Genomic DNA, 58,011 nt, shown 5'->3' with positions numbered 1-58,011 from the left:
ATGTCATCCAACTTACACAGGTGAATTTGTAAGCTTGATTCGAGCCTTACATCCAATCGTGTGTGCTGACTGGGTTATTGTTTAGATAGGTATTTTTAGGGTATGCTTTTTGATGCCAGGAGTGGTACCTATTTGGGTATTAAAATTTAACACTCTGTCCTTAGCAGAATAACTTCACCTCTGTACAGTTCATCGGATACAAGGAAGCATGAATAAAACAATGAAATAGGAATACACTATTGTTTATACTGTCTTAGTTCAAATGGAACTGAAAATTATTATATATATTATTATTTACTTATTGTTTGGATAGGTATTTTTAGGGTATGGTTTTTGATGCCAGGAGTGGTACCTATTTGGGTATTAAAATTTAACACTCTGTCCTTAGCAGAATAACTTCACCTCTGTACAGTTCATCAACTTACCTTGGTGGGTTGTTTGTCTTCTTTAAATTTCTTCCTCTCTATCTTGCCTCCTTTTTCTCCTTCTAAATTTGTCATGGTGTAAAATCAGACTGTCTGAAAAGTCAAACATAAATTAGGTAAGTTGGTAATTCATTATCACTATTTACTTACTATAGAGGTATAAATGGTAATTTAGATCTTGAATTCTAACAAAGGATAAAATATCACCCAATAAGCTGGAATTCCAGAATCTTTAATATGCTAGTAACAATGCTGCAGGCATTTGTCTGAACTTTTGTAAAAGGTTCTTTTGCAAATTTCTAACGAAGGATAAAACATCACCCAATAAGCTGGAATTCCAGAATCTTTAATATGCTAGTAACAATGCTGCAGGCATTTGTCTGAACTTTTGTAAAAGGTTCTTTTGTTGACTGGGTCAGGGTCTACCCAATTTAAGCACAAATCTTGAACCGAGATTTCATTGATACCAAAGTAACAGGGAAAAGCTACGACAAATAGAACGTGTGTGGCGAGGAAAGGCACGAAGACTTAAGCCGGAAGCTTTTTGCTCCACACACATTCTGACTGTTTGACAGACCTATGTCTGTCAGACAGTGTGAGCGTGAGTGGTCGGAAGAACACAAATGCTTGTCAGGCAAAATGTCTTTGGTTAAAATTTGATTCTTGGGTTAGAATCAAATGAACATTCATTTCCTACATTTGGATCGATAAGGTCTCAGATTTTTGAGTTTGGAGGCAAATAGACGGCCACATTGGGATCAGATAATCAAGGTTAGTGAGGAGGCCTAATCCTTAGAACCGCAAGAACTGGAGAACCTCGATCACTGAAAACCTTAGCAGTTGTACAGTGACGCTAAACCCCTCAAAAATCTCTTCCCCCGGCAGGTAAACTTTTGGAAGCTCTGAAGCGTCTGATGAACTCCCTGCCGAGTCTACGTCGCTTGGAACTGGTAGATCTCATGTTGGACTCATTCGAAGCCATCCACCTTCTGGATGATGTGTGCTTCAATCAATGTACCACTATGACCCACCTTACCATTATTAATGCTACCAAGTACATCTGTCCCCTCCTGCATCTCACCACGTTTGTCAATTTAAAAGTAAGAGAAAGTTGTCAACTTGAAAGTAAGAGAAAAGTCGTATTTTCCTTTCGGAATTTCCTCTCTTCTGAAGTTCGTTTTCCCACTTCTGAAGCTAATTTTCCCCTCTTCTGAAGGTAGTTTTACATCTCCTGAAGTGCGTTTTCCTTCTTTTGGTGTAATAGAGCATGAATAATATTTTGACATTTTGGTGTAATAGAACATGTATACCATAGGAAATCCAAAATGGCGCACCATCGGAATCGTTTCCGTTCACACATATACAGTCGACGCCGTCGATCGAAGGTCTGTTTCGACAACATAGATTCACCTCTCTTCACCTCGTCGATCGACGGCGTCGACTATGTGTGTGTCGAATATTTTGTACCAAATACATAAGACCTTGTTTAGACTGCGGGAGTAAAGGCACTTTTCAGTCTCATTCTGGCAGTATAAACAGGGTATATTCTATTCTATGTGTGGACACAGCGTCTCGACTATGTGTGGAACTGTGGACACACCTTAACCCGTTCACGTCTTGACACAGGTACTCGTCGTGAGTCCGCAGAACATCGGTGATGACGTCATCAAAGCTCTGGCGGACTCGAACCTCGCTCATCTGCACATCGTACAGAATCGGTACACTCCGGTAGATGTCGTGGCTGTCGCTAAGTCCGCGTGGAAGCGATGCAAGTTTCGCGTTCATTTGGGCGTCAGCACGAGACGCGAGAAGACGCTGCTTATCCAGGAGGGAGCGAGGGTGTCCAGCGTCATTTACGCGTCGCCTCAAATTAAGGTAAATTAATTTCTTCAGCTGTATCCACACTGCCTCGACAACATCGATTCACCTTGTCGGTCGACTGAAGTAGAATTAGAAATACGTGCACAAAAGGCGTGTGACGTCACAGTTTATTAACACTTTGAGTGCAATGTAAGTGAGGCCTGAGTACATGACTGACACAGACACAACATAGTTCGAAATTATATAGCGGCCATTCACTATCAGCTAGACCTGACAGGTACGCTTGTTAGGCCAGCCACTCACCATCAGGTGTACCTGTCAAGTCTACCTGATAGTGAGTGAATGGCCTTAAGTCTAATTGAAAGTGAATGACCGGCCTATCTCTTTTGGACACTCAAAGTGTAAACTTGGATGATTGGTAGAGGTTTTTACTGCATAACTGCCAAGGTCTTTAGTTCCAGCCTAGTTAGCGTGGTTGGTAGCGCGTCTGGCTTGTAAGCGCTAAACCACGGGTTGGATTCTCGCCTGGGGCGTATTTTATCCTGAACGGGTAGTGTTCGTTCTCGGAACGGTTGGCTTTCTCCTACCGTGTCTTCCTGTTCGATTTCGGGACGATAAGACCTTAGCAGGCTTGTCGATCGACTGAAGTCGACTATGTGTGAACAGAGCTTAAGGGTCAACACAGAACCTGTTTGGTATAAATTTTTTATCCGTCTAGAAAAAGGTATCAAATGCCTGTTTTCTGGGTTTTTGGGCTACCTATTTGGTATCTACGAAAACTTTGATTTAGATTAAAAACTTCATTTACGTTGAGAATTGAAGAGTTGATAAGATGATCTCCGAAATGTATCTTCTTGCTTCTTCTATGTACATCTAGAGAAAACCGGATACATTTATAAATTTTGATTTCGTTCGAAATGTTGAAGGTCTCTTGTGACGTTAGGAACCCAAGCAGAGTTTTGACATTGAGATTTGTAAATACCTACAAGCACAAAACACCACTAGAAATAGAAATACGTACACAAAAAGCGTGTGACGTCACAGCTTATTAACACTTTGAGTGCAACGTAAGTGAGGCCTGAGTACATGACTGACACAACATAGTTCGAAATTATATGGCGGCCATTCACTATCAGCTAGACCTGACAGGTACGCTTGTTAGGCCAGCCACTCACCGTCAGGTGTACCTGTCAAGTCTACGTGATAGTGTGTGAATGGCCTTAAGTCTAATTGAAAGTGAATGACCGGCCTATCTCTTTTGGTTGGACACTCAAAGTGTAAACTTGGATGATTGGTAGAGGTTTTTACTGCATAACCGCCAAGGTCTTTAGTGCCAGCCTAGTTAGCTTGGTGGGTAGCGCGTCTGGCTTGTAAGCGCTAAACCACGGGTTGGATTCCCGCCTGGGGCGTATTTTAACCTGAACGGGTAGTGTTCGTTCTCGGAACGGTTGGCTTTCTCCTACCGTGTCTTCCTGTTCGATTTCGGGACGATAAGACCTTAGCAGCTACAGTTCCCTCTATCAAACCTCTTTTAAGAAGGTGTTTAGTGACTAACGAGGTTGTATCTCCCATCAGTTACAGGCAGACACCATTTCCCGAGTCATAGAGCTCTACAAGGATACCCTGAGAGTGTACGGACACACCTGTCTACCCCGCTATCATCAGGCCAAGTCTTTCCATGATAGGATGGACTCGTGGCTTCTTCTAATGTGTCGACAATCTCCCAACTTGGAAACCTTGGTGAGTGGTTAGGGGGTTCTTTCTATCAGGGTTCGATTCCTGACAGGATTAATAAATTACACCAGGGGTTCTCAAACTTTTTGGGCCGCGGTGCCCTAAATGACCGTTCAAAGTTGTGCGGTGCCCCTACAATGCCTACGCCGAGACAATCATCGACCATCACAGGAAAATACTCTTGCCTCGCCGAGACAATCATCGACCATCACAGGAAAATACTCTTGCCTCGCCGAGACAATCATCGACCATCACAGGAAAATACTCTTGCCTCGCCGAGACAATCATCGACCATCACAGGAAAATACTCTTGCCTCGCCGAGACAATCATCGACCATCACAGGAAAATACTCTTGCCTCGCCGAGACAATCATCGACCATCACAGGAAAATACTCTTGCCTCGCCGAGACAATCATCGACCATCACAGGAAAATACTCTTGCCTCGCCGAGACAATCATCGACCATCACAGGAAAATACTCTTGCCTCGCCGAGACAATCATCGACCATCACAGGAAAATACTCTTGCCTCGCCGAGACAATCATCGACCATCACAGGAAAATACTCTTGCCTCGCCGAGACAATCATCGACCATCACAGGAAAATACTCTTGCCTCGCCGAGACAATCATCGACCATCACAGGAAAATACTCTTGCCTCGCCGAGACAATCATCGACCATCACAGGAAAATACTCTTGCCTCGCCGAGACCATCATCGACCATCACAGAGAAATACTCTTGCCTCGCCGAGACCATCATCGACCATCACAGAGAAATACTCTTGCCTCGCCGAGACCATCATCGACCATCACAGAGAAATACTCTTGCCTCGCCGAGACCATCATCGACCATCACAGAGAAATACTCTTGCCTCGCCGAGACCATCATCGACCATCACAGAGAAATACTCTTGCCTCGCCGAGACCATCATCGACCATCACAGGAAAATACTCTTGCCTCGCCGAGACCATCAACGACCATCACAGGAAAATACTCTTGCCTCGCCGAGACAATCATCGACCATCACAGGAAAATACTCTTGCCTCGCCGAGACAATCATCGACCATCACAGAAAAATACTCTTGCCTCGCCGAGACCATCATCGACCATCACAGAAAAATACTCTTGATTTTCTGCGAAGGTCTCGGTACTATGGTCAAGGCTCCGTTGAGGACACGTGTATTCATTAGTATGGTTTGTTTATTTTCTCTTGTTTGTTTAGACGTGCAACACGGACCCTAAGCATATTTGCAGTTGGCCCCGGTCCAACGCAATGTTTCGTAGTATGCCGTTTCTCTGTTCCGTTGTCACTAAGGTCTGCCATCTCCCACAAGTGGTATGGGTGCAATCATGTTCCGCAGTTTTGTGTGATAAGCCGCTACCAGAGTTTTCCCGGAACAGGGAGTTTCCCGGCTCACTTGGCTCAGGGATTTTCCCGGCTTCAATCGATATCCTCAGGTAATAATAATATACGACTGTGATAAAAGCACTAGGTGTAGGTAATATTTCCATAGAGTTATCACTGTGTACCTAGGGTGGCTCAGGGATTTTCCCGGCTTCAATCGATATCCTCAGGTAATAATAATATACGACTGTGATAAAAGCACTAGGTGTAGGTAATATTTGAGTTATGACTGTGTACCTATTTATAAAATTATAAATGCTGCATTGGTGTGTGCTTTTTTTACGAGAAATAGGGTAAGTGTACCATTTATTCGCCCACCTAAGAAACGTAGAGGATAAAACATCACCCAATAAGCTGGAATTCCAGAATCTTTAATATGCTAGTAACAATGCTGCAGGCATTTGTCTGAACTTTTGTAAAAGGTTCTTTTGTTGACTGGGTCAGGGTCTACCCAATTTAAGCACAAATCTTGAACCGAGATTTCATTGATACCAAAGTAACAGGGAAAAGCTACATCTAGGTTATTACATAGGATCTTACCTCTGTATCCTTTTGATTGATTTTACAACTCCATCACGAGGCTGAGTGTACCCCGAAATCCAAGCATAGAGCCGAAAAACTTCAATCCCGCCGGGAATTGAACCCGGGACCAAGTGACATCCAGACTGCAGATTTTTATCTAAGTTACTTACTTTCCAGGAATATCCTTGTCTCTAACGGGTTTACTCCGATCATCTGATTTTCTCCTTGAGAAGGCATCTCTCTTGTTTCCATATGGACCTCCACCATATACCTGGAAATACAAACACCATAATTTAAAGGTAGAAACACACTACCATCACATCACGTTACGTCACGTAGTCATGGCGAGTCAGAAAGATGTAGTTCAAAGTTTTCCCATAATATTATAAATTGTTTCGTACTACATATTATACTTATTCTTAGACCTAATGTTAAAGATCCCATAATATTATAAATTGTTTCGTACTACATATTATACTTATTCTTAGACCTAATGTTAAAGAAAGACCATATACCTGGAAATACAAACACCATAATTTAAAGGTAGAAACACACTACCATCACATCACGTTACGTCACGTAGTTATGGCGAGTCAGAAAGATGTAGTTCAAAGTTTTCCCATAATATTATAGGTTGTTTCGTACTACATATACTTATTCTTAGACCTAATGTTAAAGAAAGAAGAAGAAGAAGAAGAAGAAGAAAAATCGTGATCATATTATAATCACATTTATTTGTTTTCTTTCTGAGAAGTACAATATCTCTGAGGTAACTTGAGAAGGATTTCGATTATTCATAGTTTAGGATGCTAAGTGTACAATACACATAGTCATATTTCAATGTAGTTTGGAGAAAATTGCATTTTCGACGCGCCTAATCAACAATAACCTATGATAAAGAGCTAGCCTCACCTTTTGATAAGACAAAAATAGAAAGGAAGAAAAATCGTGATCATATTATAATCACATTTATTTGTTTTCTTTCTGAGAAGTACAATATCTCTGAGGTAACTTGAGAAGAATTTCGATTATTCATAGTTTAGGATGCTAAGTGTACAATACAAATAGTCTTATTTCAATGTAGTTTGGAGAAAATTGCATTTTTGACACGCCTAATCAACAATAACCTATGAATCTAATGATAAAGAGCTAGCCTCACCTTTTGATAAGACAAAAATAGAAAGTGATGAAACTTAGTTTGTTTGATTTTTTTCTAACCTTTATGTGGGTACTTAGAGCGTAGATAATAATTTATTGATGCCCAAGAAGACGTACACTCTACAATGTATGCTTTACATTTAAATGTATAATTATTATCTTGCGCGTTTTCTGAATTGTTAATTTAAGGCTGTATACTTCGGTTCAAAAATCATTTTTCAAACAAATATAAAATCACGAAAATTTCAAATACATGAACCTCCAATCATGGACATGTATGAAAATAAAATTAGACCTCCAATCATCAAAAAATGCAATGTATTCAACAGCAGGCATGGAAACTCATAGACTGCCGATTTATCAGACATATGGTCACTTGACGAGAGATGAAGAAGCACCTGTACCCACTCCAATTGGTGCTTGGGAGGAGAAAGAAGAAGGTAAGACGTAGCTTTTTTTTATCAAATTATCACAAAAATCGTCTAGAAAACGCATAGAATGTACATTCTAGCAGAAATAAAATCTTATAAGTTTTGATAATTATCACTACTGAGTATCGCTTTTGCAACTAATCTTGGGAAATATCGACAAATTTTTGACTTTTTTTTTAAAGAGGTTTGATAGAGGGAACTGTAACCTGCCAATGTATTATCGTCACGAAAGCAAACAGAGAAGGAAGACAGGATAGAAGAAAGCCATACAGGTTCGGTCCGAGAACGAACCTTATCTGTCAAGGATAAAATCCGCCCCGGGCGGGAATCGAAAGCCGGCGACCTAGCGCTTAAGTACAAGGCACTACTCTCCAAGCTAACTAGGCTGGAATAGGTATTTCTCTAAACAATTTTTAGGTTATTCTAAGATGACCGCAGCTGATTCTGGAGAAAATCTACAGCACTCTCAACATGAGTCAGCATTACGCTACATCTCAAGTCAGCAGGAATTCATACTAATATTGTTTCCATTCTCAGACATTGACGACAACGTATATCACGGGGACTGGGCTGATCTGCCCGAGCTGATTCTCGTTAAAATCTACAGCACTCTCAACATGAGTCAGCGATATGCAGCATCTCAAGTCAGCAGGAATTTATACTAAAGTTGTTTCCATTCTCAGATAACATTGACGAGAACGTATATCGCGGGGACTGGGCTGATCTACCCGAGCTGATTCTGGAGAAAATCTACAGCACTCTCAACATGAGTCAGCGGTATGCTGCATCACAAGTGTGCAGGAACTGGTACTATGCATTCCATCTGCCCGCGTCCTGGCATACGTTTGTGTTTGACGACCATACGCTGACGCGACGGAAATACAACTATTACTCCGGATGGACGGTGAGTGACGAAGTTTGTCCGAAAGGTTCCGGAAATTGTCGAACAGTTAGGCCAGCCATTCACTATCAGGTAGACCTGTACCTGTCGTCAGGTCTACCTGATAATGAGTGGCGGGGATGTTGATTGGTTATACGAAGGTTTTTGAGGACACTGCCGATCGATGGGCGATGAGTAGAATATTAATGTAGAATACATCCAGACTCGTGACATACCTAGGGGTCCTAGGGCGGGACCTTAGTGTGCCTACTGTTACTTGGCCTGGCCACAGTGGTCCCTCTCCAATAAAGGTTAGGGGGAGTGGGTTGGGGTAATTTTAAGAAAAGTGCTATTTTGAGGCACAAACTTTAATGGTCTCAGATGACATGCTTATAAACTAGATAAGTGTCCGTGGGCCGAAGCATGACATTTGAGACCATCAAAGTTGGTGTCTTGAGATTGCACTTGTCTCAAAAGTACTCACACTATTTTTTCTCGCGGTAAAAGAACAAAGAACGAATTTTTCTCGCGGTAAAAGTACTCGACTCACACGGTAATTTCCTTTTCAGCACATGTTGGACCATCTGAGAACCCAGATGTGTTTGTCGACAGTGGGCAAACACTTCAAGGCGCTTATATTTGCTCCAGAGACCAACTTCTACAACTTGTACGAGTTCATGTCGATGATATCTTACTATGCCGAGACTAAACACCACGCCTTACTGTCGGGTCTGGGGTCCAAGGTTCACACGTTGCGGTATACGTTCCCTTGCTCCCAAGCAACACGTGATGAGGATGCTAGACTGTATGGAACAGGGGGTAAGTAATGCCGGTCACAAACTACCAGGTAGACCTGACAGGCGGATCACTCGTCCTCAGGGTATTTTTTTTAATGGTGGGATTTATAGCAAAATTCCCACAAAAATCTCGTCCTCAACACGCTCCCCTGTGCCAGATCCAAAATCTTGTCACTTGTGATAAAAAAAAAAGTAAACAAAACAAAGTAACGAAAAATTTGAAGGCGCTACATCATCTGAGCATTGCGTGCAGCATTCGGGAAGACATTATAATTTGAAGGCGTTTCATGTAGATACTTTTCGACGTGGTTGAGTACCTACATAGGTGTAGATTGCTCAACTCAATAGAAGTAGAATTTTTTACTGACCTACCTATTTTACAATTTTATTTACATCTAGGTACTAAATAGGTACCTACTTCTAGGTAATCTAGGTACATGAAGGTGTAGTTAGGTACATAAAAGGTACTTTATCCATAGGTTTACCTTTGCCTACCTAATTTCTAATTTATCACACTCAAATAAGTAGGTACTGAAAAGAATTTGTTGCAATTTGAAATGGAGTGGACTCAACTAGGTAGGCAGGTAATAAGTAGGTAAAGGTAGGGACGAGCCTATTACCTACACAACTGGGTCGAGTGGTAGATGGATAGGCGTTGGTGGATAATAGGTAAAAAGGTATATACCTAATTACCTAGGTATATATTTATTTATTTATTTTTCGGACAAGAAAATCTGAAAACTCCAAGAGGAAAACTCGTTCCTTGTGTGTGCTGTTTGGAAAATTGACGGACGTAAACACTAATAACTCTCGAGCATGCTGAGAGAGCAACTATAGAATAACATTCACATGAGATTGAAAATAGAATCTCGCGGACCTACAGGGTCCGATAGACCCTTGCCGAGACCATCATCGACCATCACAGGAAAATACTCTTGCCTCGCCGAGACCATCATCGACCATCACAGGAAAATACTCTTGATCAATGTACCACTATGACCCACCTTACCATTATTAATGCTACCAAGTACATCTGTCCCCTCCTGCATCTCACCACGTTTGTCAATTTGAAAGTAAGAGAAAGTTGTCAACTTGAAAGTAAGAGAAAAGTCGTATTTTCCTTTCGGAATTTCCTCTCTTCTGAAGCTAATTTTCCCTCTTCTGAAGCTAATTTTCCTCTTCTGAAGGTAGTTTTACATCTCCTGAAGTGCGTTTTCCCTCTTTTGGTGTAATAGAGCATGAACACCATAGGAAATCCAAAATGGCGCACCATCGGAATCGTTTCCGTCCACCCATAGTCGACGCCGTCGATCGACTTCGACTGAAACCGTACACTACCTCGACAACATAGATCTCTCTCTTCACCTCGCCGATCGACGGCGTCGACTATGTGTGGACACAGTTTAACCCTTTGGTGACCGATGTAAAGTAACAGTTTAGAGTACCTAAACTACAGATTACATTGAGTTTTAGACTGTATTGTTTTGTACAAAGCTTATGGTACCTGAGATCAATGTGATTTCTCAATTTTTAGCCTTAAGATACCATGAGTACCATTTGTAACATGGTAAGAAACATGGTAACTTAAGGCTAAAAAGTAAAAATTGAGAAATCACATTGAAATTTAGACGTTCTCCGTAACGAATTCCTAAACCTTGATGCAAACAAACAGGTCACCAAACGGTCAACCCATTCACGTCTTGATATAGCTTAACCTATTCCCGTCTCAACACAGGTACTTGTCGTGAGTCCGCAGAACATTGGTGATGACGTCATCAAAGCTCTGGCGGACTCAAACCTCGCCCATCTGCACATCGTACAGAATCGGTACACTCCGGTAGATGTCGTGGCTGTCGCTAAAATTAATATAATATAATTATTATGTATTAAATATTATTCTTACTATACCCACCATGGGAACATTTTTCTTTCTTTCTGATTGAATGTTTATCTTTTTCAGATCCATATTTCCTTATTTTAGGTGCATGTTAGCTTACTTTAGACACAAGTTTTACTAATTTTACACCAATCTTTGAAAATGTAAGGTGCATATTGACCTACCCCAGATACAAGTTTACTTATTATTATAGGTGCGTTAGGTAATATTTACCTATTTAAGGTACCTACCTACCTATGTATCTAGCCATTGAAGGACAAGTTTACTTATTATTATAGGTGCGTTAGGTAATATTTACCTATTTAAGGTACCTACCTACCTATGTATCTAGCCATTGAAGGTACAAGTTACCTATTTTAGGTGCATGTGTTTCCAATACATCGTCTATTCTGAGGCTGAACGAACAGAATGCGTTGACTTCTGCGCATGCGCGGGAACCTGGGTTTGGGAGCCAATAGGAGCGCTTGATTTTTCTCGCTCAGACGGCCTCGATTATGTCTGAGTTCCACCAGGAATATCACCCCAGCTAGAGTGTTCCCTACCAGGTACAAGTAGAATGCTCCCTGGGGATAGAAAAAAATAGTTGCAATTTTCAGCGATAGTTTTTCGATTGCAAATATTTCAACAGGTTACCTTCTGGTGTTCTCGTGTTGACCCAGCACCTAAATGGGGAGTACTGTGTCTCTTCTCGCCCATCTGATGAGAGGCATACTACGGGATGGGCATTCTACGACACAGACCAAATGCGTCTAATGTAGCAGTTGTTTCATTGCTACAAAACAACAACGGCGGTGGAACACTCATCTTGAAAAAAAAAAACCTTTCGAAATTTCCCCTTCTTCTGAAACTCCTTCCCGCTCTTTTTCCGATGGTTTTGTACAGGCGCTATTACGCCAACATAATTGCGAAGGGAATGATTGTGTCCGTTCTGGGGACCATCACATATATTCATTGCACATTGCATACACTAGAAGTTTCACGGCGTTCATACAATTTGCTTTAAGGTTACATTTTTACTTTCTATTACCCTTACGTATAAGGAACCTATACAAGGTAATGAGAAAGTATTGCAATCGGTCCAAATTTTTCCACCTTATTCCTAGATAAGACCTTAGCAGCTACAGTTCCCTCTATCAAACCTCTTTTAAGAAGGTGTTTAGTGACTTATCGAGGTTGTATCTCCCATCAGTTACAGGCAGACACCATTTCCCGAGTCATAGAGCTCTACAAGGATACCCTGAGAGTGTACGGACACACCTGTCTTCCCCGCTATCATCAGGCCAAGTCTTTCCATGATAGGATGGACTCGTGGCTTCTCCTAATGTGTCGACAATCTCCCAACTTGGAAACCCTGGTGAGTTGTGACTGGTTAGGGGGGTTCTTTTCGTCAGGTGTAGGTTCGATTGCTGACAGGGTTAATAAATTACACCAGGGGTTCTCAAACTTTTTGGGCCGCGGTGCCCTAAATGACTGACATACCTGAACATACCTAAGTAATTGACATACCTGGCACCTGGCATAGAAACATACCTAAGTAATTGACATACCTGGCACCTGGCACCTGGCATAGAAACATACCTAAGTAATTGACATACCTGGCATAGAAACATACCTAAGTAATTGACATACCTGGCACCTGGCATAGAAACATACCTAAGTAATTGACATACCTGGCACCTGGCATAGAAACATACCTAAGTAATTGACATACCTGGCATAGAAACATACCTAAGTAATTGACATACCTGGCATATTTAAATTTAAAAAAAAAAAAAAAAAAAAAACCTGGAAATGTCTTGCGGTGCCCCAAAATCATCTCGCGGTGCCACAAGGGCACCGCGGTGCACACTTTGAGAAACCCTGAATTACACAAATTATTTTCAGTAACATTTCCTTTTTTTCAAGAGGTTTGAAAGAGAGGTAATTGTGATAGCCCGAGGTCTTATTGTCCCGAAAGTGAAGAGAGAAGGAGGACAGGATAGTTTCAGAGAACGAACCTTATCTGTTTAGGATAGTATATGCCTCGGGCGGAAATCTAAATCTTTATCTTAGGCGAGGGTCAGGGCTATGGTTGTTGTCAAGGCTCCGTTGAGGTCGCTTATATTCATTAGCAGTATTACCATAGTACTTACTTAATCCGTCCCCATCTACCGTGAGTGTAGGGGGATTAGCCTAGTTTTGTTTAGTTTCTCTTGGGTCAGGACTTTTTTGTTTCTTTTCCCTTGGGTAGGCTCGGGTTCTCCCTTGTGGGCGCCTCCTAACGCCTACAACTTTCTTTCCAGATGATCCGAGAGCGCATTTCCACCGCTACCTGTCTCCTCATTGCGCATGCGCGCCCCACACTCAAACACCTCTACATTCGGCGCAACGCTGTCATTCTGCGCTGCGACTGGGGCTACAATCCGGAGTGGAGCTCCGAATTTTACGCATGGCTCAAGAGTTGCGCGCAAAGCTACGACGAGGTAATAATAATAATAATAATAAGGTTTATTCAGTTTCTTCAAAAATCTCATCGTGTTCCTATACATAATTATAGGTAAGTACATAATGTTTGTACTTTTCAGGAAGATTTTAGTTTCTCATATCATCTCATGATTTGTTCATTTTCTTCTTCTTCTTCTTCTACTTCGTCATTATGTCAAATTTCGCTGTTTGTTTCTAAAAGGTGTTTTCTGAAAGTCCAATTTCATTTTATTTTTATTGACTATATTTTTGTATTTTGTCTATCTTTTCCCCCTATTTTTCAAGGTGGAGAAGGAAATTGCTGCGATGCTGGGCCAGAGTCATTGGACCATGTTGAGCGACAAGGAGTACCGGAATATTAAGCAGACGTTTGTGCAGTTCGGACAGAGTGATCAGTAGACTGACCAACTGGGCCGGAATGTTACTGCACGTACCGGAATATTAAGCAGACGTTTGTGCAGTTCGGACAGAGTGATCAGTAGACTGACCAACTGGGCCGGAATGTTACTGCACGCCAATTGTGCTGAGGCCAGCCACTCTATCTCCGGTTTAGCGGGGCCGCCTGGGGCTACAATTCGGATTTGTAAGCTATTTCATGTAAAGATAGTACCTACTTTTCCTATGAAATCAGAACTGAGTGTTCCGTAAGAATCCTGATCAGGACCGTCTGTCATTTCTACCTGATATCTGATGAGTACACACACTATCAGGTAGACCTGACAGGGACGGCTGAAAAGGTTCGAATGTTAGGTTTACCTGATACCAGTGATACCTGATGAGCACACACACTATCAGGTAGACCTGACAGGTACGGCTCATCAGATCCGCGTACCTGTCAGATCTACCTGATAGGTACTTGATGAGCAAACGCTATCAGGCACTCAGGCAGACCTGACAGGTACGGCGGAAAAGGTTCGCATGTTAGGTCTACCTGATGAGCACACACACTATCAAGTAGACCTGACAGGTACGGCTCATCAGGTCCGCGTACCTGTCAGCTCTACCTGATAGTGAGTGGCTGACCCTACACGGGGCTAGTAGCTGGACTACGATATTCTGTGATTAATGTGTTTTAAATGGTGTTTTATTTTATTTATTTATTTTTTTTTTTGGAACCCAATAAAATTGAGATTGCTGTGTGATGTGAAGTGTACAAATGAAAAATTGTATTATACTCACAGACGAGTGAAAAATCCAAGAGTGGGGTGGAGGGAAGGAGCTCCCCCATCTTATCTTCTGCTCCAATAACTGTCTGATGCCCTCTATCTTGGGCGTGTATTCGGGGGATGTGAGATGAGAGTAGTAACTGGAGGAGTAGATGGTGGCTACGATTAGACTGAAGACAAACCTGAGAAGAATTAGAAAATAGAAAGCTGTTTAGCTACGTCTAAAATACGTAACACCTGTTTGGTGGAATTTGGGTGGAATGTTCCTATATCTTCCGATTTTCAGGTGTGCCCCCCATCTTGGGTGTGTATTCGGGGGAGGTGTGATATGAGAATAATAGCTGGAGGAGTAGATGGTGGCTACGATTAGGCTGAAGACAAACCTAGGGAGGGTAAAGGAAAGGTGGTCGAGTGGTTGGGGGTGTGTTTATGTACAGGGCTGAGATAAGCTCGGACAAGGTGAGATAGGATATTGTTTCTACAGTTTTGCATTGGAGTGGTAACTTAAGCAAGGATAGCGTGGGATTGTTGGGCATTTTTTCTAACCCTCTGTCCTGGCGGCAACTTTTAAAATTTATTTTATATTTACTTTTGATTGCTTTGTAATTCGCTTGTTTTTAATATCTAATTTAAATAAAAAGTATAATATAAACTTTATTTTTGTTTGCTTTGTAATTCGCTTGTTTGTAATATCTAATTTAAATGAAAAGTATAATATAAACGTGCAAACTAGAGATAAAAAGTAAAAAATGAATTCAGATTGTACGCGTTGCGGAAAAAAAATCAAAATTTCGAATTTCCCGCCAACTTTACACGCTCATGAAGGCTCTGTGTTAAGTTACCACATCATTTTCCACACGCCAAGAAAGGCCTATCTCAGCCCAGTACATAAACACAGCCTAAGACCGAATCTAAAACCGAACGGAGGAAATCAAGTCTACCTGATTGCCAGAACTCTCTGAAAAGGCCTGAATCCATCCACTCAAGAGTATGTCAGCCAGCCTAGTTCGCTTGGTTGATAGAGCGTCTGACTTGTAAGCGCTTGTAAGCGCTAGGCCGCGGATTCGATTCCCGCCCGGGGCGGATTTTATCCTGATGGGATAATGTTCATTCTCGGAACGACTCTTTCTCCTATCATGTCTTCTTTCACTCTTCGCTTTCGCGACAGTAAGAGACCTTAGCAATTACAGTTCCTTTTATCAAACCTCTTCAAACCAACTAACCAACTAAGAACCCTAGTCAATTATAAAATAAGGTAAGCCATTATCTAATTTGGGTGTCTAATATGAATCTAATTAATAACAAACCTCTTCAATAATAAATAAAAAAAAGCTCTCGTAGGGCGGTGTGCTGCACCTGGGACTCATTTTTTATAGTATTGCGTTTACACAGGTGATTGCCCAGACAATCACCCGTGGTAACCCAAGCAAGTAAGTATAGTATTGCGTTTACACAGGTGATTGCCCAGACAATCACCCGTGGTAACCCAAGCAGGTAAGTACCTATAGTATTGCGTTTACACAGGTGATTGCCCAGACAATCACCCGTGGTAACCTAAGTAGGTAAGTATAGTATTGCGTTTACACAGGTGGTTGCCCAGACAATCACCCATGGTAACCCAAGCAAGTAAGTATAGTATTGCGTTTACACAGGTGATTGCCCGGACAATCACCCATGGTAACCCAAGCAAGTAAGTATAGTATTGCGTTTACACAGGTGATTGCCCAATCACCCGTGGTAACTCAAGCAAGTAAGTATAGTATTGCGTTTACACAGGTGATTGCCCAGACAATCACCCATGGTAACCCAAGCAAGTAAGTATAGTATTGCGTTTACACAGGTGATTGCCCAGACAATCACCCATGGGTGTGCGACATGCAATAAAAATAGGGAATCAGTCTAAAATTAGTACCGATTTTAAAAAAAGTGCATCGTCGCACACATACGTGCGACGAGATTTTACAAAAAGTGCATGTCGCACAAATAAGTGCGCCGTTGGGCCCCTGGGTAAATTCTTCAAAATATGGCTTGGCACTCAAAGTGTTAATACTGAAATGTTTTCTTACCTCCCCAACCCCTTGATAAAATCCGGGATACGGTCCTGTCAGTGGTGTAGTGATAAACGCCTTGGAATTCGAAACTGAAGGTTGGTGGTTCGAGTCCAGGTCAAGACATAAAATTTACGTGGGTGTTTGAAGTGGGGATCAACATTTCTAACAAGCATCGGGATGGGCATTCTACGACACAGACCAAATGCGTCTAATGTAGCACTTGTTTCATTGCTACAAAATAACAACGGCGGTGGAACACTCATCTTGAAAAAAAAAAAATCCTTTCGGAATTTCCCCTTCTTCTGAAACTCCTTCCCGCTCTTTTTCCGATGGTTTCGTACAGGCGCCATTACGCCAAAATAGGGGAAAAGATCTTCAATCAGAAGACGGGAAATTGCGGAGGGAATGATTGTGTTCGTTCTGGTGACCATCACATATATTCATTGCACATTGCATACACTAGAAGTTTCAAGGCGTTCATACAATTTGCTTTAAAGTTACGACATACGGCAGACCAGAACACCGACATGTCGAAGGATTTTACTTTGACTTGATCATACCAGAGGGCGCAGAAACCGATGTCGGCGGTACCTGCGTGGAAATTAACATAATAAGCCTCATTTACGGCTTATCTTACCACTGAGAGTTAACACAGTCTGAAGGGTTTGGAAGGGAGCCTGCCTTGTATCCTTGTAAGCGCTAGGCCGCGGGCTCGATGATTTCCATCCAAGGCGAACTTCATCCTAAACAAATAAGGTTCGTTCTCAGAACGGCTGGCTTTCTCCTACCCTGTCTTCCTTCTCTTTTCATTTTCGGGATGATAAGATCTTAGCAGTTACAGTTCCCTCTATCAAACCTCTAATAAAAAAACATCGATTTTTAGTTCCCTCTATCAAACCTCTAATAAAAAAACACCGTTTTTTTTTCCTAGCTACCTATTTACAATAAACAATAAATATTCAGGCCGCGGGCTCGATGATTTCCATCCAAGGCGAACTTCATCCTAAACAAATAAGGTTCGTTCTCAGAACGGCTGGCTTTCTCCTACCTTTCCCTGTCTTCCTTCTCTTTTCACTTTCGGGGTGATAAGATCTTAGCAGTTACAGTTCCCTCTATCAAACCTCTAATAAAAAACACCGTTTTTTTTTTCCTAGCTACCTATTTAGAATAAACAATAAATATTCAATACATACCTTTGTACAGATCAGTCATAAGTCCCCCACCCAGACTCTTGTTAGGGAAAGGTGTCCCATACACTTTTCTCTTTTCAGGGATACTCAACTTCCAAGTGAGATTCAAACGCAAGGCGATTTCCAGGAAAATCCGCTCCTCAATTCCCACGAAACTGTCTGGAATCAGGAGGAATATTGGCGTTTGATCACTGGAGTTAAACAACGTTGCGCTTGGTTCGTATTCGGATGGGTGACCATCTGGGCAGTCGTGTGCTTGGTGGCTTTTCCAGCCAGCCACTCAGGCTAGTTGAGGTTATGGCAAGGAGGCGGGTAGCTTGTCGCCTCATGAAGTATAAAACCCTCGTCATTAAAAACCTCATCACTTAGGTATCAGGTATTCCTGACGTTAGTATTAGGTATATTAGTGACGTTTTAAACCCCTTGGGCCAGCCTAGTTGGTAGCGCGCCTGCCTTGTAAGCGCTAGGCCGCGGGTTCGATTCCCGCCCGGGGCGGATTTTATCCTGATGCGGAACCTCGATAAGAAATAATTCAAGGGAAAAGACCAAAGTTATTTCTTATCGAGGTTTATTTATTATCGAGTTTTATTTCTTATCGAGGGGTTCTTTTTAGAGAGGTTTAATAGAGGGAACTGTAACTGCTAAGGGCTCATTGGGTATGTCCACACATAGTTGACCGGCCATCGACCGATGTCGACTGAACCGTCCACACTGCCTCGACAACATAGATTCACCTCACCGATCGACTATGTGTGGACACACCACAAAGTTGTTTTTATCGTCCCGAAAGCGAAGAGAAACGGAAAACAGGATAGGAGAAAGCCTGCCATTCCGAGAACGAACATTATCCGTTAAGGATAAAATCCGTCCCGGGCGGGAATTAAACCCGGGACTTAGCGCTTACCAGACAAGAAGTGCTACCCTCCAAGCTAAATCGGCTGGTATTCAATTTATAAAAGGCAGTAAAGGCACGTAGCAAAATGGACAACTAGAAGACTGTAGGAAAAATGCCAAGAATTTGGAGAAAAGGTGACTTTGACTTCTGTTTTGTTTGTTTGAAACTTTTTAATCACAACTAAAAGCATTTACCCTTTACAAAATCAGAGTAAATAGGTGTTGTTTGAAGAGTGGAGATACTTAACCTAAAGTACCTAAGTAAGTATGTAGTAGGTACTTACTTGTAGACTACTTTGAAGTTGTAGTAGTACTTGAACTTTCCAAGTATCTACAGAGGTCCACCAAATTATTGCTTCAGGATCGAAAAAGGTAACGTAATCACTTGCAAAAAGGTTGTGTGGGGACTGTTTATCATTACCGCTTTTTACTGTCTATTACGTACCTACATTATGTGTAAGGATCTGTAATAGATTGAATGGTTTATCAAGCAAGGCTGGCAATCTAACTAGACTGGGCTTGAAGAGGCTTGATAGAGGGAACTGTAATAGATTGAATGGTTTATCAAGCAAGGCTGGCAATCTAACTAGACTGGGCTTGAAGAGGCTTGATAGAGGGAACTGTAATAGATTGAATGGTTTATCAAGCAAGGCTGGCAATCTAACTAGACTGAGCTTGAAGAGGCTTGATAGAGTGAAGCCGGAAAATCCAGGAAAAACTGATAAAAAGTCGGAAAAACTTGAAAAGTTCAAAAGAAAATCTTGTCACTTGTGATAGAAGCCGGAAAATCCAGGAAAAACTGATAAAAAGTCGGAAAAACTTGAAAAGTTCAAAAGAAAATCTTGTCACTTGTGATAAAAAAAAGTAAACAAAACAAAGTAACGAAAAATTTGAAGGCGCTACATCATCCGAGCATTGCGTGCAGCATTCGGGAAGACATTATAATTTGAAGGCGTTTCATGTAGATACGTTTGGACATGGTTGAGTAGGTGTAGATTGCTCAACTCAATAAAAGTAGAATTTTTTACTGACCTACCTATTTTACAATATTTACATCTACTAAATAGGTACCTACTTCTAGGTAATCTAGGTACATGAAGGTGTAGTTAGGTACATAAAAGGTACTTTATCCATAGGTTTACCTTTGCCTACCTAATTTCTAATTTATCACTCAAATAAGTAGGTAGATACCGAAAAGAATTTGTTGCAATTTGAAATGGAGTGGACTCAACTAGGTAGGCAGGTAATAAGTAGGTAAAGGTAGGGACGAGCCTATTACCTACACAACTGGGTCGAGTGGTAGATGGATAGGCGTTGGTGGATAATAGGTAAAAAGGTATATACCTAATTACCTAGGTATATATTTATTTATTTATTTTTCGGACAAGAGCAGGTAATAAGTAGGTAAAGGTAGGGACGAGCCTATTACCTACACAACTGGGTCGAGTGGTAGATGGATAGGCGTTGGTGGATAATACATAGGTAAAAAGGTATATACCTACCTAATTACCTTAGAGGTATATATTTATTTTTCGGACAAGAAAATCTGAAAACTCCAAGAGGAAATCTCATTCCTTGTGTGTGTGTTGTTTGGAAAATTGACGGACGTAAACACTAATAACATTCGAGCATGCTGAGAGAGCAACTAGAATAACATTCACATGAGTTTGAAAATAGAATCTCGCGGACCTACAGGGTCCGATAGACCCTATTAGGTCCCTATTAAAGGGATAGAGGACTCTGTGTTTTAGTGCGCAGCCACAACGGCGACCATAGACCCTCGCCGAGACCATTGCAGAAAAAATACTCAGCTCAATTTCTTCATTTTTTGTGGACGCCTTCTTAGGGTCCAGGGCTGCTATTCTGGTAATCTATGTATGACCCTAAAATGAATCGAAGGCTGATGGGTGACCATTTGAACAATTGCATGCTACTGTATTTTTCCGGTCCCCACTCAAGTTGGGTGAGGGTAGGTGAGGAGGAGAATAGCTTTTGTCAGTCCGTAATAATATTATTAGGTAGGTATACCTACCTAATTTAACTTCATAACGCCGCTAAGCTCCATTCGGTTTAATTGCCCCAAACTAGCCTATATATAGCTTGGGAGGTAGCGTGTCTGTCTTATCTTGTCTTGTAAGCGCTAGGTCACCGGTTCGATTATTACAGCCCGGGGCGGATTTTATCCTAAACAGATGAGGTTCGTTCTCGGAACGGCTGGCGTTCTCCTATCCTCTTTACCTTCTCTCTTCGTTTTCGGGACGAAAAGATCTTGGCACTCTTAGCAAGCAGTTACAGTTAGTTCCCTTTATCAAACCTCAAAAAGGGGAAGAAAAATCCCCCAAGCCTTCCGAACGAACCGGCAAATGAACAGTGCACCACGGACCCTATGCATATTTGCAGTTGGCCCCGGTCCAGCGCAATGTTTCGTAGTATGCCGTTTCTCTGTTCCGTTGTCACTAAGGTCTGCCATCTCCCACAAGTGGTATGGGTGCAATCATGTTCCGCAGTTTTGTGTGATAAGCCGCTACCAGAGTTTCCCCGGAACAGGGAGTTTCCCGGCTCACTCGGCTCAGGGATTTTCCCGGCTTCAATCGATATCCTCAGGTAATAATAATATACGACTGTGATAAAAGCACTAGGTGTAGGTAATGTTTCCATAGAGTTATGACTGTGTACCTACTTATAAAAAATTATAAATGCTGCATTGGTGTGTGCTTTTTTACGAAAAAATAAAATGAGTGTTTATTTATACTTTTCGGATAGGATATAGGATAGAAAGGGTCCTTTATAATAATAATAATAATAATAGTGCTTATTTATACTGCTCGCATAGGACTGAAAAGTCCCTTTACTCCAGCAGTAGGCTACTACTATTATTGTGGTCAAATTCTCAAATTATATTGAGGATAAAATTCCATACCTCGGTTGGGATTGAACCCACGCCCTCCTGTTTACCAGGCGAGCGCCTTGACCACTACACCACCGAGGCAGGCAAATATGTAAAATTAAACATTTACTGTAATAGGATTTGTAGGTATTTCCGGGAATCGAATCCTAAGTATATGGAATGCAATTCCGTGGCTTTGTGAGTAGGTACCCTCAATAAAAGCTTTGGTGATTGAAGTAATTCTAAGATGGGGACTCTACGTTCAGTCTGCTTCAGTCCATCAGCCGATATTCTGCATCTCAAGTCAGCAGGAATTTATACTAAAGTTGTTTCCATTCTCAGATAACATTGACGAGAACGTATATCGCGGGGACTGGGCTGATCTACCCGAGCTGATTCTGGAGAAAATCTACAGCACTCTCAACATGAGTCAGCGATATGCAGCATCTCAAGTCAGCAGGAATTTATACTAAAGTTGTTTCCATTCTCAGATAACATTGACGAGAACGTATATCGCGGGGACTGGGCTGATCTACCCGAGCTGATTCTGGAGAAAATCTACAGCACTCTCAACATGAGTCAGCGATATGCAGCATCTCAAGTCAGCAGGAATTTATACTAAAGTTGTTTCCATTCTCAGATAACATTGACGAGAACGTATATCGCGGGGACTGGGCTGATCTACCCGAGCTGATTCTGGAGAAAATCTACAGCACTCTCAACATGAGTCAGCGATATGCAGCATCTCAAGTCAGCAGGAATTTATACTAAAGTTGTTTCCATTCTCAGATAACATTGACGAGAACGTATATCGCGGGGACTGGGCTGATCTACCCGAGCTGATTCTGGAGAAAATCTACAGCACTCTCAACATGAGTCAGCGATATGCAGCATCTCAAGTCAGCAGGAATTTATACTAAAGTTGTTTCCATTCTCAGATAACATTGACGAGAACGTATATCGCGGGGACTGGGCTGATCTACCCGAGCTGATTCTGGAGAAAATCTACAGCACTCTCAACATGAGTCAGCGATATGCAGCATCTCAAGTCAGCAGGAATTTATACTAAAGTTGTTTCCATTCTCAGATAACATTGACGAGAACGTATATCGCGGGGACTGGGCTGATCTACCCGAGCTGATTCTGGAGAAAATCTACAGCACTCTCAACATGAGTCAGCGATATGCAGCATCTCAAGTCAGCAGGAATTTATACTAAAGTTGTTTCCATTCTCAGATAACATTGACGAGAACGTATATCGCGGGGACTGGGCTGATCTGCCCGAGCTGATTCTGGAGAAAATCTACAGCACTCTCAACATGAGTCAGCGGTATGCTGCATCACAAGTGTGCAGGAATTGGTACTATGCATTCCATCTGCCCGCGTCCTGGCATACGTTTGTGTTTGACGACCACACGCTGACGCGACGGAAATATAACTACTACTCCGGATGGACGGTGAGTGACGAAGCTGGTCCGAAGGGTTCCGGAAATTGTCGAACAGTTAGGCCAGCCACTCACTATCAGGTAGACCTGCACCTGTCGTCAGGTCTACCTGATAATGAGTGGTTGGCCTTAGGGATGTTGATTGGTCACACGGAGGTTTTTTTAGGACACTGACGATAAGCAATGAGTAGAATATTAATCAAGAATACATCCAGAATTCCAGATTCGTGACATTCCTAGAGTGGTACCTCGTACGCCTACGACTTCTCGGCAACAGTGGTTCCCTCTCTGATGAAAATTAGGTAGATTGGTTTGGGGTAATTTGTAATTTTGAGACAAGTGCAATCTATCTCGAGACACCAAATTTAATGGTCTCAAAGGACATTCTTATATGTAGACTACATAAGAGTCCTTGGCTCGAGCTCAAAGCATATGTAATTTGAGAAAATCATAGTTGGTGTCTCGAAATTGCACTTGTGTCAAAAGAACCCCAATCCACACTATTCAGAAATAAGGAACATTTCTCGCAGAAAAAGTACTCGACTCACACGGTAACTTGCTTTTCAGCACATGTTGGACCATCTGAGAACCCAGATGTGTTTGTCGACAGTGGGCAAACACTTCAAGGCGCTTATATTTGCTCCAGAGACCAACTTCTACAACTTGTACGAGTTTATGTCGATGATATCTTACTATGCCGAGACTAAACACCACGCCTTGCTGTCGGGTCTGGGGTCCAAGGTTCACACGTTGCGTTATACGTTCCCTTGCTCCCAAGCAACACGTGATGAGGATGCTAGACTGTATGGAACAGGGGGTAAGTAATGCCGGTCACAAACTACCAGGTAGACCTGACAGGCGGACCGGATCAGGTGTACCTGTCAGGTCTATTATTAGGCCAGCCACTCACGCTCAGACAAACAGAACATTCATTTGCTACATTTGGATCGATAGGGTCTCAGATTTTTGAGTTTGGAGTCAAATAGACGGCCACATTTGGATCAGATAATCAAGGTTAGTGAGGAGGCCTAATCCTTAGAACCGCAAGAACTGACTGTATGGAACAGGGGGTAAGTAATGCCGGTCACAAACTACCAGGTAGACCTGACAGGCGGACCGGATCAGGTGTACCTGTCAGGTCAGCCACTCACGCTCAGACAGTCAGAACGAGTGTGGCGAGGAAAGGCACGAAGACTTAAGCCGGAAGCTTTTTGCTCCACACACATTCTGACTGTTTGTCAGACCTAGGTCTGTCAGACAGTGTGAGCGTGAGTGGTCGGAAGAATACAAATGCTTCTCATGCAAAATGTCTTTGGTTAGAATTTCAGATTTTTGGGTTAGAATCAAATGAACATTCATTTGCTACATTTGGATCGATAGGGTCTCAGATTTTTGAGTTTGGAGGCAAATAGACGGCCACATTTGGATCAGATAATCAAGGTTAGTGAGGAGGCCTAATCCTTAGAACCGCAAGAACTAACCTCAGATTTGGATTTTTCCCAACTTTTTACATAGGAATCGACCATTTATTCATAATTTTTACCCATTTGCAACTCCTCCATTGTGCTGAGGCCAGCCACTCTATCTCCGGTTTAGCGGGGCCGCCGGGGGCTACAATTCGGATTTGTAAGCTATTTAATGTAAAGATAATACTTTTCTTATGAAATCAGAAGTGTTCCGTAAGACTCCTGATCAGGACCGTCTGTCATTTCTACCTGTTACCTGATGAGTACACACACTATCAGGTAGACCTGACAGGGACGGCTGAAAAGGTTCGAATGTTAGGTTTACCTGATACGTGATACCTGATGAGCACACACACTATCAGGTAGACCTGACAGGTACGGCTCATCAGGTCCGCGTACCTGTCAGATCTACCTGATACGTGAGGAGCACACACACTATCAGGTAGAACTGACAGGTACGGATGAAAAGGTCCACCTGTCAGGTCTACCTGATACGTGAGGAGCACACACACTATCAGGTAGACCCGATCGGGTGTACCTCTCAGGTCTACCTGATAGCTAGTGGCTAGCCTTGCACGGGACCAGTAGCTGGACTACTATATCCTGTGATTGTTGATTTAAATAGGGTTTCTGAGAATCTGAGAAAACTTTTTTACCCAGAAAAATTGAGATTGCTGTGTAATGTGAAGTGTACAGATTAAAAATTGTATGAAATAATAATTGTAATATTTAATTTTATTCCCGTTGAACCTTTGACACGTTTGGCAACGTAGCCTACTTTTTAGATGACTCCTTGCTGCCATATTCAAATGGATAAGGTATAGGTGCATGTGTTTCCAACACATCGTCTATTCTGAGGCTGAACAAACAGAATGCGTTGACTTCTGCGCATGCGCGGGAACCTGGGTTTGGGAGCCAATAGGAGCGCTTGATTTTTCTCGCTCAGACGGCCTCGATTGTGTCTGAGTTCCACCAGGAATATCACCCCAGCTAGAGTGTTCCCTACCAGGTACAAGTAGAATGCTCCCTGGGGACAAAAAAAAAGTTGCATTTTTCAACGATAGTTTTTCGGTTGCAAATATTTCAACAGGTTACTTTCTGGTGTTCTCGTGTTGACCCAGCAGCCCAGCACCTAAATGGGAAGTATTGTCTCCCTTCTTGCCCATCTGATGAGATGCATACTACGGGATGGGCATTCTACGACACAGACCACTCACACGTGTCTAATGTAGCAGTTGTTTCATTGCTACAAAATAACAACGGCGGTGGAACACTCATCTTGAAAAAAAAAAAAAAACCTTTCGAAATTTCCACTTCTTCTGAAACTCCTTCCCGCTCTTTTTCCGATGGTTTCGTACAGGCGCTATTACGCCAAAATAGGGGAAAAGATCTTCAATCAGAAGACGGGAAATTGCGAAGGGAATGCTTGTGTCCGTTCTGGGGACCATCACATATATTCATTGCATACATTAGAAGTTTCACGGCGTTCATACAATTTGCTTTAAAGTTACATTTTTACTTTTTTACTTTCTATTACCCTTACGTATAGGGAACCTATACAACGTAATGAGAAAGTATTGCAATCGGTCCAAATTTTTCCACCTTATTCCTCTTAATACTGAAATGTTTTCTTACCTCCCCAACCCCTTGATAAAATCCGGGATACGCTCCTGTCAGTGGTGTAGTGATTAACGCGTTGGATTTCGAAACTGAAGGTTGGTGGTTCGAGTCCAGGTCAAGACATAAAATTTACGTGGGTGTTTTAAGTGGGGATCAACATTTCTAACAAGCATTTATGTATTTATGTATGCTAAACTTGACCCAAATGAGTTTTTTTTTTCAAGCTGATACCTACCTAAAAGGAATTTAGCTAAAACCACTTACCTCCAGGCTGGATAGTGTGAGGGGTTCATGAATATTCTTATTACTTTGCGGTTTATATTCATACACGCGGTTGAATGGATTACGATGGTAATGCAGTAGGATTATACGGATCAGCCAGTAGTCTATAATCCCGCTCTGAAGAAGTCGGAGAATGATTTTGTTCACTTGTTCCAGATAGGAGGTACCTGGCATAGAAACATACCTGAGTAATTGACATACCTGGCATATAATCATACCTACGCGATTGAAATACCTGGCATAGAAGCATACCTAAGTAATTGACATACCTGGCATAGAAACATACCTAAGTAATTGACATACCTGGCATAGAAACATACCTAAGTAATTGATATATCTGGCATATAAACATACCTACGCGATTGAAATACGTGGCATAGAAACATACCTAAGTAATTGACATACCTGGCATAGAAACATACCTAAGTAATTGACATACCTGACATAGAAACATACCTAAGTAATTGACATACCTGGAATAGAAACATACCTAAGTAATTGACATACCTGGCATAGAAACATACCTAAGTAATTGACATACCTGGCATATAAACATACCTACGCAATTGAAATGCCTGGCATATAAACATACCTACGCGATTGAAATACCTGGCATAGAAGCATACCTAAGTAATTAACATACCTGGCATAGAAACATACCTAAGTAATTGACATACCTGGCATAGAAACATACCTAAGTAATTGACATATCTGGCATAGAAACATACCTACGCGATTGAAATACCTGGCATAGAAGCATACCTAAGTAATTGACATACCTGGCATAGAAACATACCTAAGTAATTGACATACCTGGCATAGAAACATACCTAAGTAATTGACACACCTGGCATAGAAACATACCCAAGTAATTGACATACCTGGCATAGAAACATACCTACGCGAACATCCATGAAGAATAGATTGTTCAGATTTGTGCAATAGGCAGCATAGTTGCCTTCTGCAAGACGAGCTATACGCTGCTCTACAGAATGTTCCACCTCGTAGAATCTGCCATACTCCTGATGTATGCTGTCCTGGAAGAGAATACCCATGGAATAAATAAATAAATAAAGAGGAGACATTTTCCTTCACTCTGATTTAAAACACTCAAAAGAGGTGCCAATCTAACACGAATGAGGTGCTAATTTAACACGATCCCGTTGGAATGGGAAAAGACAAAAAAAGAAAAACAAGCTGGGTTTTGAAGTCGTGACCTCCTGACTAGCAAGAGAGCAATCAAGATGAGTGAATTGTGTGACCTACCTACTCGTTTCGAGTTGTGGCCGAAAATATAGGAAAAACTCATGTTGCCCCTTCAAATCTCATTCTCAAAAGTAGTCGAAACTTTGACGCAATTGCGCCACCTGAAGATGTCAATTGATTTTCGACAAACTTTCAGGAATTACTTACGAGATCATTTGGCAACTATTGAGAGGTCAGACTTTTTTTTGAAGAGGTTTGATAGAGGAAACTGTAACTACCAAGGTGTTATCGTCCCGAAATCGAAGAGAAAAGGAAGACAGGATAAGAGAAAGCCAGCCGTTCCAAAAACGAACATTATCCGTTCAGGATAAAATCCGCCCCGGGCGGGGATCGAACCCGCGGCCTAGCGTCTACAAGGCAGACGCGCTACCAACCAAACTAACTAGGCTGGCAGATCAGGCGTTTTGAAATTCGAAAACTTTCAATTTTCGATCCTAGTGATTACTCACAGACGAGTGAAAAATCCAAGAGTGGGGTGGAGGGAAGGAGCTCCCCCATCTTATCTTCTGCTCCAATAGCTGTCTGATGCCCTCTATCTTGGGCGTGTATTCGGGGACATACTATGGGATGGGCATGCTACGACACAGACCACATACATCTAATGCATCGCTACGAAATAATAAAAACGGCCGTAAAATACTCATCTAAAATAAAAAATACTCACAGACGAGTGAAAAATCCAAGAGTGGGGTGGAGGGAAGGAGCTCCCCCATCTTATCTTCTGCTCCAATAACTGTCTGATGCCCTCTATCTTGGGCGTGTATTCGGGGGATGTGAGATGAGAGTAGTAACTGGAGGAGTAGATGGTGGCTACGATTAGACTGAAGACAAACCTGAGAAGAATTAGAAAACAGAAAGCTGTTTAGCTACGTCTAAAATACGTAACACCTGTTTGGTGGAATTTTGGTGGAATGTTCCTATATCTTCGGATTTTCAGATGTGCCCCCCATCTTGGATGTGTATTCGGGGGAGGTGTGATATGAGAATAATAGCTGGAGGAGTAGATGGTGGCTACGATCAGGCTGAAGACAAACCTGGGGAGGGTAAAGAAAAGGTGGTCGAGTGGTTAAGACCGAATCTAAAACCGAACGGAGGAAATCAAGTCTACCTGATTGCCAGAACTCTCTGAAAAGGCCTGAATCTATCCACTCAAGAGTCAGCCAGCCTAGTTAGCTTGGTGGATAGAGCGTCTAACTTGTAAGCGCTAGGCCCCGGATTCGATTCCCGCCCGGGGCGAATTTCATCCTGATGGGATAATGTTCATTCTCGGAACGACTCTTTCTTTATTTACACAACTTTAGTTGTAAGTACAAAAAATTATACGACTCTTTCTCCTATCATGTCTTCTTTCACTCTTCGCTTTCGCGACAGTAAGAGACCTTAGCAATTACAGTTCCCTCGATCAAACCTCTTCAATAAAAAAAAAATAAAAAAAAATAATAATAATAAAAAAAAACTCTCGTATCTCGTAGGGTGGTGTGCTGCACCTGGGACTTATTTTTTAATTCCAAATTTTGTATTTTTTTCAACAATGACTAAAGATTTTTTTTCTTTTGCCAACTTAAATATTATACCTAATAGAAAGTAATAATACTCACCACCAGGATATCAGATGACGGATTGGACCTAGATGAGGCATTTTCTTAGTAGACATACAACCGGCCATGAACAGAATGCGGATCACTTCTAGGAGAGAGTTCATTGGATGAAGATAGTCTGGAAGTAATGGAGAAACCAGATCGATTAATTCTCGACATACTAAAAAAAAAAAAAGAGAGAGAAAGAGTGTTTGTATTTCGTACCTAGAATACCTAGTAAAAAAAAAGTGTTTCACCGCCGCGCTGTTTTATTTCGTAGCAATGAAACAACTGCTACATTAGCCGAATGTGGTCTGTGTCGGAGTTTGTCCATCCCGTAGTATGCCTCTCATCAGATGGGCGAGAAGAGACACAATACTTCCCATTTAAGTTCTGGGTCGACACGAGGACACCAGAAAGTAACCCGTTGAAATATTTGCAATCCAAAAACGTGTGCATCTCTTTTTTTTTGTCGATGATAGGTTTCGAATCCGGAACCTTCTGCATGGCAAGCAAGCGTGTTAAGAAGAGACACAATACTTCCCATTTAAGTTCTGGGTCGACACGAGAACACCAGAAAGTAACCCGTTGAAATATTTGCAATCTAAAAACGAGAGCAATTTTTTGTCGATGATGGGATTTGAACCCGGGACCTTCTGCATGGCAAGCAAGCGTGTTACTTACATCGGGTTTTGACGATTTTAAGTCGCAACGACTGTTTTGAGACCCACATGAGGAATTGAGTTTGCAGGAGAATACACGAGAGCAGGAGGGTCCAGATTTTCCAGTTAAAGCGTGTTACTTACATCGGGTCTTGACGATCTTAAGTCGCAACGACTGTTTTGAGACCCACATGAGGAATTGAGTCTGAAGGAGAATGCACGATAGAAGGAGGGTCCAAATTTTCCAGTTGAAGGGCTCAAACAGGTTGCGCCAATTAGTCTGGAATTTCTTCGGCTTGGGGAAGAGGAACTTGGGACATACGGCAGACCAGAACACCGACATGTCGAAGGATTTTACTTTGACTTGATCATACCAGAGGGCGCAGAAACCGATGTCGGCGGTGCCTGCGTGGAAATTAACATAATAAGCCTCATTTACGGCTGATCTTACCACTGAGAGTTAACACAGTCTAAAAAAAAAAAAAAAAAAAAAAAAATAGCCGTTCAAACAATCGTTCGAACTTGACATCTCATCAATATATTGGAACATCATTGGATCTTAAAATAGATACGGATACGGATAGCTTTGAATTTTCGACATTTCATTTCAACGTTTGATGATGATGACATGCGAATTGTTTTTTTTTTTCTTCTTCTTCTTTTTTTTACCTACAGGGTGTCAACATACGGATACCTATGAGCATTCAATCCGCAGTATTCCGAAGGAGCTGAGTTCGAATTCCGGGCGCGGAGAAAATTACTGTCCTATTATTTCGGATTTATCGCTGCCCGCTAGCTCTGCTCTCCAACTCTTGTAATCTCAACATTCTCAACCAGGTCGGGTAATCCAATTTGTATGAATGCCTGCTAATTTCGTGTAGATATGCAATGTGCAAATCAAATTATGTTCATTCAGCCGTTTCGAGAGAATCCAGACGTTCCGAGACCAAACCCAGTCTTTTCAGGACAAAGTATACAACCTTGGCGTGATGAAATTTGATAGATAGAACATCTAAAATTTTTGAAATTCAACACCCAATACTAAGGTTGGTACCATAGGACCTGCCTCGGTGGTGTAGTGGTCAAGGCGTTCGCCTGGTAAACAGGAGGGCGTGGGTTCAATCCCAGCCGAGGTATGGAATTTTATCCTCAATATAATTTGAGAATTTGACCACAATAATAAACCTACTGCTGGAGTAAAGGGACTTTTCAGTCCTATGCGAGCAGTATAAATAAGCACCATTGTTATTATTATTATTATTATTGTTCGACCTAACATTTTTAAGTCAGACACACCCGTGCACGCTTCCTTCCAAGATACCTACCTAGGCTGGCACAGTGGCATACCTACTACTCCAAATCATACATAGCTCTCTCCCGTCTTCTTCTATCTCCCCACAATAATAGTAGTAGCCTACTGCTGGAGTAAAGGGACTTTTCAGTCCTATGCGAGCAGTATAAATAAGCACTATTATTATTGTTGTTGTTCGATCTAACATTTTTAAGTCAGACACACCCGTGCACGCTACCTTCCAAGATACCTAGGCTGGCACAGTGGCATACTTACTCCAAACCATAAATAGCTCTCTCCCGTGTTCTTCTATCTCTCCACCCTCCACCTCACTTTAATCCTTTGGTGACCGATATAAACTGTATTTTACGTCGAGGTGTAGACGTTCTCCGTAACGATCGGTCACAAAAGGGTTAAAGCCACTCACTAATCACTCCAAATCGTAAATAGCTACCAAGCACACATACGAGCTCAGAACACTTTGGTGACCGATATAAACTGTATTTTACGTCGAGGTGTAGACGTTCTCCGTAACGATCGGTCACAAAAGGGTTAAAGCCACTCACTTATCACTCCAAATCGTAAATAGCTACCAAGCACACATACGAGCTCAGAACGCACGAGATGATTCCAAACACAACAAGGAACATGTTCTTCATCAGAACAAGACAGGTGAGTTTCTGCTCATTATGGAACACGCAGATCTCCATGAGGGCGGGAAACGTGATGCCCACGGTGGGTAAACAGAAGCCTCCCACGATGGAGATGAGAAGGTCCAAGAATGGGACGGAGACGGACAGCAACACTGAAAATGGGAAGAAGGAAATTATTAGGATTGACTCCAACACATTTACCTACCTTCAATAGTTCCCTACATAATAATTATGTTAGGATTATTGAGATATTGGAAAAAATCCTACAATGCTGCAGTGAGCACCAAAGTTGTGATATAATAACACAAAGAAACTGCATTCACATGGACCTGAGCCCAGCCTGAGTTGGACCGAGAACAAGAAAGTAAAATGCGATTGTTCAGATGGTCACCTATCTCGATACCAACCATGTTTACCCGGTGATTCATCGGTTACTGGTGCATCGGGTACACTATTGACTGGATGTTGTGGGGCCCACTCAGCCTCGTGAGGAAAATGAGTAGCTATGACATATAAATGCGCATAGCGACCGGTGCCAGCATGTTGGTAAACAGTGGATGTTAGGATTATTGAGATATTGGGAAAAATCCTACAATGCTGCAGTGAGCACCAAAGTTGTGATATAATAACACAAAAACTGCATTTACATATATAGTGACAGGCCTAGGGCATTCAATCTGTCGGAACGTATGTGGCGGAAGAAGCTCGAAACATAGGTCTGTCAGACCAATCTGAGACCGCGGTCTGAAAAGTTTTTCGCCAAGCACGTTCCGACGCGATGGTATAAGTGTGAGTGGCTAGCCTTAGTGCGCGACGCGCGTTCACAACGGGGACCATAGACCATGAACCATCGACCCTAGTCTAGACCCTGGACCATTGACCCTAGTCTAGACCCTGGACCATCGACCCTAGTCTAGACCCTGGACCATCAACCCTAGTCTAGACCCTGAGGGACGATAAGACCATAGCAGTTGCAGTTCCCTCTATCAATCATCTTGGGGAGGGGGAATCAAACAGCATGTATCTCACGAATCAAGTTGAGTGGCTCAAGGTTTATGACTTTACGGTACCTTAGAGCATATTAAACGAAACTTACGCATTAGAAGTGGGCAAATTCCACGTGATGGTGGCTTGTGTAGCGTCTCCCCATTTGATATAACCCCAGAATCCCGTGAACAGATAGGCAGCAGTAATCACCACCATACCCACGTTAAACACACCCAGAGGCTTCCGATAGTCGGCTGGCGTTTTCATGTTGTTCTCAAGCGCCACAATCTGGGGAAAAAATTGACAGGAATTCAGATTGGTCTAATACCTACAACACTAAGGCCCGTGGTCCGTCTTACATTGGAAGTGTAGAGGCGCGACTTTAAGTAGCTCGTAGTCGGCTCTAAAACCAAACCTATGAAAATGATAGAGACCCTATGTTAAGAAACAAGTCTTCGTCAGATAACATTAAAGAGTTTAGCTAACGGGACAGTAAACAGTGCCCTAAATCACCAAAGTATGGAAAAGTATCTTACAAGTGTAATAGCCAATGGAAAAGCAGAATTTTGAATTTGGACGAATCATATCGAAATATGGAATTGTAAATACTTTTCCATACTTTGGTGATTTAGGGCACTGGACGCTAATGTTGGTTGCACGAACTCGCTATTATGTTGTGATTAAAACTGTGACCTTCACTCTAGTGGGAAATCGGACATAGTGATTCCCTGATTCCTACTGAGATAGGCAGCAGTAATCACCACCATACCCACGTTAAACACACCCAGAGGCTTCCGATAGTCGGCTGGCGTTTTCATGTTGTTCTCAAGTGCCACAATCTGGGGAAAAAATTGACAGGAATTCAGATTGGTCTAATACCTACAACACTAAGGCCTGTGGCCCGTCTTACATTTACATTGAAAGTGTAGAGACGCGACTTTAAGTAGCTCGTAGTCGGCTATAAAACCAAACCTATGAAAATGATAGAGACCCTATGTTAAGAAACAAGTCTTCGTTAGATAACGTTAAGAGTTTAGCTAACGGGACAGTAAACAGGATGCTAATGTTGGTTGCACGAACTCGCAATTATGTTGTGATTAAAACTGTGATCTTCACTCTAGTAGGAAATCGGACATAGTGATTCCTACTGGAGGCTGAAAGGCCTTGTACTTACCACTCCAATCGTCTGTACAGCGTACATCAGAGTTCCAAAGAACAGGGCGAACCCCGTGAACGGAGTATCCGACAGCCATTTCTTGCCTTCGAACGATGGGACGCCATGTTGGAAAATGAAATAGTAAATGATGGCCATTCCTCCCATGAGAAGAAAGTCGCCGATGGCGGACAGAGGGCTTAGGTAGTGGAGGTTCCGAATTTGATTGAGAGGACAAATGATCAATCCGACGATCAGCATCCAATGGAACACGCAGATCTCCATGAGGGCGGGAAACGTGATGCCCACGGTGGGTAAACAGAAGCCTCCCACGATGGAGATGAGAAGGTCCAGGAATGGGACGGAGACGGACAGCAACACTGAAAATGGGAAAAAGGAAAGTATTAGGATGGACTCCAACACATTTACCTACCTTCAATAGTTCCCTACATATTAATTATGTGCTCTTACCTACATAGTGTATGAAGAAGTCAGCGGCGGTGAACGTTGAGCGGCACTGAAGTTATGCAACGTTGCTCCTGTGTGGTAGGTATCCAGATGGGTGATCATCGGGGAAACTACTAGGAGGCTGGTAGTTTGTAACCAAATGATGCAAGATAAAACCCTCGTCACTAAAAACTTTAGGAGTTAGGTATCCTCTAGTCACATCAAATTCAAACCCCTCGAAAAAACGAACTGCATCTTCATTATGACTTTCAGATAATCCTACAATGCTGTAGTGAGCACCAAAGTTGTGATATAATAACACAAAGAAACTGCATTCACATGAACCTGAGCCCAGCCTGAGTTGGACCGAGAACAAGAAAATAAAATGCGATTGTTCGGATGGTCACCTATCTCAATACCAACCATGTTTACCCAGTGATTCATTGGTTACTGGTGCATCGGTTACTGGTACAGCAACAACGTGAAGCTGACTATCCCCGCTGGTGCTGACTCACTAAAATGTAGATTATAGAAGGTAGAACCTCTAAAAGTGGTGCTTAATACAACCTTACCAGTTGATGCATACAATAAGAGGCCAGGAAGGAGATGACTATTGTCCCTATAGTTCCCATGAGTAAGCCAGCATGCCTGAAAGCCAACGGCATAGCCAACATACCCGCCCCGACGCTGCCTTTGATGAGATGAAGTAACGTCTCCATGTTCCTGGAACGGCAGAAAAGAATCGTCATTGGTTTTGTAACCTTTATGGTTTATGGCCAATCTTAACAATGAAATTACTGAGAGTTACCACAGTGTCAAGGTTTTTTTTTTTTTGGATTTATATAGGCCAGTAGGTACTTCTTAAACTCTATACGGGCATTACCTAGTAGTTTTATTTTTTTGTTATTTTTTTTTATTTTTATTTTTTTTACTAAAATTCCATTCTATTCTATTCACCTGCATCTCCTTAATAAATTAATCAGGTCAATTAAAATCGTGAGCGGATTCAGCAAATATGTACGTAAGAAATGTAAGAATAGAAAGAATTAATTAATTTATCCTAATGAGGAAGCTCTGATCCCTGATTATATATCTCGGTCAAGAGATCAAGAGATTCTTGAGTAGGATTGTAAATTGTAGGTGGGTCTACCTATTCCCCTATTTGCAAGTAGGTATTTCATATAAATATGTACCTAGTTGGATAATCAGGAAGGTAATGTAGGTAGACATTTTGAAATCCTCCATCTGGGTGGGAGCTGGGCTGAATTTTCTAATCAAGATGAATTAAAAAGAGGAATACAGGTATTCCTACGTCCGCCTTTGTGACTCTGTGGTCACACAGGCGTTGAAACCATGAAACCATTTCAATACGAGGTGCTGAGTTTGAATCTCGGCGGAGCGGAAATTTCTGGTCTTCTATGATACAAGGCCTGAGCTGAGGTAATTGACAAAAGATCTGGTGCTTCAACACCAATTTGTTCACTTAGAAAAGTGAGCTAGGCCAGTCGTATTGAAATTTCAGTGTTTTTATGAGCCCATTGCAATCGTTTGTGAGATATAGCGGAATCGGAAAATCTCGGCGGAGCGGAAATTTCTGGTCTTCTATGATACAAGGCCTGAGCTGAGGTAATTGACAAAAGATCTGGTGCTTCAACACCAAGTGAGCTAGGCCAGTCGTATTGAAATTTCAGTGTTTTTATGAGCCCAATCGTTTGTGAGATATAGCGGAATCGGATTTTGTAAGAGAGGTTCCCAATTTTGAGACGGGCGGAATCAAATAAGTTGTACAAGGTTTTGCCCGAGTGAAAATTGGGGCAATCGTCCATTGCGGTTTGCGGTATTTGCAAAGTATAGTATCATAGTATGCAAGTCATGCAAGTGCTACTTACGAGGTGGCATGTTGGTTGTCTCGATGATCATAGGGCTCATAATCCTCGTTCACAGATTGATTGTTATCAGTGGAAACTTGGATCTTTGTTCCTCTGCCGCCCCCTTTGTCTTCTGACTCCGATGCGGTCATATCGCTGAAAAATTAATTATGGTTGAAAATCACCGAGCAAATTGCAAAGAAATATTCCAAAAAAACGAGCGAAAAATAATGCACTCATAGGTTAACTAGCCACTAAAAAAAAAGTTACCTATTACCACGTAAGTTTTTCACCTACCTCAGACTTGTGTAAAAACTTTTGTGAGGCGCCATGGATCAAAAAATCAATTTTGTCTCGTCAAAAAATTACTCCTTGCTCAATAGTGGGAACGAATGTTCAGTTTTCATTTTCTTTATTGATGAGTATATCCCCCAGGTTGACAATATTGTTTGATAAATGGATATAATTAGTTTGACGAAGCCGTTTTATCTGTTCAGATATATTGATTTCATTGAGGTTAAGATAGGTTGGGTGTTCAATACTCAATAGGTACATAATTTATAGGTTTTCGATAATAAGTATTCAGACAGTACTCATGGGTAGGTACTTATAGTACGAGTACGTACCTATACTTACCTAGTAGTTACTCGTATGCAGTAGGTAGGTACGTAATTTCCTATACAGAAAATAAAATAAACAGCCAAAGTAGCCAAAAACAAGTGTCAGCCCAAAGCAATCACCCTAGTTAGAGCTGATTGAGAGGCTGACGAAAAACGCCGACCCCGTCTGTACACGGGAAAAGGCGAAGAAAAAGAAGAAGGAAATAAAATAAACAGTAAATGATAAAAGTACGGACGATTTTATTATTTTTTATTTACTTACCTAGGTATATATCTTGTATTCGATCACGAAAAACTATCTCTTGGTTACATTTACACTTGAATTCAGCTCCCATGGCGTAGTGGTCACTGCGCCCGCCTTGCACGCGGGAGACCCGGGTTCGATTCCCGGCGGGGTCAAAAAATCTGTATCATGCAAATGATTGATTCCGTGACTGGCTGTTGCGGGGCCCACTCAGCCTCGTGAGGAAAATGAGTAGCTACGACATATAAATTCGCATAGCGACCGGTGCCAGCATGATAGGTAAACATTGGATGTTAGGATTATTGAGATATTGGGAAAATCCTACAATGCTGCAGTGAGCACCAAAGTTGTGACATAATAACACAAAGAAACTGCATTTACATTTACATTTTACATACATTTTACATTTACACTTGAATTAATTGTTGTAAATTGGACATTAGGTATGCATGTGAATTCCCACAACAATTAAAGTCACAATTGACAATTCTGTGAATTCTGTATTAGGGAGTCTTGGATGACCCTACTCTATGCATACCTATATTATGGCAAGTAGGCAGTTAGGTAAATGGTATTTTGTAGGTAGGTATTTCAGTAGGTGTGGATCTACCTACAGAGGTACAAAACTTACCTTGTTTTAGAGATTGATTTAGGTTTACACTTAGTGTCTTTGGAATTTCGATCAATAAAAAAATATGTAGTAGGTAGTAAAAATTATATTGAGGGACTTAAAAAAAAAAAAAAAAATATACCTATATATACATATATAAAATATAGAAAGTAAAAACACACAACTAACTCAGCGACTTAGCAAAAAATCACTACAGTACTCTTATATTGTAAGTCAGGTTTATTCGGTTTTCATATCTAAAAGTCTTGGACCTAAAACCTACTTGATCTGAAGTAATCAGAACCAAGTAAATGATTCCGACTCATCTTCAATCAAATGTAAAATTTTTAATTGCCCACACAGGAGCATCTGAGAAAATACCTAAGTAACCTGAGGAGTCTCACAATTCTTTCGCAGTTTTTTCCAACACAAACTGTTGTTACCTACCTAATATCACTTAGCTAACTACACCAGTTCTTCGTACTTTTGGAAAACAATATCTAAAGTGTGGCTGTATGGGTCTATTTTTGACCCATTGCACAAAAAAAAAAAAAAAAATAATAATAATCGGATATTTAACACTGGCTAGTTAGGTGGTGTCTTCTACTTACCTAGGTACAAGTAGCATAAAACATCTCCATCAAAGTTGGCATAGTTCCATCAATGCTCGATGCATTTCCTCTCTGGAATGTCAAGGATATCTTCTTCTAGGAAAATCTTTGGCCACAGATCCTCATAACCGTACTAGACCAACAATTTCTACTTCTACTCTTTGTTAATAAAATTGTTACATACCTACCACTACCACTTGAAATTAATTCATAATGACCATCACAGTGTTTCAATTTTCAAAGTATTTTGATCTATTACCTACCTACCTAAGTATGTACCTTAGAGGTATTTCTGAGCAAACACATTTTTCTTTAATTGCGATGTCTTGTGAGATATAAGATCTTTTGTGCTTTAGAAAATAAGAAAGCGGAAGAGGTTGACTCATAAAAAATCTAAACAATAGGTAGGTATACCTACCCACCTAACAACGTAACAAACGAAAAACAACTGATTCACCTACGTACAATACGTACATACCTAGCTAGCTACCTACCTTTCTAGGAGAAAAAAAAAGAAGGAGTTTCATAATTGATGAATCAAGCTTGGGCTGAGCCAGCCTAGTTAGCTTAGTTGGTAGTGCGTCTGCCTCGTGAACGCTAGGCCGCGGGTTCGATTCCCCCAGAGACATAGAATACAGAACCTTGGGTTTAAAGGCTCATGTTGACAAAGCGGTGATTCAAGAAAGAGCACTGTAAATCTCATGTTGACTGAACAGGTCTCTTTTTTCAACTACCTATAGGAGCTAAGGTCGGTCTTTCGGTCTTTTTGACCAATCAACTTGAGATTTTAAACCTAGAAAAATGTCCAAAAATGGACTAACGTAAAGTTTGTAAAGTCAGCTTGAAACTTTGAAGTTGGTTGTTGGTCACATTTGTACAGAAGTCAACATAGAGTCAAAGATCCGGTGGTGTAATGAAAACGAACAAATTTATTTTGGAGTAGGTAGATAGGTACTTAAGGATATTTGGAGATCAGACCCGGGTCTTTTTGGAGCTAGATCTTTTCTCACATTCTCCTGTTATTATTTATTAGCTTTTAGGCTATCAGAACCTATTACTTTTAATATGTGATTATTTTTGTATTACTTTTAAGGGTGCCTTTTTAGTGCTTTATTGAAGATGTATTATTTTAAATTTCGACTTTTTTTACGTATTCCTTTGTTACGATTTTACATTCCACAATGAACTAGGTACCAAATTTTCAGTATTGGTAGTGATTTTTTGTACAATTTATTTTAGATATTTTCAAGTTTGGGAAATTGGCCCAACATTCAACTTCTGACAATTTGCCGACAGTAAAATAATTCACTTTTATAGCTACTTAGGCTAAAAATGATACGAGTAGGTAGGTATTTTGTCTTAAGGTTGGGAAACAATAAAATTCTAAAACTAATTGCTGAGAACAAAATTCACTTTTAATAGGCTAGAAATAATAGCTACATACGTCTGTACCTAATTATTAGTTTATATTAGTTTATTTCATTCCTAAATGTTTTGTAAGTCTGTAACTACTGTAGTTTAGTTTACTAGTATGCTAGTATTGTGCCATATAATAAACTACACATACGTTTTTCTAAACTTGAACTTGAAGACAATTCTTCACTTTTTTCCCAAGATAAGTCTGTAACTACTGTAGTTTAGTTTACTAGTATGCTAGTATTGTGCCATATAATAAACTACACATACGTTTTTCTAAACTTGAACACAATTCTCCACATTTTTCACAAGATAGGTATTTGGTTGTTAAGGTTTACCAAAAACTAATTAAAGTTATTCATTTGGTTATGATATACGAGTACGGATCATTTAAACAAAAACAATAGATGAAAACAAAATGATACGTCTGAAAACCAATTGATTGTCCTCTCATTATTTTATTGTCAAAGAATATAAGTCTAACTATGTATTTACAAGTATAATTTAAATTACAAATCTAGGTACCTAATGCTAGAAAATAATATGTACCTATAGAAGCTCCGTCCCGCCAAGTCAACAGAAAGCTTGGGCTGGTATGACGTACCTATAGATAGGTAGGTACATAACTTCGTTCTCGGAACGACTTGCTTTCTCCTATCCTATCTTCCCTCTACCTCAGAAGTTACTACCTTCAGTTAGACCTTTCTATCAATCCTAAAAAATAAAAACCTGTAATAGGGAGGTACCTGTACCTAAAATAGCACTCATCAATATTTACATAGTTCTGAGAAAGCAAGAACGGCTTTTTAGATGGTATTTCATTTCACCGCATTAACGTGACACTCATTATTCGGTTACCTACCTATTTCAATGAAAACTGTCTTAGCCACCAATTTACAACAAAGACTCCCTTTGATAGCGTTTATTCACTTAACATTAATCAAATGTCCCTTCTTACTACTTAAAATTTTAATTAGTCAATCAAAATCACTGGAAAACCATTAGTTTTTTGTTTGATTGAAGTCTGACGATATTTGCTTAGATGCTTAGATTTTTACTGACGGGTATTTTACCCTTCATTCGGTGACAAGCTACCCCCCTCCTCACATCAACCTCAGCCAGCCTGTGTGAGGACGACAAAAGCAACACGCGATCGCCAAAATGGCCACCCATTCGGATACCAACCACGCACAACGTTGCTTAGCTTCAGTGATTCATTGAGGACTAGTGAATTCAACATGCTATTACTAAGTAGGTAATTTTCACAGCGGAAACGTAATGACCTATTTCTGTAACTGAGTCTCCACACATTAATGATAATACGGTAGGTTATAGGTAGGTACGTATGTAGGTACCAAGTAATACGACAAAATGACAAACCAATACAGAGCTACAATCAGCTACATGCAATTTAATCAACAGTTCTACCTAATTGATAATTTAGATAGGTAGGTATTGATAAAAAATGACAAATCCTTACAATTTATTAAACACGCATTTCACCGATGCAATCATCACGTGATCGCATGATTGTTAAATAATAAATCTTCGTGTTTAACGTAAAATTTCATGTAGGTAGGTACCTTTCGTATGACTTAGGTAGGTAGATACCTAAAGCAGGTATGTATCTAATAAATAGGTAAAATAATAAATTAAGGTCCTTACATAGCTAGTAGGTACCTACCTAGATACGACGAATCCAAAAATCAAAATTAACAGACAGACTGACACCAATCTAACTAACTCGTTTTTTGGCACATCCACTAAATTTCGTTCATTTCTGTATTCCTTTCTAACTCCTGTAAATTATTTCTAAAACGCAACAAGCTTTGCATTTTTAAAGAATGCATGGAATGTTCTGGGAATTGACGCATGCGCAGATAATTCATGTTTGTTCTGCAAAATTTTTATTGTTTACATTTTTTTGAGGTTTTGAGCTTCAGGCAAAAAAGAAAAAAGTAAAAAAGTTAATTAATTTCTATTTGAAACACCTATTTTGTGGTTCAATTAATAATGTTGGCTTTCAGGTAAATCGTGATCTACATTTGACGTCTGTCTCTACCAGAAGAAACAACTTCAAGGTGTACATGATCAGTTCCTACTTCTTCTCTGTAACCTAGCAACCATCACAAATCAAAGTAAGTAGGTACCTCCTAACAACCTTTGGTTTGGTGTGTAACCTTTTCTAGCACAAAATGCCTTTCATGCTTCCTAACTGTTAAAAACTCAACAGGGAAATTTCAAACTCTGTTAGTTTGTAGAAAAGTGAAATACGGTTAGAGGACATCAATGTCCCATGTCAGCAAAGTTTGAAATAAGTCTGTGTAAGTCCCAACTAGGTACCTGTTGATATTTCCTGCTGTCTGTACACAACTCTCGGTTTACAAGTGATTCCAAGAATATTAGAGCTCAGAAAAAGAGCCCCTCAGGCCCAATGAAAGGTCTAAAATTCTAATCCTAATACATAGACACAAGTGTAAACATTTTAATTATGTCTTAGATTTTGATTTTCAATTTCAGAATGTTGCGGTTAATTCTTCTCAGCTTGTCATCTCTAGTTCTTGCCATAGTGTTGTTCAGTTCCACCAGCAAGGGTTGCAATGAAGCTGTCTGTGCAAGTATCGTCAGTAAATGCATGATCACACAATCGTGTAAATGTGACATGAAGAATTGTACATGTTGCAAGGACTGTCTGAACTGTCTCAGCTATTTGTGGACAGAGTGTTGCTCGTGTGTTGGTAAGTTAGTTTTAACAGACACATCATAAAATTCATAATCCCTGCTCAACTGGTTTATCCAGCTTGGGAACAAATGGAATCTAGAAGTTGACAATAATTGAATGTAAATAAACCCCAGTTTTTGCGAAGGTCAAGTTCAGATTTTATCTCGCAGTAAGTATCTACCTACTTATCTATCTCATAGAACTTTGTAAGTATCTACCTACTTTTCTCATTGTACTTGATATGTGTCTAGTTTTATGTCGCATAGAACTAAGCAAAACAGGCTAGATCAGTGGTATCCAAACGATTTGGTGAAATTCTTACAGTTCAATCACATATTTTATATCTGTATGAAGAAAATTTTTGTCTTTCGACAGACCTTACTGTTTTCTTTAGATCGTAGAAACCCATAAAGTGCAAAATTAGAATATTATTTTGTTGATTAAAATTTCCAATTAGAATAAATTTAAATTAAACCGGGCCAAACCCAGGTAATCTTGGCTGCTGATTTCTCTGGAAATTTTTCCAGCGAATCTTGGGGGAGTGCTACATGTCCTACAATCTAGATATATAATTATCATAAAAACAAATGGAGAAAAAGTGATTAAGAATATTAGTCATCCAATGAATCTGGATTATTGAATTTCCAGTGAATAGCACATGCGTCCTTGGGAATTAATTAGAATAAATTTAAATTAAACCGGGCCAAACCCAGGTAATCTTGGCTGCTGATTTCTCTGGAAATTTTTCCAGCGAATCTTGGGGAAGTGCTACATGTCCTACAATCTAGTTATATAATTACCATAAAAACAAATGGAGAAAAAGTGATTAAGAATATTAGTCATCCAATGAATCTGGATTTTTGAATTTCCAGTGAATAGCACATGCGTCCTTGGGAATCGCCAATTTTTCAGGTAGATCCACCTTTTCCGTGGGCCAGTCTGACGCACCTTAATTTTCTTAATTTAACAATGACGTTTAACCATAGGAAAACCACAGAACCTGATTTTTATTATTATTTTTAATCTCTCTATTATATTATAATCTTGTTTGCAGGGAATCCAGTCTTGGCGAAACTGGTATGTAGAGCCAGGAGCCAGGTTTAGTGCATATTCCCATGAATTTCTGCTACTGTGAAAATAATTGCTACACCTTTATATCTTTCCATAAAATCTATGCACCTTATAGGTAGATACTGTCGATCGTAATACAAGTGAGATTCTTACTTATGGACACTTATGACATTTTGAACAATTTGAGACCATCATAAAATTGTTTCTACTCGTAAATTTTTTGTAGTCAAATCCAAACGTCAGCCCAAAGCAATCACCCTAGGGCTGATTGAGAGGCTGACGAAAAACGTCGACCCCTTTTGAACTTTGTTTCTACAACGAAAACTTACTTTCCGTGTACGTGAAATAGAAATGACGATGCACGGTGTTGAAAGAATTTGGGCGTTTGAAATTAGAAACCCCTTGGACGCCTTGAATACAATTTTAAGTTTATATAATGATGGAATTTGGTCTTACCAGTCTTTTGACTTCAGAGTTGAGGAAAGGTTTGATGAAGTTCATCAACTGTTTGATCAGCGACCAAACTTTTTTGCTCTTAGGGTGGGTTGGGTAATTTTGAGACAGGTACAATTCTGAGACACCTACTTTGAAGGTTGGAGATCTACTTCATGGACAACTGAATTAGATTTCCATATTATAACCTGGTGAAAAAACCAAGCTTTTAAAGGATTGCTTCTGTACCTTATTAAGTAGTATGTTGTTTGAGACCAACAAAGTTGGTGTCTTAATATTACACTTGTCATTACCCCAACCCACCCTAACAACCTATGGTCTGGAACCCATAAAATACATGAGACTGATAGTTCACTAACCCTGTTTTATTTATGTCACCTTGTTTCACCAGGTGTCAAAACTGTACCACCGTGGCCATCAGTCATCTGTCTCCCGACCAAATGGACTACGGTGAAGACGATGATGAGACAGAAGAGCCACCACCGGCAGTTTCATCTGAGGTCGATGCAACAGCAAAGAAAACAGCAACAACAGGAGGTGAGAAAGATGAGAGTGGGAAGAAGAAGGAAGAAGTGAAGACGAGTGAGAATAAGACTGAAACGCATGTGCAATAGAGACATAGGTGAGAAAGATGAGAGTGGGAAGAAGAAGGAAGAAGTGAAGACGAGTGAGAATAAGACTGAAACGCATGTGCAATAGAGACATAGAGAGAATACAGAACCTTGGGTTTAAAGGCTCATGTTGACAAAGCGGTGATTCAAGAAAGAGCACTGTAAATCTCATGTTGACTCAAAAGGTCTCTTTTTTCAATTACCTATAGGAGCTAAGGTGGGTCTTTTGGTCTTTTTGACCAATCAACTTGAGATTTTAAACCTAGAAAAATGTCCAAAAATGGACTAACAAAGTTTGTAAAGTCAGCTTGAAACTTTGAAGTTGGTTGTTGGTCACATTTGTACAGAAGTCAACATTAACTTCAACATAGAGTCAAAGATCCGGTGGTGTAATGAAAACGAACAAATTTATTTTGGTAGATAGGTATTAGCTTTTAGGCTATCAGAACCTATTACTTTTAATATGTGATTATTTTTGTATTACTTTTAAGGGTGCCTTTTTAGTGCTTTATTGAAGATGTATTATTTTAAATTTCGACTTTTTTTACGTATTCCTTTGTTACGATTTTACATTCCACAATGAACTAGGTACCAAATTTTCAGTATTGGTAGTGATTTTTTGTACAATTTATTTTAGATATTTTCAAGTTTGGGAAATTGGCCCCGCGGTTGAGGGTCCCCCGAACCCCAAGCCCAGAACCCCCCCCCCCAAAAAAAAACTTCGACACCGCGGGGAATCTAAACCAGGACCTCCTACGTGCAAGCCTAGTGTGATACCCAATCGGCCACGGAGGTTGGCTAAACATAACATCAATCTGAGAGCACGGCAGTGCGCCAGGCCAAGTTCCATTATGCACGCCTGTATATCTTACACTTACATTGCTCTCAGCATTGCCTGGACAGCCTCCTGTCTGGGATCTCGATTTGTGAAGAATTCCGGCGCTTCGGATCTCAGCTTGAAAAAGGAATCCATCACCGTTTTGGTCCGTTCCAAGCTTCCTCTACAGGAGAGCAGGAATCGCTCTATCAGAAAATCGTCTGCGGAGAACAGAATAAATTTCATTGCAAATAATTATGTGAAACTCGAAGTCCGAAGGTCAAGCAAGTGGAGCTGTAGTGGTTTAGTAAACTCTGAAACTCAATCAGGAAAAGGACCTTTTGCGGGGCCCAAAGATCCAATTATGCCTCTCTCTAGCTAGCGAATACTTTGCGACTTATGTACTTACAGTTGCTGATTTATTCAGAGTATTTTTGTGTCACCCGTCCATTTAAACAATGTTGACTAATTTAATCAGGCTTAAAATCGAAATTCTTTTAGTGAGGGAAAATAAATGAAATGAAGGCTTACCGATTTTCTCCGGTAGATGTGGCTGCTTGGATAGCCAATCCCGCATAGCTTCTATGTCCTGAGCATTGGCCATGGTGTGAAGTGTGCTTCAAATCTTGAACCCCTGAAACTGAAAGCAAAAATAAAGTTTCTTATGCCATCATCATGGGCGGATACACTAGGGGGGCCAAGGGAGCCCAGGCTCTCGAAAACCAGAGGGCTGTATTCACCTATGTGTTATCTTGGTATTTATTATTTCATAATAATTCATATAAATCCATTTCTTATGACGTGACGGTAGCCTTTATCCCAGAATTCGATGAGCGAAAAAACCACATTTTGAGCTTCAGAACGCATAATCCCAAATATCTACATGTACAGACTGAGGGTAAACATTGGAGGGAATCTATTGATTATTTATTTATCAAGAGAATAGTTCGCTGACTAGGTGTAGGGGCAAACAGCCCTAAAGGATGGGTTAAGCTTCTACGAATCTACGAGGTCGATTTATAGTTATTACTATTGTAATAATAAAGGAAGGACGGACTAAAAATGAAGTTTCTTATGCCATCATCATGGGCGGATACACTAGGGGGGCCAAGGGAGCCCAGGCTCTCCACAACCAGAGGGCTGTATTCACCTATGTATTATGTTGGTATTTATTATTTCATAACAATCCATATCATTTATAACGTGACGATACATTTTATCCCAGAATTCGATGAGCGAAAAAACCGCATTTTGAGCTTCAAAACGCATAATCCCAAATATCTACATACATTGGAGGGAATCTATTGATTTTTTATTTATCAAGAGAATAGTTCGCTGACTAGGTGTAGGGGCAAGCAGCCCTAAAGGATGGGTTAAGGTTCTACGAATCTACGAGGTCGATTTATACAGTTCAGACTTATGTGGCGTAGACCCACAGGTGGGCCAATAAATGGTACGTTTTTTAGGTGGGCAAATAAATGGTACACTTACCCTAGGTAGGTACGTAGGTATTTATTTGGGTATTTCATTTTATTTTCTCGACATGGGGAACTGCGTATACTCGTAAAATTACGATTAACCTACCGTTATCCATGATAGGTGTAAGATAGTTTACCGCTGTTTGGTAGGTAGATACATATAAATTGGACACGTAAAATACCTAGTAAAAAAATCGCTCCAGATGTTGAATTTCTCATCAGGTTTTATGTTGCAAAATATTTGGACACAAAAAATGATATAAGGTCTCCGTAGTTTGGTCCAGTTTTATGACTGGTTGTGTTTGTGTCAAAGAATTAACTCTCAAGTCTACGAAGCTACTGGGTTCGAATCCCAATAGGCAGAATTTTTTGGAATGTAAAGATGAGGGACGGGAATTATCAGTTTTATAAAAACAAAAAGAACATATAAGAAAGAATAAAATCAAATTAGAAATTAGTTAAAATGGCACACCTACCTAATACCTAGGTAGTAGTAAAAAAAAAGACAATTTACAAACTACTTATATAGCAAGACTGAAGAAAAACAATAAGTAGATAGGTAAACTGAAATCAGCAAAAGGTTTGTGAATTTGCAACAATCACAGCCGAAACTTACCTCTGGTCTTGTTTTTTTGACACGCTTATCCGCAAATGAATTTACACCTATTTCACTTAACAATCTTGTGACAATTAGGTATTTGTTTCACTTCGAGTTACTAATAAATCTATAATATAAATTAATTATTAATTATAGTTACAAAGATAGGTATAGGTATACTAACTTGTTGAATAAATTGAAAAAACTGATCTTAATTTCTTGATCTTATAGGCTGAAGGCAGTGTCGATATTTTAAGATATTCCGGTTATGTACCTATGTGATAGTTAGATATATCTATCTATTGTTATCTATTTATAATTTTATTTTATTATTATTTTTTTTTTCACGACAATAAACCAGATTTTTCCACGCCTATGACTTCAAAATCATCCGGATTTATGAGGTACGAATTTGATTTGATTCTTTTTTTTAATACTTTCCAATCCCTAGGAGGGAAAGTTTTTTTTCGTTTTTCTTACCTATCGGTAAAGAATTTCTAAGTCTTTATGATTTCTAAACAAAGACTGCACTACACTGTATTGTATTTCTGAGTGAGTCCTGAGCACTGGACCAAGTTCAAATGAATCACTCAAATGAACCTCTCTCTCGTCAGTTCACGTGATTCTAGGTGTACAGGAGAATGCCTTGTTCGCGGTTCTGGTATATTGCTCCCCCACAAGTGGTACCCTTTGTCATCTTGGCAGCCTGCTGGTGAGCAGGAAGGCGGCTGTTCCAGCATTTCTCTCTCTTACCCAAATCCAAGCGCATAGTGCATACTTAGGTATACCTATTCTTAGAAGCTGAACCCATTTTTTAGGGCTGTATGCCCATACACCTACCTAAGCCTCGGAGTGGGCTTTTTGTGTAAGCTAAGTATGACGTAGGTACCTGCCTATTGGTAGATGTGGTTTCCAGCCACATTGTTGTTTACCTACAAAGAGTGCAAAGTCATGTCACAGTTTACAATTCACGTCACATGACATCGTTCAGAATGCAACATGCCAATAATGATAACTATAATGACATAATAAAGTGACATGTGGAAATATAACATAACTAGACTATGATATCCTGATAGAGGAAGCAAATTATTGCAATTAATTCATCAATTAACTACCTACCTGCCTACCTTGTTAACAATGTTTAACATAATTAATATACCTATATGCGTGTCGGGGATTTCATTAATTACCTATTTATACTTCAGACTGGATATTACCTATATGTAGATATTAGTCATTCTTTAATAAATTAGACGCATGGGGAGCAGCCAACTTTGCCAATCCAAAGAAAGAGGTTGGTCATTAGAGGTTTTTGTAAGGTGTTCTCACCAACAAACATCATTACATTCATTACGGTCACCTCATTTACTGAATTCTCAATAAGTTGAATCGAATTTTCCGTCAAACCAAGAATCACGCTACTACCGTAGCGTATTGGGCTCCAGTAAGTAAGTAAGTACTACTAATATGTTAGGTAAGAAGTAGGTATACCCAAGTATCTACTTACGAGTACCTGCCCAAATACCTATTGTCAATTTCAGACGTTTGGCGTCTGTTGGAAAGACGTTCCAAGAATCCAAGAAAACAATCAGCAATTTTCAAGAGCTTTTTCTTGTTTTTGGTTCTCACCTCTTTGATAGGGGCAATCAGAGACTACTGACGATTATGTATTGGTAATCGCGAACGTACTTTTTGACCTATAACTTATGATAATTCAGACTGTTGACATGTAATACTCACTAGGAGATTAGTCGAGATAATCAGTTCAGCTGATTACCACGAGACGCAATCACGCAATGTAGTAATATACTTCAGACTGGATATTACCTATATGTAGATATTAGTCATTCTTTAATAAATTAGACGCATGGGGAGCAGCCAACTTTGCCAATCCAAAGAAAGAGGTTGGTCATTAGAGGTTTTTGTAAGGTGTTCTCACCAACAAACATCATTACATTCATTACGGTCACCTCATTTACTGAATTCTCAATAAGTTGAATCGAATTTTCCGTCAAACCAAGAATCACGCTACTACCGTAGCGTATTGGGCTCCAGTAAGTAAGTAAGTACTACTAATATGTTAGGTAAGAAGTAGGTATACCCAAGTATCTACTTACGAGTACCTGCCCAAATACCTATTGTCAATTTCAGACGTTTGGCGTCTGTTGGAAAGACGTTCCAAGAATCCAAGAAAACAATCAGCAATTTTCAAGAGCTTTTTCTTGTTTTTGGTTCTCACCTCTTTGATAGGGGCAATCAGAGACTACTGACGATTATGTATTGGTAATCGCGAACGTACTTTTTGACCTATAACTTATGATAATTCAGACTGTTGACATGTAATACTCACTAGGAGATTAGTCGAGATAATCAGTTCAGCTGATTACCACGAGACGCAATCACGCAATGTAGTAATTATGGTAGATATTGTGGCAGTGATGTGTCGTGACATGTTTCCAGGGGGGAAGTCTGGACATCTTATGTCCAGGTCTCGGGCCATTTCAAAGAAAGCAGATTCGCCACTGAGTATAATTTAGTGGCGAATTTGCTGAAGGTCTTGGAACCGAGGTTAAACAATCACTAAATCAGTTATTTTCGGCAAGTGACAAGTAGGGGTTGTGGAAAACTCATAGAGGGGAAGGAAAACGGGCATTCCCGTGTCCTCCCCTCAGGGGAATCGGTGGTTCCCTAGCCTCAACGGAACACACACCACTGACGGACAAAATTGCCAATATTTCGCTAGTCATTAGGGGGTCAGAGGAAGGGAGCTAATATTTGCCATGGGTATACAAATTGCACTGGTATGCAATTTATTAGACGCGGTGCATTATGAACAATATTGTACACTCAATGCAGTCATGTGGTAAGATTTATGATGTAATTCGTACAGGATGTCCCTCTAATGGTAGAAACACCTAACACCTCACGTGACGTGAGAGCAGTGTGTTTTCACCTTAAGTTGCATTTCAAATCAAACTGGATGTCCTGTTTTGCCGAAGTTCCCGGGAACAATATGGGGGCACGGTTAGCCCAGTGGTAACGTGCTTGCTTGCCGTGCAGAAGATCCCGGGCTAGAATCCCACCATCTTTCGATTGAAAATATTTCAACGGGTTTCTCTCTGGTGTTCTCGTGTTGACCCAGCACCTAAATGGGGAGTATTGTGTCTCTTATCGCCCATCTGATGAGGGACATACTACGGGATGGGCATGCTACGTGATTTACTTCGCAAAATGACGGACCCCGTATATTTGAGAGTGTGTAATTTGGTAACATGAAATACCACGTTTGTTAAGTCTAATCATCTGTCTCACTAATCAATCTGTGTTATCACATAATGAAGATGAGACTGGGAGTTATCAGATCATGAAGATGATACTGCCACTCTGCGTGAATCACGCGATGCTCCGAGGGAGGTCAACAACAATGAAACTGATGTCATGTTTTTGATGAAATTGATGTACCTACCTATACCCAATATTTAAACACCTATCATAAGATACAGATATGGCATATATTACAAGAAAGAAGACACAAATGGATGGGCCATATAATGTACATACCGGCATAATGACTTTGTAGTCAACATCATTGAAGGAAGAAGAAAAGGAAGAGGAAGGCCCGGAATCCAGAATGAGCTTCATGGAGGAGATCACGGAGTATGCTGGCAGCTGACTTTCTTCTTGGCTATCTATTGGCCTCAGAACGGCCTATCCTGTCCTATTCCTGCCTCCTTCTCTCTTCGGGACGATAAGACAATCAATGCACGAAAAGACCTCCGTTACAGTTCCCTCTATCGAACCTCTTACTGCTGGGTACCTATGTACTTTAGTGATTGCACTCAGCATCCTGAGACGTTTTTGATGTTTGAAAGGTATGGTAACGAATTCTCTCCCGTGGACCTTTTTTTGCCCGAGTTCTCTCCCGCAACGAATTTTCTCCATTTTGTGAAAAGGTTCATTACGAATTCTCTCCCCTTTATCTACTTATACCTACTGGTTCACAAGAACTCGGTGACGTCCGGATGTATGGTATCATGGTACCTTACCTACCTATCTTTAGTGCTTCTCCGTCTACCTACGTTCTCTTATAACTCACAGCTCACAGGTACATAGTAATTTTCTTCGTCAGGTCATGCACATACAAGACTCTCTATAAACATTACGTGAGGTACTTTCCACTGTGGCCTCTGACATGCCAATATGCTTCAGGATTATAAAGCGTAGACTAACACGTATGTACCATTGTGTACCTCTGGCTTCTGGGAGAAGTGCGAACGTCAAGAGATTAAAGTAGAGGAGTGTGAAGGCTGCGGGTTCGAGTCCCCCCTGGGCGGTTCTGGGTAGCGGTTTTCAAACTGAGATACCGTGGGTTCGGTCGATCCGTGGGAAAGTTTTGCGGACAAGTATCTAGGTACCTGAATTTGTTGAAACTGGCCTTGAGTTCGGTGCTAATTTTGCGGAATCTTTGCGGACAGCAAGTGGGTAACTAGACTTGTGAAGCTCGATTGTGGTTCAATGCAATTTTGCGGACAAGTGTTGGTAACCTGACCTCTAGACAAATGGTTTAATGAACTGTGAAATTCACTTTGAAACGGGGTCCCTACCAGGCCCCAAAGACCTAATCAGCCAATTAAACATGTCTTTCATTGATCTAACCTTTTAGGAGTTATGGTGACATAGCAAAATCGTCGATTCTGCATGCAATTAGAGACGATAAACTATAAAGTATGTACCAAATGAGGGGACGATTAAAATAGGAAGTATATAATTACTCGATAATTATTATTAAGTAGGTGTTAATGGTTATTGATTAGCGCTAATATTTAATTAATATTGGTTTATTGATAGTAAAAATCGATTAGGTAGATAATAAAGTAAAGGAAATTACGAGTAGTTTCTCGGGTTTGACGATTTATAGTATTTAGTTCGTTTGGCGATAACTCCCGAACGGTTGCTTCGATTTTTCTGAAATTGGGACATAGCCTTAGGTCCCTTAGGATATAAAAGACATTTTGCTGATTACTGATGTTTGACCACCACTGGGCCATGGGGGTTGGGGGGTCCCATAGTCCCATAAGTCCCATTTCACGTATATATAGGAATTCCCTATTACCCATAGGGTAAAAAATCCAGTTTTACACTTCATAGGTACCCTGAAGAAATGCACTGTAGTACCGGGGTGGGCATTTCAGACGAATTTTATGTCAAAATAAATAAATAAATAAAGGTATGTAATTATGACATGAGAAAATATATTGTATGAGACATGAGAATTGTATGATTGTATGTATGAAATTAAGTAGGTATGTATGAACATTGTATGAAAATAAATATGAGACATGAGAAAAATAATGCAAATAAAATATTTTTTACCTATTTAGGTACCAGACAAAACAACATTTATTTAGGTATTTAAAACTATTTACTTGTTCTTTCTTTTATAGACACTGGTTTGCACTTGCACCAGTGAACTCTACCCTGACTTGCACTAGTAACTCCATTATTCTTCTATTCTAGACCAGTAGAACTACCTACTAATAGATTGATTTTCTACTATTGCTGTACTACCGCGATATTTTCATTACCAAGGCAATCTGTTCTATGATGTTATAAGTTGGATAGAAAAAAAAACTGTCTGGAAGTTATTCATTTACATTTGACTTTTTATCACAATTCACATGTGATTTTTACTTACCTTATCCTAGGTACATAGGAAGGAAAGCACCTAATGTAATCGGTAAAGAACATTTTGTATCTTAAAGTTCAAGTGTGAACTGTGAACAGATTGTTTCATTACTGATGTTCGACTTGAAAAGTTGAATGGAATATACCTATCCAAAAGTTAGAAGCAGTAAGGACTCTAAGGAGTCGGAGAAGCAGTAAGGACTCTAAGGAGTCGGAGAAGCAGTAAGGACTCTACGGAGGCGAAGAAAGACTCTAAGGAGTCGGAGAAGGAGGCGAAGAAGGACGAGAAGGAGGAGGAAGAGGAAGGAACCTCCAGTAGGTGGTTTCAAATGAAGATTATAAAAACAATCAGGTTAGAATATTAATTTGTTAATACACTTTGAAGCTTTCTTTTTCCTCTTTGTCTTCCTCCTTCTCTAGTCCTCTTCCTTTGTCTTCTCCTCTTTTTTCTTTTCCCACAATTATTTTTCTTTAATTAACTTCTCCAAAAAGAGCTTGGAATTATTCAAAACCTTTCCATTTTCTTTCTTTTTTTTTTCTGAGCTACTTCCATCACTGAGCAAATGTATCTTCAATTCTTCAAAAGTCTTCTCTTTTATCCAGCCTAGTTAGCTTGGTTGGTGTAAAATCATTGCTTCTGTAGACGATTTCTCTCTCTCTTTAGAGTGTGCCTTGAAAGCGCTACTCCGAGGGTTCGATTCCCACCTGGGGCGGATTTGAACCTCATTCTTCATCAATTTCATCTTGCTGTGATTTAGCGATTTCAACGAGTAACGACCAGAGGGAACGTATCCCGGTTATTGAGCTTCGTGAGGGGCTAATATCACGTTGAAATTCACCAGTTTCAAATGGATCAATGAAGTTAAGCAACGTTACGCGTGGTTGGTATTCGGACTGGTGACCATCTGGGCCATTGCTGCATTCAAATGTCATCTGAAGCATGTAATGTTATTTTATCTCCGAAAAGCAACCTCCGTGGTCCGTGGCCGAGTAGGTATCACACAAGGCTTGCACGCAGGAGGTCCGGGATCGATTCCCGGCGGGGCCGAGGTTTTTTTCGGCTCTGTACATTTTTAGAAGTATCTAATAAATATAGATAAAGACTTGAAATTTTGTATGTAGTTCACAAATGTGACAAGGATGCAACACAAAACGTTTGGTTAAAATAGGTGCTGCGGTTGGCGGTATTTTGACCGCTTTTTCGGGTTTCGACCGCTTTTTAGCTATATCGACTAAACGGTTAGAGATATTGTAAATGTTACAACAGAACACCCAAATAAGCACCATTCAATAGGACAAGGAAAGTCGTGTGATGTTCACACCAGATTTTTTTGATGTAGGTAGTGTTTAGTTTCCTCCCATTTACTATTGGCCCGCTAGAAGTGAAGAGTGAAACAAGAAGGAAAGAAAGTAGGTACCTAGGGAAGGGAAGGGAGGATAAGATTATTAATTTGAATATAATTTTCAACATCAAATGTCAATTTAAGTAATAAACAAATTTCCCCCGTGCAAAAAAAAAAAAAAAAATCTTCCCTGGTTAAGATTTTTCAAGAAAAAGCTGTCATTATTATTATTCTTTATTAGATCGTCGGAGGTAGGTATCGTTCTCATTTAATTTTGTTAATAAAAAGAGACACCAAATTGGTTATTTTTAATTTTCAAGCAACTTTATTTTGCGTTACTTTTAATGCCAGCCAATTACGCTCAGACTGAATGACAGACCGCGGTATGTTACGCGGTCACGTGTGTGGCGGACAAAGGTGGTCCGTCAGACCATCTGAGAGACCTGGATCTGAAGCTTGTCCTGCGACACACTTTCCGAATGTCTGACAGACCTAGGTCCATCAGACGATCTGAGTGTGAGTTAGATGGCAATGTGGAAACGCTTCAGCACAAATTTACTCAGTCGAGCTTCAGGGAGGACGAAATAATTTCATTTTCTTCTCTAAATACAAGGACATCTTCTTCAGATCTTTAGCGTCCCCTGAGGAGTTAAAACTAAGGAGGAGGAGGAGAAGAAGGAAGAGGAGGCGAAGAAGAAGGGAGAGGGGGAGGAGGAGGAAGAGAAGGAGGAGGAGGAGAAGAAGAAGAAGGGAAAGGAAGAAGAGGACACATTTTTGTCAGAGAAGAATTGAACAAAAGAAACTAAAACATAATAAAATTATTCCACCTTTCCCCCTCCTCCCTTTTCCCTCCGACTTTTCTTTTTTTTTAATTTCGGAAACATTTATTCAAAATGGCGGACTTGTTTTTCACAAACTTTTTCAAAGGAAGAAGAGGACACATTTTTGTCAGAGAAGAATTGAACAAAAGAAACTAAAACATAATAAAATTATTCCACCTTTCCCCCTCCTTCCTTTTCCCTCCGACTTTTCTTTTTTAATTTCGGAAACATTTATTCAAAATGGCGGACTTGTTTTTCACAAACTTTTTAATTTTTCTCGTGTTATGAAAATGACGAATTAAATGTTGGAAAAAAAAGCAGAAGAAATGCAACGACAGCATTTGTTTCCTTTTAACACGTTGACCTCTGTTTGAAAATACTCAAAGGGTGTATCAATTCTAAGGCCAGTATTCTACATTGAAAACGCCTTACAATAATTATTCTAAGGAAAGCTCCTTAATTTGCATGATTACCTACTAATTCCCTAGAAAGTGATTAAGGAGTGTATTCAAGGAGGACTGGTTTCGATTTCAATATTTACCTACCTAACTATTTAAAGGATAGATATACTCCTTGAATACTAACTAAACTTGGGTATTTCCGGAAATAAGTAAACAAGGAGCAGGCCTTGCTGGCCTTGGATTGTTTTTCAAGACACTACGTTTCAGTGTCATTTCAAAGTTCCATCACAATGGCAGTTAGAGTGGCAAAATAAAGTTTTAAAATGGGGTGGGAAGTGGAAAGAGGGAGAGAAAGACGGAAAGGTAGAAAGAGAGAGAGAGGGAGAACGAAAGAGAGAGAGAGAGAGAGAAAGAAAGAGAGAGAGAGAGAGGAAGGGGGGAAGGAAAGTGCATGTTTCGTAGGACTGTAGACATGTTGTGTCATTTTAATGATATTTTCATGTTGGGATTTTTTTTTCTTCTCTTCCTCTTAATTATGAACAGTCTCCCTTTTCCGCCGGGAATAGGTAGGAAACCAGGCCCGGCTCAAGAGAAAAATAAGGGGTAGGTCATGTCACGCAAGAAAGGGCTTCAGGGTCTTATCCACCAATCCACCAGTGTTATATCAACCGGTGGACTCTAGCCGGTGCACCGGTTGTGAATCTTATTTTCAAAAAAAAACTTTTGTTATAAATATTTTTTTTTTAATTCTTTGGGCGAGTTGCAAAGAATTCATCGCTAAAATAGAATTCATCGCAAAGCATTCATCACTAAAAAACTAAAACTTCGGCACTTACCTGTGTTCAAAATGGATTGATAGGTGGAGGTACCTAATTATCTATAAGGAACTTGCTGAATCTGGCTATTGAAATCACATCACTGCCATGGTTGTTCCAGAGAATTCTTCCAAGTCACGTGGCACGGTGGCCGAATCAAAGTTAACTTTGGGATCAACAAACCGGTCTCCCATTTTTTTTTTGCTCGAGTTTTGTTGAAATAAATAGGTATGACGTAGTTTACTTTTTTATTAGAAAAAAAATACCATTCACAGCGCAAAAAAAAATTGCAATCGTAACTGATCGATGAATTCTGCAACTTTGAAGGGCAAACTTCCAACTTCAATGTAGATATAAGGTACATATTAGGTATGTAATAATAAGTATAGGTATCTATGTATAGGTTATAAAAAATTGAATGGATCATAAATCGTCAATTGCCAGTGACTTTGTCACGGTAGCTATTTTTGTCGACCGTAGGGGACATTTGGGGGCCATCCAGCTCGTTCCCATCTGACTTGTAAGCGCTAGGACGCTGGTTCGATCCCCGCCCGGAGCGAACATTATCCTTCTTTTTCATTTCTTCGGATTTCAGGTCGCTAAATCAGGTCAGTAGTTACCAGTTCCCTCTTTAAAAAGAAGAAGAAGAAGGAAAAATAAAAAAAATGCGGGGGTGCCTAATTTATACCACTGAAGCTGATGTGAGTAAAGGTAGAAACACTATCATCACGTCACGTGAAGTCATGGAAAGTCACAAAGATGTAGGTAGCTAGGTAGTTCAAAGTTTTTCATCATATCGTAGGTAGGTTTGTAATTTCGTTCAGGATAGCCATCACACTACTATCAGGTCACGTGACGTACCTAACGTAACTTGAGTTCAGCCCTCCAATTTTCCTCACGAGGCTGAATGAACCCCGAATCAGCCAGAACTTTCAGCAGCACTCTTCTTGGTTGGTATCTGAAAAATCATGCTGCAGCGGCTAGCCAGCACGGCGGCAAAGTCGCGGCATAGGCATAGCGTATAATTAGAGTAGGAACGTTATGGTCGCGGCGTTAGACTAAATGAAAATATTCGATGCTGCTATCTACCAGGCAAATCAGTAACCCGAGCCAGACTTTCCGGCAAAACAGAGAACTTTGAGGAACATTATTGTTTTCAAAAGTTGCCGTCCATGTCCGCCAGAATGCATTAGCAGTCCTTCTGGTAGTAGGCTGTGGGAGAACTTGTGCAACATCTTGATTTCAGCACGTA

At 40.5% G+C, this 58,011-nt stretch overlaps 7 protein-coding genes and 1 long non-coding RNA gene across 8 annotated transcripts; 3 read left to right on the top strand and 5 right to left on the bottom strand.

Annotated features, from left to right (window-relative positions):
• The first annotated feature begins 1,004 nt into the window (after positions 1-1,004).
• On the top strand, positions 1,005-3,998 carry LOC103517895. Its single transcript, XM_008482943.1, has 4 exons — positions 1,005-1,026; positions 1,311-1,525; positions 2,052-2,300; positions 3,822-3,998. The coding sequence occupies exons 1-4, from the start codon at positions 1,005-1,007 to the stop codon at positions 3,996-3,998; spliced, it is 663 nt and encodes a 220-aa protein (XP_008481165.1).
• A 3,385-nt stretch (positions 3,999-7,383) lies between these two features.
• LOC103517894 lies at positions 7,384-13,955 on the top strand. The gene is made up of 8 exons (XM_026829837.1): positions 7,384-7,507; positions 8,182-8,402; positions 8,948-9,197; positions 10,124-10,248; positions 10,911-11,030; positions 12,262-12,426; positions 13,355-13,534; positions 13,821-13,955. The coding sequence occupies exons 1-8, from the start codon at positions 7,384-7,386 to the stop codon at positions 13,932-13,934; spliced, it is 1,299 nt and encodes a 432-aa protein (XP_026685638.1). The 3' UTR covers positions 13,935-13,955.
• A 3,227-nt stretch (positions 13,956-17,182) lies between these two features.
• On the bottom strand, positions 17,183-19,815 carry LOC103517893. The gene is made up of 3 exons (XM_026829836.1): positions 19,751-19,815; positions 17,946-18,154; positions 17,183-17,343 (listed from the first exon to the last, which is right to left on the bottom strand). The coding sequence occupies exons 1-3, from the start codon at positions 19,813-19,815 to the stop codon at positions 17,183-17,185; spliced, it is 435 nt and encodes a 144-aa protein (XP_026685637.1).
• A 5,553-nt stretch (positions 19,816-25,368) lies between these two features.
• Positions 25,369-27,391, bottom strand: LOC103517891. The gene is made up of 2 exons (XM_026829833.1): positions 26,519-27,391; positions 25,369-25,661 (listed from the first exon to the last, which is right to left on the bottom strand). The coding sequence occupies exons 1-2, from the start codon at positions 26,750-26,752 to the stop codon at positions 25,440-25,442; spliced, it is 456 nt and encodes a 151-aa protein (XP_026685634.1). The 5' UTR covers positions 26,753-27,391; the 3' UTR covers positions 25,369-25,439.
• Positions 27,171-32,395, bottom strand: LOC103517890. The gene is made up of 7 exons (XM_017447616.2): positions 32,377-32,395; positions 31,943-32,137; positions 30,186-30,446; positions 29,401-29,518; positions 28,467-28,635; positions 27,418-27,573; positions 27,171-27,179 (listed from the first exon to the last, which is right to left on the bottom strand). Exons 1-7 carry the CDS (start codon positions 32,393-32,395, stop codon positions 27,171-27,173), a joined length of 927 nt encoding a protein of 308 aa, XP_017303105.2.
• Positions 32,396-33,063: 668 nt separating this feature from the next.
• LOC103517888 (proton-coupled amino acid transporter-like protein CG1139) lies at positions 33,064-36,949 on the bottom strand. The gene is made up of 6 exons (XM_026829835.1): positions 36,738-36,949; positions 36,462-36,596; positions 35,134-35,295; positions 35,005-35,078; positions 34,147-34,505; positions 33,064-33,260 (listed from the first exon to the last, which is right to left on the bottom strand). Exons 1-6 carry the CDS (start codon positions 36,770-36,772, stop codon positions 33,078-33,080), a joined length of 948 nt encoding a protein of 315 aa, XP_026685636.1. The 5' UTR covers positions 36,773-36,949; the 3' UTR covers positions 33,064-33,077.
• A 4,907-nt stretch (positions 36,950-41,856) lies between these two features.
• LOC103517887 lies at positions 41,857-42,677 on the top strand. The gene is made up of 2 exons (XR_003393867.1): positions 41,857-42,079; positions 42,462-42,677. It is a non-coding gene; the product is annotated as an uncharacterized LOC103517887 (long non-coding RNA).
• A 2,995-nt stretch (positions 42,678-45,672) lies between these two features.
• LOC113471004 (retinol-binding protein pinta-like) lies at positions 45,673-48,274 on the bottom strand. Its single transcript, XM_026829834.1, has 3 exons — positions 47,710-48,274; positions 46,147-46,255; positions 45,673-45,836 (listed from the first exon to the last, which is right to left on the bottom strand). Exons 2-3 carry the CDS (start codon positions 46,217-46,219, stop codon positions 45,673-45,675), a joined length of 237 nt encoding a protein of 78 aa, XP_026685635.1. The 5' UTR covers positions 46,220-46,255; positions 47,710-48,274.
• Between the last annotated feature and the right edge of the window lie 9,737 nt (positions 48,275-58,011).

The sequence above is a fragment of the Diaphorina citri genome, unplaced genomic scaffold (genome assembly GCF_000475195.1).
Source record: "Diaphorina citri unplaced genomic scaffold, Diaci psyllid genome assembly version 1.1 scaffold2001, whole genome shotgun sequence".
Lineage (NCBI taxonomy): Eukaryota > Metazoa > Arthropoda > Insecta > Hemiptera > Psyllidae > Diaphorina > Diaphorina citri.
Note: the sequence above shows the minus strand (reverse complement) of the source record. Positions and strands in the feature narration are given on the sequence as shown.

Coding starts and splice junctions, on each gene's coding strand:
- LOC113471004 (XM_026829834.1), bottom strand. CDS start 46,219: ATGGCCAATGCTCAGGACATAGAAGCTATGCGGGATTGGCTATCCAAG. Junction 45,837..46,146: donor ACATCTACCGGAGAAAATCG/GTAAGCCTTCAT, acceptor TGTTCTCCGCAG/ACGATTTTCTGATAGAGCGA.
- LOC103517890 (XM_017447616.2), bottom strand. Junction 30,447..31,942: donor AATCATCTCGTGCGTTCTGA/GCTCGTATGTGT, acceptor ATTTCCACGCAG/GCACCGCCGACATCGGTTTC. Junction 27,574..28,466: donor CTTGGATTTTTCACTCGTCT/GTGAGTATTTTT, acceptor ATTCTCTTCCAG/GACAGCATACATCAGGAGTA.
- LOC103517893 (XM_026829836.1), bottom strand. CDS start 19,815: ATGTCCAAACGTATCTACATGAAACGCCTTCAAATTATAATGTCTTCC. Junction 18,155..19,750: donor TCCCGAATGCTGCACGCAAT/GCTCGGATGATG, acceptor ATACGAACCAAG/CGCAACGTTGTTTAACTCCA. Junction 17,344..17,945: donor TATGACTGATCTGTACAAAG/GTATGTATTGAA, acceptor ATTTCCACGCAG/GTACCGCCGACATCGGTTTC.
- LOC103517888 (XM_026829835.1), bottom strand. CDS start 36,772: ATGGCGCCTCACAAAAGTTTTTACACAAGTCTGAG. Junction 36,597..36,737: donor AGTTTTTACACAAGTCTGAG/GTAGGTGAAAAA, acceptor TTAATTTTTCAG/CGATATGACCGCATCGGAGT. Junction 35,296..36,461: donor GACAACCAACATGCCACCTC/GTAAGTAGCACT, acceptor CTGCCGTTCCAG/GAACATGGAGACGTTACTTC.
- LOC103517895 (XM_008482943.1), top strand. CDS start 1,005: ATGTCTGTCAGACAGTGTGAGC. Junction 1,027..1,310: donor GTCTGTCAGACAGTGTGAGC/GTGAGTGGTCGG, acceptor TTCCCCCGGCAG/GTAAACTTTTGGAAGCTCTG. Junction 2,301..3,821: donor ACGCGTCGCCTCAAATTAAG/GTAAATTAATTT, acceptor ATCTCCCATCAG/TTACAGGCAGACACCATTTC.
- LOC103517891 (XM_026829833.1), bottom strand. CDS start 26,752: ATGATTATATGCCAGGTATGTCAATTACTCAGGTATGTTTCTATGCCA. Junction 25,662..26,518: donor TCACACTATCCAGCCTGGAG/GTAAGTGGTTTT, acceptor TTTTGTCCCCAG/GGAGCATTCTACTTGTACCT.
- LOC103517894 (XM_026829837.1), top strand. CDS start 7,384: ATGTATTCAACAGCAGGCATGGAAACTCATAGACTGCCGATTTATCAG. Junction 12,427..13,354: donor CTCCCAACTTGGAAACCCTG/GTGAGTTGTGAC, acceptor CTTTCTTTCCAG/ATGATCCGAGAGCGCATTTC. Junction 13,535..13,820: donor GCGCGCAAAGCTACGACGAG/GTAATAATAATA, acceptor CTATTTTTCAAG/GTGGAGAAGGAAATTGCTGC.